Here is a 68,731-nt window from a genome sequence, read left to right on the forward strand (position 1 = left end):
AAGGACTCGTTGAATGATGATTATTAATATTGTCCATGATGACCTATTATGATGTGTAAAAGGATAAAATACAAACATCTAATATAAGTTGCTACCTTGTCAGTTCAAAATGTCTGAATCAAATGCACAAATTGCAAACAAATGGTAAACAAAGAAAACAATATTAACTTCTTTCATAAAGCATCATACACATGCACAGAAACAGGTCTTTCACCAACTGAGGGTGAGAACCTTAAGAAAATCTAACCTAGTTTTCTCAACCATCTAGAAAAAACATATGGTGAAGGTTAAATCCAAGATGCAGACAGAAACCAAACTAGTAAACATTTATGAATAACAAGTGATTAGTGGTGTATTTTGGTTTTCATACGGATCCAAAGAAGAGTTCCAAGGATGGAGCACTGAACACATTAGCAGCAGTTCGTTCTGTTTTATACGGCGATATGTGGAGCTGATACTTGATAAACCTCTGCAACATGATTTGTTGTAAATTATTAGAAATAATATAGGGGGATATTGTAGCCTCGGAAAAGAAATAATGATATGTAACTAGTATTATATGAGAGCATAAATCTGACTAGATGAATGAAATCGAGATATATAGTAACATACAGCTAACTGAGAAACGATTTCATGATTCGTGTCAATGTGCCAATCTGGTTCCAACTGCCGAACAAATGACGAGCGTCCATTCTCAGTGCTGCTGAAGAGAACCTGCATAGCGGACCAGAAATCAAAATAGAGGACAAAGAGGTTTTTTCAAAGCACAAGTGAGCAGGAAGCGAGTATTTGCTACGAATCACAGTTTTTTGAGTATTTGCTGCAAAAAAATCTTGCCAGATCTTGTTTGATGTGTGTTCACATTCACATACCTTGTCCTTGACCAAACCACCTGAAGTGAATACTCCCGCCTCTTCTAACGCTACAAGAACTCTTTTCTGCAGAAACAATACATAAAGTGTAAACAATTTAACAAAATCCATGACTAACAGGGTAACAAGAGGGATATTAGGCCTGCAATCTATTTTAGTTAAAATCCATGACTAACAGCTGTAAGAAATATATGATCTCTCTCAACTAGCTCAAATTAGCAATTGCGTAAATTAATAACTTAACAATATTTGTGTTCAAAGCTAGGAATATATCATAAAATAATAATGAAATTTCATATATCTAATGTTTCATTGACAATGATGACCAAACAAGTTCCAAATTCTTAATCATAGGTTAAATTTTTTTGCTTAAAGCAACTACACCATACCTCAGTTCATTTTTACAGAATCATTTGGTCAATAAAAAAAATGATAACACCGGAAAATAGTTAATTTGCAGCATATAACAAGAAGTAATGTGTTTCAATTCCACTAAGTTCATTCATTAGATAAGACACGGTGAGTGAATGATTTATGCTGTCACAGACCTCGCTTTCGTCATCCAGAACCCGTTCCATGAGATATAAATCACAGAACTTTGTAACTTCCAACAACACTTCAAGCACAGAGGATCTCACAGTTGCTTGATTCTGCCAAGAACAGAATGAACAGCATTGATATCTTTCTGTGTTGATGTCATAAAATAAAACAAAAGTATAAGAAAGGACAATTTCACCACCTGAAGCTCCTCTGGAGTACTTTCCTCAAGGATTACTCCAAGAAGACGACAGGTTACCTACATACAAACAACACATTGTCATAGAAGTCAAGAAACATAGGTCAAACCAATGTTTAACAACTAACAACACAAACTTGTAATGACAAAGGTTCCTCATGTCATCAAGTATTCCAATCCAGTGTATATACTATACATAACTGTTTTGCACAAAGATAAGCATATAACATATCTTATGACTTATTCAGTTTATCAAGGGAAAAATAATAGTATCAGTACCACCTATCAAGATGGACAAAATAAATTATATAAAAAATTAAAGCAAAAAACGTTAACCTGAAAGAAACATAAAAATAGTTTGTATTTTGAAGCTGGCTTTATTACAACCTTAACTTTTTAAGCTGCCTTTAAAGTGGTGGGGGCTATGGTTCAGCAATTGAGAGGTCGGGTGCAGGAGATCAAAGGAACTATTTTTTTTTTAAAAGGCAAAAGACAATATATATTCAAAAAATAGGCACACATCAAAGTATAAGGCATACTTTGAGAGTACAAGCAGGAGAGTACAAAGGAGCTATGAATTTTGAATCTATGGCATCTAAAGAGAGTACAAGCAATCACCATGAGCTGGATTGGTCCCCACCTATGGATCCTTTTGTTCAATTTAATTGTGATGGAGCTGTGACAAATTGTGGCCTAAATGCTGCCTGCAGTGGTGTTCTGCGGAGTTATGAGCTATTTTCATCAAGGTATTCAGTTGGCTGTGGCTTCACCAATGTTTGGATTGAGTCGTATTTGTTGACTGCTATCAACCTTATTCAACAAGGTTGCCTGACTACTCATTTGTGCCATGGACTGGTTTATGATATCAAGAAGAATGCATCTCAAATAGCTCTAATCGAATTCCCTCATGTCCTTAGAGAATCAAATCAAGTTGCGGACGTTTTGGCAAAGATGGGTTTAAATCAACCTTATCATCTGAGGGTGTACGATAGTTCTCCTGATTGTATTAGCCTAGCTTTACTAGCAGATTGATCTGGAACCTTTTGTAGTTCTGTTGTCAGGTTCTTAACCCCTTTTATTCATCAAAAAAGATTTTAAAAGTGTCACCCAACATATGCCACACAATTCTAATCTATAAAGCCACAAACAAGTAATTTGAATTTTGATATGACATATTAATTTAACCTATAGTAGATTAAGAATTTAAACTCTAAGGTGATGGTGGACAGCGGCATATATTTCTTCCTAAATACATATCACTAGCACATAAGAGTACAGGAGAGAATATGTTTAATTACCTTTCTTCCTTCACTCAACTTCTGCCTCACTATCTGCCCCAAGCTTGGCTGAAAAAGTTGTGGAAAAAGCAAACTTAGAATTGCCAATCACGCTAAAGCTATAAAAAAATACAGCAGAAATTATACGAAAAAGACTGAATTATGAATCATTAAACAAAGGAAAGTGGGAAACAAAAAAAGCATTATAGTATACCTTGACTGGCTGAAAGAACTCGTCTACAACATTTTGTGCCCTTGATTCATCTGAAGGTAAGCAAGCATCAGAAGGAACAACCGATGCATTTGAATGTGTGCCGGCTCCAGGATTACTAGATGTAGCACCTTGCCGTTTTCGTTGTCTCCCTTGAGAATCATTAGGAGATCTCAACAGCCTCCAAGTGAAAACAATTGCAACAGCAAGACCAGCAACCGCCCCAATAGTTCGTATATCCTAAAACCAATTACAGTATCAAAAGGTTTGTATTATTTACACAAACAACATTTTGATACACTGTCTGTTTAAAAAGTTGTATACTGTCGACAAATCACAATCAATCATATATGACTTAAGAAATAGTTACCATTGAAGTCAAACATTTTTTTCAATGATCTAACAAGCATTATTGATTGACAGTGTAAAAATCCTTATTTACACATGCTCCAAAAAAAGACAAAAACATTACCTTGATCATTTATACCATCAAACTTAAACCATACCTATTATTTATAAATTTATAATGCAAATTAGGTCACTATTTTCCCCCATTTTGACAATAACCCTGATACATAAAAACTCATTCTTTCTAGTTTCTATCCACACCCAAAAATTAAATTAAGTACATTGGGAACTCTAGATTACCGGGGTCCCATTCGCCTCGAACCAGAGGGTTAATACCAACCAAAAAAAAAACCCAGTTCAATTTTCTCATTAAAAAACAAACTTTCATTCTTTGAATTAAGAATTATCCAACCCTTATTCCTAATCATTCAATAAACAATAAAGGGACAATAAAAATTTATCAAAAATATCAAAATTTCAACAGAACAGTGAAAATGGAACGAGAAACAGGAAGAAATGATTACAAATTTGACAAACAAACAAACAATAATTAATAATCATATATTTATATCATATATCAGATCCAATTGAATGATGAATTATTGAAAAAGAAAAGGTGGAGAGAGAGAGAGAGAGGAATACGAGGTTGTTGAAGGAGAGAGAGAAGAGATCTCCGATCTTGAAAGTAACATAAGCTCCAAAGCGTTTGATAAGGTAAAAAAGGTCTAGTTTTGAGGCATCATCCTCACCACCACCACTACCACCGGAAGATGACATGTTACACCGTTAGAATCACAAGAATTTGAATTGAAATGAAATTAAAGAATTTTTGTTCAAAGATTCGAAGACAAAGAAAAGAAGAAAGATGATGTTTTGTTGTTTGTGTTGGTGTCTCCGTTTGCCGTCAACCACTGCTATGAGCTGTCGTTTGAGCTTCGAATGTTTTTTGTTCCAAATAACATGAATCAATTTACCACTATCGGATAATAAAATCTTATCTTATGTAGTATTTCCGAGGTTAAAAAACACAAAAGTAATTAAGTAATCATTTTTTTAACTTTAAAATATTCGTAAAAAAAAAAGTTTTTTACTTTAATTAAAATTCCGTCAAAAAAAATTAATTAAAATAAACATATAGTATTTTTTAACCTAACTTTAACATAAACAGTTTTTATCAATAAAAAATTTAAGGGTTAGGTTAACTTGTGTCCTAAGGGCACATGTTAAGCTATCTAAAAATAGAAATATAGTATTTAATAATAGAAAAAATTTAATGTTTAGAGAATTGAATACACCACAAGTTCAATAAATTTTTTCCACATTTATATCCTTATTATGTGCCCTTAAGGGCACAAGTTAACATTCTCCAAAATTTAAAATAATCATCAATACGAAAGTGTTGAATTATTTTTTATTTTTTAATTTGAATTCAAGTGAAAAAGTTCAATCTAATAAAATGATATTTTTTATAAACTCGTTTTGGTTAAAAAAAAGGTTTGGAGTTGCGTACAATCAAAAAATAATGACTGCAGTTGGTCATATATAAATCGTCAAATGTTAATCGAATGGTTTAGATTTATTCACTTAATGCAGTTATACTACATAGAAGTCTTATAAATTCATTTTCCTTTTGTTTAGTTCCTCTAATCCATTTTATAAGAAGAAATAGTTAGTTGAGTAAATATGTATCTATATAATTTTGTCTTACTTATTAAAAAAGTTCTAATTTTCAAAATATTCATTTTATACCTTTAACTGTGTTAAAGAAATTCATATGTCAAGATGTGGTTGATCTCATGTAAGGAAACATATGCATATAATTTGAGGGGTAAGAGACTGAAACACTTTAAGGATGTGGTCACAAATTCAATTTATCTTTTGTATGTAAAAAAATTAGTTTAAAAGAGAATACAGGAATTCATAAGGGAAATTATATCCGTACAAAAAAAAATTATCGTCAAGCGTAATTTGTGTATATTTTTGAAATATGTGTAAAATGTTGAAGATAAAAAATATGAGAGATATAGACAAACATATACAAAATCACATATGTTGTCAATATTTTGATGTTTATATAGCATAACTCAATTCATAATGGCTTCGGATAAGTAGTGAGTGAATTAAATAATATAGGGTCTTGTTAACAAGTATCGTTGGACACTCTTTAAAGATTCCAATTAAAAAGAAAGGAGAATTTTAACATGTGCACCAAAGGCACATGTTAAGAAGATAAATGTGGTAAACATTAAATGTTAAGTTTTTAAATTCAACTTTTTAAACATTAAATATTTTGTATCATTAAATGCTATATTTCCTTTTTAACATGACCCTTAAAGAAACTATTTATTTAAAAAGTAAAACATTTTAATTTTCAATGCATTGACTTTATACATTTTCATAAAATTTTCTTAAAAACTTACTATTTAAAGTCTTAAAGAGTACCCTGAGAGAACACTCATTAGCATTTTCCATTACTCCCTCTATCCTGATTTATAAACAAAATTCTACTTTTGAGATTTATTCAATAATGGATGTATCTGGTCTATAATATAGGCCAAATACATTAGTTTTTCAATGAATTTAAAAAGTTAACTTTTGCTTATAATTAAGGATGGAGTACGATGACTTCACCTCTACCATTCACTACTATATCACCCAAATTAGACCGTTTGCTTTAGCTCTAATGACATCTCTATATGCTATCAACATCCCTATATAAACAAAGAGTTCTATATGCTTTCAACATCTCTATATAAACAAAGAGTTGGACATGCAGCCGTGTTAAAACTCTTAGGGAGAGTTAGTCATCCATTTGGGTCCCACAATGCTCGAGGGATTAGTCTCTATAATTGCACACAGATGATATTCAGTTTACACAAAAACAAAAAAAGAGAGTTGTGCTTACAACCTTTCTTCCTTTTGAGCATTTTCTTAAATATTTACTTTCTAATTAGGTAAAATACATGTAGGACTCATCATTTTATGTGTGATGTTTTTTTAAAGGGACTCGCATTGATTTCTTACCAAGAGGAGTGTTAGGAACAATCTATTTTCAACACTCTCTATCACTCATTTTTTAATTGGTTGAAAGAGTAGTGCTAACACTTTATTTTGAAGTTTGAACATTCTCTCTAAACTCTCTCTAATTTGGTGAAACACATATAGATCTCTCTACTACTTTATGTTTAACATATTTTCAAAGTGATGGACAGACATTGATTTCAATCAATTAAAAAGTGAGCGTTGGAGAGTGTTGAAAATAGTAACTCGAGTATAAACGAATCAAAATTTAAAAATCGGCTTTGTAAAACACATGCAAAAATGTAAAGAAAAGAGAAGAATACAGTGGTGTTTTGTTACAACTTTATAGCCAAATTTGACAAAGTTTGTATGAGTCATATTCATATAAATAAGAAATTGGCCAATGAATAATTCAATAATTGCTTCGCCATGAAGTGAAAAAGGACTAAAGAGAACAAGGGACCCAAAAATTGACAACAGAAAGAAAAAAGGGGTTTATGTCAGTCCATAATCCACAATTGGAGGTGGGGAAGAGCTTTGCTTATCTTCAACTAATATTTCAGTCTCAATAGATTTAGGTGACAATGTCCTTTCAATCTTCAAGCCTGTGCCATTTACAAGCATCTCTTTTTCTAAGTGTAAACAGTAACTCTCGAAAACCCGAGTGCTTACCATAACTTTAAAATCCAACAGAAAGAGTAACTCTAATTCAAGTTTGTTCAGTTCAGCATTGCTTACTCCTCCTACTCGAGCATATACCGCATTGTTATAATGTCTACAGCTCGGAAAACCAAAGAAAATAATGCACAGAATCAGAACAAAGACAATAAAACAATAGCTACAAGAGAAGTAAAACTCAGGTTTCAAAAAAGTTGCAGCCACAACCTAGACCGCAACATCATTATATTTTTATATCTACACGGCTGTTACTGCGACCGTGATTTAAAACCATGAGTAAAACCAACTTCACTTCAATAAAAAGTAAGATATAGAAGTAAAATAGAGTAAGGGACTCACTCATCATCTAGCATCTTGGAAGCAACCATGACACTGGTAACTAGCAACCTGTGCACATTCAAGGATAAGACTAGAGAATCAGGGTGCTTGTGATTCAGCATGTCTATATACACATAGCCAACCACAAAACATGAAGGGCTACAATTAGTGTACTTGTATATCCTCTCCAAGTACTTAGGTATGCTTATGCCTGGCGCTCTTACGCCATGGAATGCATTCAAGCTCTTCCCTAATCTTACCGAGTCACAGCTCAGTTTATCTAGTTGCTGGTTCAGGTCATCCACAAGCTTTTCATTGCGAGCTACCAGCTTCTCTAAGGTGGAAGACAGGATCCATAACACTCTTGGCAAGTTCAGCTCGGCAGGCCCTGTTATTGGCTGATTCTGCCGGCTGTGGTTGCTGTATTCACTTGCTGTTAACATTTAGGTCATCTTGGTGATTGCAGTTTCAACCAGGGGAGTTGAACTTGCAGATGCTCATATTTGCTACAATTTGAGTGGTTAAAGAGCTAATTCCATCTTTGCATGTTATCTGATTTGTGTGTGTGGCTCTGTTAGTAGCAAAGATTTTTCTTCTTCTTACAAATCTCAAACCACTAAATATTCTTTAAAGGGACCCCACATATTTGTGGATTGTCTTGGAAAAATCCAAGCCATGCCTTAAAATACATACAGTCTGGCAAGTGGCAACAAGCCAACAGCAACTTGTCTTGGTTGATTCGTATGCAAAACAAAATTGGAGCCCGGAGGTTTGTCTACTTACCTTGCAAATACTAGGCCCCTACAGGTCAAAAAGCAGGGGCAAAATCAATGTAATGCTGGTGTTGATTGGTTGGTGAAGGATGGGCCATGCAGGCACTGTTTCAACCATGAAACTATAAATACTACTATAACTAAGGTTTGTTTCAGATTAATATCAGCTTATTTTTCATAATGAACATCTGAGGATTGGGATACTGTAGATGCAACTCGTTCATTCATAAACAATGTTATGAACCCTAAGGCCTACAAGGGATACATGCATAATATATTACAATTGTTATGGAATGGAACAAAATGTCACTGAAAAGCTCTGTAATAATTGAATATAAGCCGTTCTGTTTGTGAATAAAGAATGACATTTTTATATGCAAGGGGAAGCAAATGGGACAAAGCTCCCCTATCGTCAAAATATTTGAAAAATGCATCATACTGTTCTCTAGCCTATACATTGTAGTTCATGGAATGAAGTAATTTCTCTTCCTCATTTGACATTTCACTCATTTGCATGTGTGATTTGTTATTCATCTTGTTCCACTCATTTTCAACACGAAAGAAGATCCACTGGAAGCGGCGGAAAATCTCCAAAGCAGCTATTGTGAACACTGTGAGGTAATTGTGGCGAAGATGGGCAGAAAGCTTGTATGTCCATGTGCAACGCAAAACCAAATTGCTTCCAATCACCCAAATGTAAACCTGCAATCACATTTATATGAAAACTGCTTCAGAACACTGATGAAACCAATCTGATTTTTTGTTTCAGTTCTCTACTGTTCTTTTTTCTTCTTTTGCCATGTTGGTTTTCACATATTCATCAAATCAGATAGAAACTGAGAATCTAATAAATAAGATTTAGCAAGTGAACAGTTACAAATTGCTGATTTCACCATTGATTACACTATGGGATATGGCATCACGGACTTGATCAACCTTTATCAAATTTTGAAGGAAACGTAGATTGAATATAAATCCTACATTCACAGATGGTTTGTTGGGTCCTCGTCGTTTAACAAAGAACCCGTGGCATATTTAGAGTTTTAAAATTGGAATATTTTTCTTAACCTTGCTAATTTTTCTTTTATACTTAATATACTTGTCCCCCACACACCCAAAAAAAGCTTAAAAGCATGAAATCTCAAACGTGTTTGTATTTTGGCCTCTTAAATACCATTTTTCAAACTCCCTACTTACCGTTCTATAAACTGTACAAGACACATTCATTAACAAAGTTAAAGTAGGAAGTCTTGCAAAATGTTTACCTTGAAATCAAAATAAACGACAAATTATAAGTTGAAAGGAACTGGTGAACTCTAGCTATTCTCATACAACTATACTTACCCATCTCCTTCCATGCAACATATATGAGAACAGATTTGGTTTGCTGAACTTGAATATTCGAGTGAAGCCACTGGCAAAAGATGAAAGCAATATTTATCACACCAAGTCAAATGACAGTCATCAGATTGAAAAAAGTTAAATACCAGCAAGAGACTCGATACTGGGAATGAAAGCAACTTCTTCAATTTTTACAAGTGTTTGGCTAAGATATAATCATATAAATTAGAAGCTTAGCTTAGTTTGAAATACCACTAAAGGTGTAAGGTAAACATTCCTCATACCTTAGGTCCCAATCTCGAGTCAAATCCCAGTAGAAAGAGTATGATGAGTTCACAACACTTGACAGAAGCCAAAGAGGCCTATAGAAGTTTGTCCACCTTTCAGGGAAAACATGATATTTAAGAGCAGAAAGAAAAATCACTGGCACCGCGGTTGAATATTTTAATGCTGAAACCATAACCAAAAAGAACTTGTTAGAAATATATAATATAAAAACCATTCATGTGTCTTTCTCTGACAGCTTAAGCTTTTGGGTAATTGGTTTATTACATAAAACCGTGTCCTTGTTCAATTCTTGTAATAAAAAAGTTGAATTAAAGCCAAACAGGGGGAAAAAGTTATATTAAACTATTGATGGTTGCTGCGTAACAGAAATTTGGTGAAAAATGGATTTGACTGTTGTTAATGTATAACATCAATTTCACAAACTTGCAAAATTTAGATGATGACTGATGCAATACAAGTTCTAAAAAGGAGACAGAAAAGGGGCATTAATTAGAGTAACAAAGAGCTCTTACCATTCAGAAGACTTGTTTTCTCTCCAGTATCTTTGTACTGCCGGAGACATTGGTTTAAGCGAAAAAGGTACGGCAAAACAAGAACTAAAGGAATTGCGACAGAGTGACTGCCACAAACAGAATCAGCTTCCAACCAAGCAATTGTAGCAACCTACAAAAAAATTGAAGAAACAACTTTAAGGAAAATCTATGTATATAGATCCAAAAGTCTAATCATTATAAATAAGTTATAAAAGAACGAAGAACAATAAGCGCAATCAAAATTGTAGTTGAATTACAAATCTCAACATTATAGAATCAACAGCTGATTTAGCTCTAGAAAACAATTTGCACGGGAACAAGAAATTTGTTCAATGATTCCAATGAATGCTATATATTTGAAGTTGACCAAATTCATGGGATGATCAGAATAGGAAACTCAAAAGTTACACTAAAACATGCAAATATAAACTCCCTAACTGACAATAGAAGACATGGATTTATAAGAACCAAACCTGTCGGTGGACCATTCTACATACTGAGCGCTCCAAATCAGAAAAGACCTGCATAAAATTATAATAATAATCAAAATAAATATTGGTGTGCCTTAGTAGGAACTAAAATTTGGATTAGATCAACAAATCATGTCAATTCTAAACTCAGGTTGTGTCATGTGTATGCCAGTGTTGGACCTCTGTGTCAGTAATAAAGGTAACTAAATACGTGCAAAAGTATACCTATAGATCTATAAATAAACCTAATACTTAGGCTCAAAACCTAGCAAATAAAAGTATTAATGAAGATTAACATGGCAGAGGAAAAATATTTTTTCAAGAGAAAGATAATATTGGAAAGAAAGCATACCTTAACCATGGAAGTTAAAATATCAGCCAAGAAAAAATCAGCGAATGATATTGCCTGTTTTTATGAAAATAGAAAAATGTCAGATCATATGCAAGCCTGGTTCCAACAAGATACCAAAAGAATAAGTTGATAAGGGATAGAAAAAAGCAAGAGTAAGGTTTCAAGTCTTAAGAATCCGAATAAGTAAAGAACAACAATAATTCCCTACTAAGTTTTAACACTGCAATAGTTCTGGGCGTCTTCAAAAAAAGCTCATAGAAAGGTCAACCTAATGCCTCTAAGTGTTTTACTTGTGCATGTAGTAAGTGTAGTTTACACAAACAATGTCATTGATTGATGGGACCTATCTTCAAAATGGCAGTGATAATAGGTCATTATTTTATGAATAATTTACTATTTATGATAAATAGTGAATAGTCTCGGCAGCTTCTCTCCTCCCTTCATTAGCATCTAAATTGCAATCATGAATCATCTCATCTAATGTGCCAACAACTGTTGCATACTTTTTAATTGATGCCAAATAAGAGAGGGAGTTGAATGGGTATTTCTGTTATCATTATGAAAATAAACATGGAGAAAACACAAGTGAATATGATACACATGAATCAAGCATTCTATTTTCATGCTTATATATTTTCCTATCATGCATAGCCTAAAGATAATTCAGACGTCAACAACAATTGACAGCTATTTCAAGAGAGTCACAGCAAAAACTAGAGAACACATTACATCCAAATAGAAGCAAGCTTGCCTGTAATGGAAAAACTATTCGCCAGAGTGTCCTTAAGAAGAAATATCTAGATGAAAAATAGAAGATATCAAAGGGGAATATCAAAACCATCACAATAGCAGCATACAAGAGCACCTGCAGCACAAAATGCTTCCAATATAAGATATAGTAAAAGGCAGCACAAAATGGAATTAAAGAATCATTGATCATATATAAAGAAATGAACAAAAGTATTGCATTACATATTTATATTCTGTATTAAGATTAACCTGAAAGTTATACTGACTATAATTTCCATTTAAGACAAATAAATATAACCTGTGCTATGGCAACTGTAAATTTACATTTCGAAACCAAGCAGTTGGAATGATACAGACAACCTATCACTGCCTATTTACCAATAGTGAATAATAAAGACTTTTTAACGTAAAAATTGGGAGAACATTTAAATTAAAGTATCCAATCCGATGCTCAGTAAGACAAAAAAGAAAAACAGTAAAAAGTTTTAGCCCTTCCTAACCCCACCATATAAGAAGAGATTCGATAGAATTAAAAATACCATGATTAGCAATAAATCCTATCCGCGGAAGTAGATATTTTCTGGTGCAACATAACCTAGGCACGTCTTAATTCCTTTGGTTCTTTTTTTCTTCACTCAACCTTCACCCCTCCCAGTCTAATGCAATAGCTTATTGATAAATAAATGCTCCAACTAACAATATACAGATCATAAATGATATGATCGGTGTTCATTGCTGGATATTTTTTGCAACCAATATGCAGGGGGTCCCTGAGATTTATAAAAGTGATTGTTGTTGGCTTGTTGCAATATTGTTTATCATTATCGAATTGTTACTCTTTAATGAATATTATTAATAAAAACATTGCAATCAAATTGCAGTCAAATAACTACATCGCAAGCAATCATAAATACTGTTAAGAAATGACAATACTACAATACTAAATTGATAAAGTGATAACCAAGCAAACAAAACAGTAATTGTGGATGCATCTATTACACTGGTTGTGATGCAGCATATGCGACTTCCCCGTGAGAATAAAGATAAATGTATGCTGTCATACTGGTTGGAACAATAATTGTCATCCACATGGCGCACTGCAATAATCAACAACAACAATTAGGGGAAAAAAAACTAGTCAATCACTGGAGACGAATTATTAGAAAGTGGCGAACAAGGTGTAAAAAGAGAAAAGAATTAGAGAAATTGCTTGGAACTGAGAAGAAAGCCAGGAAAATTTGCCGGTTTAGCGATATAATAATAGTGAAGGGCTTTTTGGCACAGCGGTTGGATTTTTTAACCATATGCCTATTGACTAGGATATCATAGATTTGAGTAATAGAATCAGCCAATGGAAAATGTAAGGTAAGGCTGCATACAATAATAACCACAACAGTTGGACCCTTCCCTAGATTCTATTATTCTGGGAGCTTTATAGCCCCATACCGAAAAGCACAAAGACTTCTAAACAGTAGAGGTGTCATGTTGTGCCCATGTGGGGCACTTTCAATTGTACTTCACATTTGTTTTCCTTAATTTTTTTTGAACCTTCATACCACTAGATCTAAGGAAAGGCGGCATACAATATAACCGCAACAGTTTGACCCTTCCCTAGACTCTATTATGCTGGGAGCTTTATAGCACCATACAAAAAAGCACAAAGACTTCTAAGCAGTAGAGGTGTCATGCTGTGCCCAAGGGGGGCACTTTCAATTGTACTTTACATTTGTTTTCCTTAAAAAAAAAATTAACCGTCATACCACTACATAGAAAAATACCACAATAGTTATATAAATGATAGAATTTTAATATATTTAAAATGTCATAAGCTAATTTTTAAAATATCTGTTCCTTTTTCTATTTAAGATTTTTGTTCGAATATTAACTGTATACGAATTTTGAGGGTTGAATTATATCCATGTTATATCCTATAATTTTTAAATTTACCATATAGCATGTCCATGTGTCATATCATATATGTCTGGCATTAGTGCCTTCTAAGCATCACGCTGCCATTCAACAATATCTTAATAGTAATTGAAACCAAAGCACCCAAAACTAACAAAAAGATTATAGTGTAATAAAAGCAAGATTACTTAGACCACATTTATTTAGTACATGGATTGATCCTTCCATTCCAACATAACATACTCCAGAAGAATCAGTGTTCCTTAGTTTGTGTTTTTATATAAAAAGAACTGGTATGATGCTTATGTTCTACACCTTGATCATTTAAGGAAACCCTATTCCCTCCTAAGAGGCATGGGAATGTTCATTCCTTGCAAACAGGAATAAATCCATGTTTGTTTTGTTCTTTATTGGCCAGTACTAGTTTTAATTAAAATTTCATTCAATGCTTATTTGATGTGCTAAGCATTTCTTTAAAATTAAAATTTCTTTATTGTTTAATTAAAATTTCTTTATTGAGAAACCATAATATTGGAACAAAAATGGATGCTAACTTCCTATTTCCAGGCAATAACACTCCCTTTTTAATTTCTCTTATGGTTCTAAAGAAAACGATTTTATGTGCCAAATATGACATGAATTAAGGTGCTGAGTTGTACCTTCCATATTTCTCTGTGAGTCAGATGATTTTGATCAAGATCAAATATTTTTGCATAATTAGCTCCACCCTGAGCAAAAACCCATAAGTTGATTCCCCAAAGCCAAACCATCAAAGCCTGAAATATAAAAATGAGATGAAACACGATGATACATTAAAGAATGTAAAGAAACTAAAATGGTAGGGAGAAAACTAACCGCAAGAAGAAGAGGATTGAAATACAAAAATGCTTCATATAAAAACAAATCCCGCTTGTCAGCACTCATTCTCATTACTGAATCCCATCCAACCTGCAGTTTTCCCACATGGAATATAAGATTGAATAAACATGGTAAAATCCTTAAGAAGATATTATCTCAACATCAAACCACATAGAGTGAATGGTGAGAAATGCTGTAGAGGGAAAACATTACTGACCTTGCAACAAATGCATCCCCAAATAAGAAACAACAGTACCTGGACATCCACCTCAATTAATTCTTGAAAAAGTGTAATAAAATCAAATAGAAGGAAAGAAAGCAAAATTCAAAGCACACAATTATAGGCATAAAGTACTAAAGTCATATTGCAGCTCATAATTACAATAACATATCGGAGTCTGAAGAAAAAATAACTGAAAGACTGTTCTTCACATAAGTTATGTCAACCGAGTGAGTACCAACCCCAAATGTTTCTCTCCAAAATAATCAAACATAAAGCATCTCCACAAGAATAAAAGAAACATTGCATTCCATCATTCAGACAACTTTTGCATTTATTCAAACGAAAGCATCAAACACATTATACAAGAGAAATAACAAGAACCTTCCAAAACCTTAAAAAGAAAGCAAAAAGGAAACCTTAAATCTCCACAACAAAATAGGCGAAGGCATCATAGCAGCAGCATTCATCGGCGTATTTCCACCCCTCATATCGTTCACTTCAACAGAATTCAATAAACTTTCATCAGCACCGTTTTCCCCCTCAAAATCGTCTAGAAACAACACAAATCATAAATTCTATCAACGAAACACCAAAAACCAATATAATCAAAACTAAAACAGAAACCAAATCCATTAATCAAGTTGCAAATGAAGTTAAAAATACGAACCAAGATCATAAACATAAGTTCTACTACCAGACTTGCGTAAATGAGGACTATTAGCAGGAACAGCAAGACCTCCAAACATAGATGAAAAACACAATCAACTATTTCTCTTTTTCACCTCTTCCAATTCTTCTAACAATCTTCAACATGCAAAATTTCAATAATTAAATAATTAATTAACAAATTAACAAATCTTCAACATAATTAATTAATCAATCAAGATATTAACAGGTAAATAGAGGATTACAATTGTCATGAAGATGAATGATTAATCGATGCGATTATAGTAAAATGAAACGCGAAATTGATGTGAAATGAGAAATGAATCGAGAATGAAAATGTGGATCCAGAAAAGTGGGAGAGAGATAGAGATAAACCTAATCGAATTGAATTGAATCGAGGAGATGAATGAGTTATGCGAAGAATAGCGTAACGCGATGAGTGTGGATCTGTGTGTGGGTTGGCGGAAAAGGATTAAGATTGAGTAGAACGCACATATCAAAGTATCAAACGCGTTGTAACTGTCGGAAGAGAAGAGTAATGCAATGTGTTTAAACTAACCGTATATATGCGTGACATGTAAGAACGATGATATAAGTTATATATACACACTATTTGTTTTTGTTTATTTTTTTTATTTTTTTATTATTGTGAGGATATTTATTCTCTAAGCCGCTTGATCTTGCGAGAAATTTGAGTAGTATGTTAAAAGTCCTGAATTTAATGATCAGCTCTATTGTAAATTAAAAAATTATTTTCTCATACTGCGTCGTATAATTTATTTTGATGGGATGATGGTTTTTTCTTAATGCAATGTATAGACTAATTGGTTCCACCAGGTATTGATTGTGTTTTAGAAAGAAAAAAAATCAAGTGAGATAAGATACTCTAAAATGGGGTAAAATTAAGAGAAATGAATACAACTCGATTGACACTTGCTCAACATATTAAAATGATAGAATTAAAAGAATTTGTTCAAAGAAATTGTGGGATTTGTTAAAATCGAAGTTTGTGTCAACCACATCAAAGTTTTTTATGATGAAAATACATTTGTATTCATTAAAGATGAAAATAAAGGTAATGTGTTGGATCATATTTATTGGGCCGGGAGGGAGGAGCTTCTCGGATTGAATCGGCACATTGAGCAACCTTACAAGTGACTCTAAGGGTCTGTTTGGTTCAAAATAGGGGGAGGGGAGGTGAGGTATTTTTATAGAGGTGAGGTATTTTTATATATGTATGCACACGAAACGCAAATTCACAGAAAAACATGATACATACTTTGATTAACGAGGAAAACATGATGCATATATATATGTATGTGCAGGAAAACACGAAAAGCAGTAGCACATAATATATATGTATGTGCAGCAAAACATGATACATATATATAAACGCAAGTAATCATAAAAATTAAACTGATACATACTTGATTAACGAGCAGCGACGACACCGCACAAACAAAAAGAGGTAGACAAGGAGTATAGGCAATACAGAACACAGACAACAAAAACCTAATAATAAAAATGGTAATAAGGATAATATTGGAATTCTAAAATATATTGAGGATAATTTTGTCAGTTTAATAAAGTTTAAAAAAGCTTCCCTCCCCTCCCCTCCAAATCCCCCCAATTTGGGGGGAAGCAAAAATTGAGTTTAGGAGGGATTTTGCTCACCTCCCCTCCCCTCATATCCCCTCCTAAAAATTGAACCAAACACAAAAAATTAAAATATTACCTCCCCTCCCCTCACCTCCCCTCCAAAACCCCCGAACCAAACAGACCCTAATATATCATCACCCAAAACCTTAATAGATCTTAACAATATCAATAAGTTTAATGAGTTGGTATCTAAACCTTATGAATGCAGGGAACAATATTATAGATGAAGAACAAGCATTACTTTTATTAACTTTAGTATCCAATTTTTTTTTTTGTTGTTGATGGAAACACATTCAATTCATTTTACTAATAACATTGCATACAAGAGGATTGTTTTCCTTTTCTCTGACCAACCACTGCATAATTAGCTTACATTCATAGAGTGACCCCTATATGAATGTAACTGATTGCGTTGTAATTGTGTGTGATGTAGCATCCTGCATTTTGAAAGGTGAACGAAGGTTCAAATGATGGTTCTATCTTTGGTCTCAAGAGTCAAGAGGAGTTTTGGTTCTGTACGGTTGCCGGAGAAAGCACATAAGGTGACTTGCGTTGCTGCAGGTTAGGTGTTTGACGAAATGGGCTAGAGAGGGAATAAAGAGAGAAATTGAAAAGTAGTAGGTGCACAAGAGTGTGCTGTAAGATCTGATGCACCTCCACTATCTAACGGTACAAATTGATTTAGTTTATGCTTTATTTTATTCTTTGAATGAAAAACTTCATGAACCAATTAGAATTTTGGTGAATTTTCAAAAAGTTGGAACATTTGCAAATTAAATATAGTCAATGATGATCGAATCTAGAACTCCATGCATTCTACTCAAACCTTTCAGGTCTTCAAACCTTTCAGGTCTTACCACCAGATCAAATCTAGTGGTTTAAAAAACAAATATTACTAGATGTAAGAAAAATAAAAGCAATATTTTGTTTTGAGAAAAATAAATGGAACAATTTAGTCTCTATATTAATTAGAAAATATTATTTTAGATTGGATAATTTGTTTTGTGACTCTAATTATAAAGAGACAATCTAGTCTTTGCCAATAATTAAAATAAAATATGATAAATTGGTCTCTACAACAGGAAAAAATACCTTATATATCTTTTTTGATCAATAGCTCATTTTAGGACCAACTGAAAATTGGTCTTTTGAATGCAAAAGAAGAAAAAGAAAAAAAAAATGGACAATTGGTCGTAGAAGATATTATTTAGAAATTTTTTCTTGTGTAAGGATCTATTTTTATCCTTTTTATTTTTTCTATACTGTATCATAGTGAATAAGTGAGATAATCGGGGTTTGAACCTTGGCCCGCTACGTATATAATACAATGTCTTTGTCAACTGAGTTAAACTCACGAGACGGATCAATTTGTCCTTTAATAGTTATTGTTATGACTTAATTGTTCATTTTAAAATTTTGAGACCTAATTACAAATTATTTAAAATTTAGGGACACAATAATTTTTTGGTTAAAAATTACCATCAAATTCAAAAGCCTATTTACAATTTTTTTGGGGTCATAGAACAATTTTAAAATGGACAAAATTTATGCAATTTTTTATAAGTGTTTTTCATATGATTCTTAACTTAACTATCCATAATTTTTTAAAGTTTGTTATATAAAAAAAAAGAAGGTATTTTTGAGTTAAGAATATTCTTTTTGTCATAAAAATAATTTTTTTTTGAACCAACAAAAATAAAAAAAGTTAAGAACCAAATAAAAAACACAATTTGGTTAAATTTCCAAATAGATAATTAAAAAAAAAAAGTTGTTAGTAATTTTTTATTTTTTTTGGGTAAAACCTTAAATAAATTGTTTTAATTTGTACGGTATCTATCTATTTTTTTATTTGTCTTATCTATGCTGCTATAACTATATCTTTATATATGTGTAGTTAGTTAAAATAAATTGTACAGTAGTAAGATTTGTTACAGTAATTTCAGTGTCCGATTAACTTTCCTGAAATATATGCAATGACCATAGTTTCCTACCACAAACGTTGCCACGCACAACATCCTCATCCATCTTCAGAGTCAGAATTGCACACTTAAGATGACACCTGTCTAAGCAAACTTAGGAGAACCATGAAAAAATAACTGCCACAAATTTATTTTTTTTGTTTTTGAATAATAATAACTTTCACCATGCAACTACTATATGTGAAGTGTATAGTTATATCACTAATGTCACACTCAACCTACCTTGCTACTTTCTATAATCTGCTGACTTATTCTTCACCACCTTTGTTGTGTTGTGCTGTGTTAGCCAACATTATTAATTCAGTACTGAATCTTCATTTTATTTTGTTGATTCCTTTCTCATTAATGGAATTTGTCTTTCTTGATCTTGGATGATTTTGCTGTACCAGCAACGTTTAATTGGGGGTGGGGGGATTCTACATTCTTGGTTTTGGTAAGATCGTTAAACCTCTTTTTTTTTTTTTCTTCAAATCTTATATATCTTGTATGATTTGGAGACAAACATATAATGAGAAGGGTAGTGTACTATGAAGCACAGACACGGACACGATACTGACAATGACATGTAGACACGGATAAAATTTAAGAAAATGACATAATTCAATGTATCATAAGTGTCGTGTTGGTGTCAGACACCGAGGTGTGTTTTGACAATGGGACACACTTAATCCGAGAAGTGTTTGTGTTTCATAGGTAGTGTGTATCATTGATGCACTTATATGATAAGCCCTCATTGTCATTGTTGAAATGTTCTGAATACATGTGTAGCTTATTTTTGTTTGTGTTTAATAACTATGAATTGAAACATTGATAGTATAACAAAGTTTATGATTATATCATGGTGTAAGTGCATAGTGGTTAAACTCATTATGTTTACATTTAATTTCAAATGAAAAAGGGTGTTATTCTTATTTGTGTCATGATGCTTTGATTTCGTTGGTTGCTTTACTTGAAATGGCTAAGGATAAGGAGCAAAGCTGTTCACATAACAAAAGTTGTACCATTCCGCCCCGTTCTATTCCATTCCAGGTAGCTGTGTTAAGAGTTTTGTTTAGTTATAGCATGAATAATATCAGTGATATTTATTATAGGAGCATTTATGGAAGCTCTATGTGAGTTTTGTCGGGTTGTAAGAGCTATGGTTTACTGCAAGCCAGATTCTGCTCGTCTTTGCTTCCATTGCGATGGGATTGTACACTCTGCAAATTCTTTGTCTCGCAGGCATCCCCGCTCACTCCTCTGTGATAAGTGTCATTTCGACTCAGCAATCGTGCGCTGCGTCGAAAATAAACTATCTCTTTGTCAAGTTTGTGATTGGAATACAAATGACTGTTTTGTATTGGGACATAAACATGTGCTACTCACTTTCTATACTGGTTGTCCCTCTTTGGCAGAGTTAACTAAAATTTGGCCACATTTGGTTGATGCAAATTCATCAAATGCTTCTTGGGAATCGCCAAGTACTAGTACTTTGCCTAAAATTGAAAGCAATACCGGTTGTGATCAGCATTTGGAGCAGCAACCTGAAAAGATTGGCTTCGTTGGTTTAGCGAACGAGAAGCTGGATGAAGAACAACCGTGTGTCAAATATGAACCTTGGATTGAGAAATCTCCTATCCTTCAATCAAATTCAAACTGCACACAATACTGCAAAGATCAAGCATTTTCATTTAATCAAGACTCAAACCAACCAAAGGTATTGATTTCCTTATACTCTTTTTTATTTTGGTTGGTAACATATCTGCGTGGTTTTTTTTTAAGTTTTAAAGCTTTTTTTAGGTCTAGACCCTTGGTACAATCTGAGCTGAGCCGGGTGGACGCACATAAGGCGGCAAATTTTTCCAGTGTGCCTATGTTTTCCATTCACAAGACTCGAACATGAGACTTTGCTTAAGGAGAACCATGCTAATTGCTTCTTGGACCCATATAAGTTTTAAATTTAAGATAGCACATATAATTAGTGTGTTGTCACTCCGTCATTTCAAAATATTTATCATTCCATGTACTACTTGCAAACATAATCATCTCCACAGTAATACTCTCACTCATTTACCAACATGGTGTGACACAATTGACAGATAACCGAGTATCTTAAGTATGTGGTTATGGGATCGATCTTTGGCCGGTGCATATGGAAGAGCACCTGTTGTCATAGGTCAGCCCCTCATATAGATTTCCGTACCTCAAAGATTAGTCTCTAGTTCCTGGTTGGGAGATACCTTGGACAAAATAAAAATCATCTGTACTCATTCAATTTTAGTAAAAAGACTAAATATAGCTAGCCAGAGACAAGAATATAGTTAAATACCATATATGTTTATTAGTTTAGTTGGTATATGCTAACTGTTGTGCTGAACCAAAGCTGATACCGGATTTTTCATCTTCTTTATTTCATTAGCTTCAAGGATGCCTTGATGTCAAGGATCTTGTAATTCATGAGGGGACTAGTCTCTGTGAAGGTCTCAATGTGGATGATGTTCAATTAAACTTTGAAAATGCTGATGAAATATTTGACTGCTCTCAAAGTGCCACAAAATTCAACCATGAAGATGGAGGAATAGAATGTCTATTAATGGATAAAAACATTCCAGTCACAAAATGTAGCAGTCTCATTGGGACTGCAGTAGAGGTTACCGGTTATAACACAATTTTTTTAGAGTTTAATTTTTATACACTGTTAGTGCAATAAGTTTTATAATGTCAGTAAACCACAAGTCACAATCAATCATATATGTGATTTTAGAAGTAGTTATGATTGATTGACAGTGTAAAAAATCTTAACACTGACAGTGTATATGAATTAACTTTGTTTATCATTCTCCTCTCTAAATCTCTTTAGTGAGGTAAAGTAATGTATGAAACTAATTGTCACTCATATGATCTATTATTAGGCTTCTTCATCAGTTCAACAAGATTGTGTGATTTTTCCATCATCAGGGGCTGGTGGATCAACAAGTGCGATGCAGGCCATCAACAATAATACAAATTGTGCACTTATGACTCCTAGCTGCAACAGAAGCATGCCTCTAGGATTTCCTCAGAGTCAAATTCATTCAGGCATACCAATTCAATTACCTAACATTAATGGTGAAAGCAATGTTACAGAACTTCTAGATTGTAGTTTACCTCCAGTCTTTCATCCTGGTGAATCCACATGGGAATCAAATTTGGAGGGTACATGCCCTCAAGCAAGGGATAAAGCCAAAATGAGATACCAAGAGAAAAAGAAAACCCGAACGTAAGTACTTTTAACTGTGTATATATACTATCTTCGCCCCTAAATATAGGACTCTGTTGGCCAAATTACGAGAATTAGTAGTATTAGATTAGACTTTGCTGGTTTCTTATGTGCAGGTTTGGTAAGCAAATAAGATATGCGTCTCGCAAAGCTAGGGCTGATACAAGAAAACGTGTGAAAGGTAGATTTGTTAAAGCAGGCGAAGCATATGATTATGATCCTAAATTGAGTGACATCTAAACATTATCAACAGTCACAAAATTTTCCTTGCAAGATATGATTTTGATGGTAAGCTAAGCTACTAGTCCTTAACATTGTGAATACATTCTTTTGTTGTCCATTCGTAATCAACCAATAAGATAAGAGTTTAATTCATTGTATAAAATTAATTGAAGATAGCACACATATTCTATTCTGAATGTCAAGGTAATATTTTACAAAATGATCTCGTCTATCCACTATATTATTTGCAGACCTATATACTCTTTCCTACTTGCAGAGAAGATGGGAGTCAACGACGATCCTCCCTGGACTTTAACAGGTTAGAATGTGTGACTCTCTGAGCTAATGAGGAAGAAAAAGGTGAACTGGTGTTTGATAAAGCAACTATAGTCGACTCCTTTTCTGCTTTTAGTTTGGCCATTCCTCAGGAAAGATAAACCTTAGACCTTAAAAAACAATACCTTCTCATTATCTTAAGATATTGTCCAAGAACAGAGAACCTTACATTGGATTAGTGAGCAATGTCAACTGTGGATTGAGATACTGTTGTTCTTGAGTTACTCGCTCGAGGGTGTCACTTTCCCCCTGCAGCAACTGTATGCATTTTTGACAACCTTTTATACTGCCTCAATTATTTCATTTATTATTAGAAATAGTTTATTCGTAATCGTACAAACATTTCTTAAATTTTAAATTTTAGTTACTATGCATTTATACTTCATCAATTATTTCATTTATTTGATTGCTCCACTTTACTCATAATTGTATAAACATTGTTTCATTTCCTTTAAGGAAACTTCGTTTTGACATTTGAAATTTTGGTTAATGTTTGCTTGATTTGCATAAATTAAATGCAGAAATTGTGAGACAATAGTAGTCCATAATTTTACTATTATTCATATATATAATTGAGAATAAATTCGTAAGAATTTGGTCAACTAAGCAGAAAAGAAGAGTGAAAAAAACAGGGAAAAAGAGGATAAAAGGAACTAATTAGTCAATTGTCATCTAAAACTTCAAATATTCAACACAGATGAATTTCTACGAAGTTTGTTAACACTATAATATTCCATTATTTTTAAGGATGATAACCTAATTATCCATATTTGAGAGACACTATTAAGAATTGTAGCAGAAACTCAATACTTTAATTAAGCATGAAATTTATGATATAATAAATTGTTACAGTATGAGATGCTAAGAACTACCCTTACACATATATGTAAGATATTTTTATTTTTTCTTAGATTTGTTAGCATATATAGTAAAATTATAATCTATTGATTCTAGAAATTAGTATCTCATGCTTTGAAATTGGTTTTGAATATGATAACAATTAGGGTTGAGAATAGGCCAGGCGGCCTACAGGCGCCTTCGGCCTGGCCTGTTTAAGTCTGGCCTGTTTATTAAAAATGCTAGGCTCAGGCTTTGAAAAGAGCCTATTTACATAAATAGGCCAAGCTCAGGCCTAAAAAAAAGCCTACAAAGCCTGATAGGCCGGCCTGTTTATATTTAATAATTATTATTTATATAATATTATTATTTATATAGTAATTGTATTATTGCATACTTAATAGACTTTGTCGTAGTCGTATTTGTTATTTTATTAGCTTTTAATTCTTGTGTTAATCATTTTATTAGTTTTTTCTTAATGTTGTAGAAATTATAAAAATTTAAATGTGAAATAGGCTTTAAGGCTTGTTTAGCCTATTTAAAAAGACTATATAGAGGCATTTATGTAACACAGACTTTTAAACAGGCTACAAGGCCAGGCCAGGCTTTGAACAGGCTCAGGCCAGGCCAAAAAAAAATTGCATTTGATAGGCCATAGGCCAGGCTTAGGCCTGAAAAAAAATCGTAGGCCAGGCTCAGGCCTGTCAAAGCCTGGCCTGGCCTATTCCCAACCCTAATATTAACAATACAAATTCAATTTGAATCAACTAAATCTTCCTTCCAAAATTTAAACAAATCTAAAACATTGAACATATATACATTGATACATATTGAACCTAACTCCACCTTAAAACCATGGTTTAAAGGGTAGGGTTGTTCAATCCTATATAAGCCCTCACACCGGGTTGATGACTTCCAATGTGGGACTCCAACCAAGTTGGGTTCATGATGCCCAACTTGTACATGAAAATTGGTAACAAATTCACCCCCTGAACAACCGGCATCTCGACGGTTCATTCTTCCCCTTTCTTTTATAGGGTTCATTCTTCCCGTTCAGTCCCGACGCCCCATGATCGAATCAGGCTCTTATACCAATTGATATGCATTAAACCTAACTCCACCTCAAAACCATGGCCATGGTTCAAAGGGGAGGATTGTTCAATCCTGTATAGCCCTCACACCAGGTTCATGACTTCCAATAGTTGGGTTCATGAAGCCCAACTTGCACATGGAAATCGACAACATACGTCTTCTATCTATTGAACCTAGTTGTATTAGCAATTTTTTTTTTTTAAATCATGATATTGAAAGTAAGTCTAGCACTCCCCAGTTTTCAACAAATCCACCAATGTATACCTAAGACGTGTTCACTGAACTTTCTATTCATCAACCAAGAGAAAACTAAACAAACCCATTATAGAAGACTGTCTAAAGAGAGAAAAGGTGGAATTTATAGAAACATGGAAGTACTGTTATGAGTTCTTGGGTGCTGTTATTAGGCCGGTTTCCTTTGTTCCAGCTTATGTTGGTTGGAAGTATCATCTCTAATGCAGCTCCAATAAGATATCTTCTTGCAAGTTTCTGATACGTGTCGCAAAGAAAGCACCTAATATGCATAAGAGCTGAAAATTTGACCTAATGAATCCTTTTGTCACGTTTTCTCCATAAATATCCATCATCAGCTTGGCAATACAGTGAAGCATGTAATCTACACAGCTCACAACATTTATATCATGGTGTAAGTGCATCGTTGTTAAACTCATTCTATTTAGTTTAATTTCAAATAAAAATGTGTTATTATTATTATTATTATTATTATTATTATTATTATTATTATTTATTATTATTTTTCTTTCATAATGCTGTGATTTCTTTGGCTGCTTTTACTTGAAATGGCAAAGGATAAGGAGCAAAGATTGGTGTTGGAGATAACAAAAGCTGAATTCCGTCTAATTCATCAGTTAGCTGTATTTAAGAGTTTATTTTAGCTGTATTAAGAGTTTAGTTTAGTTTTGCTTATCTTATGAAAAAGAGATCAAATTTAATGCAGCTACAGTGATGTTCATGTACTTGCATAACCATTTAATAATCAATAATGATAGTGATATCTCCTGCAACGGATAATGTCCATGCTTATTTGTTTACATTTTTTCTAGCTGATTTTTTTTTCCACTTTATCAGGGTTTTACACTTGAAGATGCAACAGGATTGACAGTTAAAGGAGACCTTGATATTCATCCAGTTTTTGCTACATCTCTTCCTACTTCACATCCAATCCAAGTTTATCACCTCAAAGAGTACTGGAAATGTCAGAGACCTGAGACCCGGAAAGCCAGTGCTCTTGCTAAACATGCTATGAGTTCTTTCTACTTCAAATCACTTTGCAGAACGAATGGCAGTTCGAAAAACATGGGTGCAAGAGGCTACAATCAAGTTTAGTAGTACGATTCTTTGTTGTGTTGGTAACTGGTAAGGGTGCTGCCTGTATTTCATCTGCCATAGGAACATCTAGAGAAACATGGCCTTTACTTTAGCCTTGCTTGAAGAAAAGTGAACTGTTGTCAGAACTTCATTGAGAAGAAAAACACAACCTTCCTGAGGTTGTATTGTGGAAGTTTTGGGGTAAAACTGGAATAAGTCCCAAGGGACACTGTCCAAATTTTGTTTAAGATTTAAGTGTGGCTTTTGTGACTACTCTTAATTTAATAAGGTAGAAGCCATGCCAATATAATTTGACTACTCTTTTGAGAGATAGGATTGGTTTCTTTTTGAGTCGTTTTGACAATCAACATGCTTTTATACCATTTGTGTTTGACACGACTTCCTAGCACCAGAAGTTGTGGAATTCTACAAAAAGTTCAAAGGGTCGTGCATATCAATGTTGTATATGTTAGGTCTATGGATGTATTTTTTAGGAGGATTGATTTTGTCATCCAGAGAGGGTCATGCATATCAATGTTGTATCTCTTAAGTCTATAGATGTATTTTTTAAGAGAATTGTTGTCGCTTTCCTTTCATTCATATGTAAGTATCTTGAATATAAATAAATTTCTTTCTATTAGTTCTTGATAAAATTAATTGGATAGATGTGAGATCGTTAAATAGAGAAGCTGGTGAGACAAAAGAGAACTTCAGCTTTTGAAAATTTTCATGTTATAACAAAGAATGTTAATAAAGATACATTGGCTGTCTAGCTATGATTTATCACCAATGATGATTGTTGAAATAAAATAGAAAGACTATTGGTATTGGACCAAGGTTCCATATAGGCATTGCATGCATTTAATTAGCTGAGTAGAAGCAAGCTATGTGAATGAATTATGCATATAAACTTAAAATCAAGACTTAGACTAGTTATCACCTAGCTATTTTGGTTTTCATTAAGCTCTTCCTTTTTGAACAAGTTATTAATAAGACTGATTTTCATGTAGCTGATATAATTATTTTGATTACCATGAGTCTGGTGTCTTCATTGGGACGTTTCCCTTAAGATATAAATAGGAACCTTTATTGTTTCTGCAAACTACATCCTATATTTGAAATCCTCTTGGACAAGGCCGGCTCAACCATTAGGCCAGTAAAGCCTTACACATAGAGTGACAAATTTTATAATGTTGGGAGTGAAAATATCATCATATATTTTTAGAATATGAAACATGCTAAGGGATAATTGTAATTTATTAAGAACAACAGTACTTTGAATTCAGTGGCGGATCCACCGCCCGGGCACTTGCTCGAACTCTGGTAAAAAAAAATTAGTATTTTAGTGGTTAGTGTAGGGCACAAAACTGAGATTTTTAGGGGTTAATTTAGGACAAAACTAAGGTTTTTTTTTGTTTAAAACTGAGATTTTTCGGTGCAAAACTGAGATATTACCCTGACTTTATAAATTTTCTGGCTCCGCCGTTGTTTGAATTGTTTTATATTAAATTTGTCTTTATTCATTATGGACAAGTATATATGCAAAAGTATTCTCACGAGTTGCTATCTCATGACTTTGTTATAGATATCACCATTATAAAGGTGAAATTTTAACCACTAGATTATTTGGAAAAAAAAATATATCACCTTTATATATATGTCAGGTAGCAAGGAATAGAGGATTTAGGTTGAATGTTATAAGACTTCCATACGCCACTACTTAGCAGATATATTTGGTGCAGTTGGTAGATGCAAATATAACTTAATCTAATTAACAATTAAACATACTTGAATTAATTAACACAGATGCAGGCAGACGCATACTAATGATACAACAAATACTATTCAGTTATGAGTAAATTTCAATTTAAGCTTAGTTAGTTTCAATTATTTTTTGTTATCTCGGTGAATTTTCTTTATCAATTGTTGTGTATTGCATTAGAATTTAAAGTGTATATATACATAGCTTTTTGTGGCAGGAGATGAAAAAACTAATGTATTTGAGCCAACAAAATTTGCAAGTAGTAGTTGATAAGGGGACAGACTTGGATCGGCTGCTCTAATAAAAGTACACGGTTTGTAGCTGTTTTAAATTTTGGTCGTTGATCTATAATTTGTACACAATTTAAAATCTCAATCGTTCATTTTAAATCAGACGGTCCTAATTAATTACCGTGTTAATGCAGTTACTACGTGGAATCCTATTCCCATAAGGACTATACAATTTGTAGCCGTAACTAAGCTCCGCTTTAGCGCTCGACATTTAACTTAAAACATGTTCATCATGTGGCGGAGCGAAGCGCACCTATGTGGCCTAGCATCACTTTAGATACTCCAAACACAATTAAAAGATGCAACTAGCTTTAGTTAAAGATAGAAAAATGTTTTTTTTTTACGGTAATATAGTAAAAGTGAATTTTTCGATACACATAAAATGATTTTGGAATTTGTGTAATTCATTATTTCAAAATTTAGTTTTTTTAACCGTAAAAATATTACAAACACAGTTGGAAGAACTAAGAAGCATACCGATACAAAACTTAGGTGCATGCAGTTTCACATAAAATTCACATTTTGTAGATATAACAAACTTTAAAAAAATTGTGACTTTGAGAAATCCTTGGTAGATACGAGTATTTTTTGTGAAGAATCACACGAAAAACATCTGAGCAAATGCAGCTAATTTTATACCCTTACAAGGAGGAATTAATCCTTGCAAATTTGTAAGAATCTGGTAAGCTAAGCAGGAAAGAAAAGTGAAAAAATGAAAGAAAATAAGAAATAAGGATAAATTAGAAACTTATTAGCGAATTGTTATATATAAACTTCCAAGACTCAACACATAATTGAATTGCTATGAAGTTTATCTATAATTATATTCTATTATTTCAAGAACTACCCTTACATGCACATATATGTAAGATATTTTATTGTCATAGGTTTTCTAGCATAGTAAAATACTAAAATTATAATCTATTGATTCTAGAAATTTGTTTCTCGTGCTTTATATATAATTATAGTTTTGAGTATAAATCAACTAAATCTTCCAAAAGTTAAAGAAATCTAAAACATTGAACATCTTCTATCTACTAATTAAATCTAGTTGTACATATAATTAAACAACTTTTTTTGAATCATGCATGATTAGAGCTGTAAAAAGGGCCTTAAGGGGCCGGCCCTTTAAGGGGCGGATCCACTTATTCCTGATTATTAATTTTATTTAAATTTTAAACACAGTTTTTTTAGGGTGCCGATCGTGGACAGTGCTGATTGAAGAAAACGAGAATAAGTTCACGACACTAGAAAAATTATTTAAAATTTAAATAAAATTAATAATCAGGAATAAGTGGGTCCGCCCCTTAAAGGACCGGCCCCTTAAGGCCCTTTTTACAGCTCTATGCATGATATTAAAAGAAGATTTAGTAATTAACAATTCCACCATACATTAGATGGTGTACACCAAATTCTCTAGCTAGCTATCAACTAAGAGAAAAGTAAACACCTATTACATAATCTGAAGAGAAAATTAATAAACCAATCTATTACATAAGATAATCTAAAGAAACATGGAAGTAATGTTATGAGTTCTTGAACACTTGATGAGGGTGCTATTATTAGGCAAGTTTCCGTTATCCCAACTTATGTTTGCCGGAAGTACCATCTCTACTGAGGCTCCAATCAAATATCTTCTGGTAAGATTTTGACATGTATTGCAAAGAAAACACCTAATGTGCCTAAGAGCTAAAAAATTTGCTTCATGAACCTTTTTGTCGCATTTTCTGCATAAATATGCATCATCGGCTTGACAATATAACGAAGCTTGTAATCCACATAGCTCACAACATTTAGAATCTCTTGTTTTTGAAGGTGAAACACTCTCTTTCGATGGTGGAAAGAAATTGTGTTCTTTTGGTTCTACTCCTTTGCACATATTGATGAGAATTTGAGAAGCTCTATTTGATAAATTAATGAAGCTTTGATAGTTTCTTGAATTCTTTGGTGTATCTAATTGGTAGATGAATAAAGGCCTTTTATAACAATAACAATAACAATAACAATAGTTTGATTAATGTTCCTTAGACAAATTCTTGTGGACAAGGACATGGATGACCACACCACACCTAGAAGTAATCACGTGTCTTTATTTTACCCATGATTTGTCTCTTTCAATAGTGCCATAAGGTTAATTTAGTCATTGAAAAAAGAAAAAAAAAGAATAAGTGACTCCACTAGTTTTGTTTTGACAAAATAAAAGGTTTGATTTGAATTTGATTATTATTATTTGTTTTTTTCAAATTTCATTATAGATGCTTGAAGGGTTATTATGAGCCATAATTTATGAGTTGTTGAGTGGTTATTAGGAAGACAAATTGAGGTTCATAAGATGAAAGGTTTATTGTATGGTGTAGAATTATTACCTTTAAATTTGTGACCCACCTAAGCCCATTTGGTTGCACATAAGGCCACTTGAAAAATGGAAATATATTATTGACTTATTGATATTGGTTGGAAAGTTCTACAAATTTTATACCATAATTTTGTCTTGGACGGTTGGACCCATAAACTAATAATAATAGTGTACAATTTATAGCCATAAGATGTCTTTGTCCACAAAATTGTTTATGAGGTTGACAGTTAAATACACATGTGTGGTTGAAATATGAAGAGCATCATATATCCCATTACATGCATGCCACGAATTCATATGATTTGATTCCAAATATACTACACAATTGGTTTGTGGCCAAAGGAAAAACTATGATTGAGTTTTGGGTTGTGACTTTAAAAATATCTTCAAGTGCATGAATTGTATGTATGTGGTTGATCTGATGTAAACTTGTTGGGCCTAAATTGTGCTAATTTGTAAGTCAATAATATATTCATTTTTAACAAAAAAATTGGTTGTAAAATTATTAAACAAAAATATTTAAAATGACTACAATAAATTAAAATGAAACAAGTATTATTATATGTTAAAAAATTTCACATTTACTGCGAGATAACTTGACTGTGTGTTTAAAAGTGAGGAAAATCCTCACCATATAAGTCGGTTTTGATAGGTTGAGTTAAGCTCAATTTAAGATGGTATCAAAGTCTTCTCTACGATCCAGGGCCGCCTGTTATCAGAGTCTCTCCATGATCTGCTGGCCGTCATCAGTTGCGAGATGGTCTGAATGTATATTTATAAGTGAGGACAAATCAATTTTATAAGGTTGAGTTAGGCTAATCTAAGATTATTATTATTATTATGTAGTAATAATTTGCAAATGGATAAATATGGTTGTGTTGTGCAAAGTAACAAAATAGCAAATAATGAATAAAATAAGCTTCAAGGTGCTTAGATCTGTTTACTTTGAGGAAATGTATCCTCTTCTCATTTTTAAATGTAATATGAGTAAAAGTAGCCTTCTATAAACCATCATATGTTCATTTTTCAACCACGCTAGTGAATATGTCTGGTGTTTTGGAAATAATGAAACAACTTTTAAATTATTTTATCTATTTCTTTCTTCTTCTTTTTTGTACAATTATAACGTTTTTAAATTTTAGATCATCTAAATTTTTTGTTTGGATTGAATAATGCTAGCAACACACTCTTTAACAAACACACTCCAACACACTCTCTTTTATTGGTTGAAATTCACATGAGTCCCATAAAAAAAATGTGGACCCATATAACTTTTATGGGACCCATATAAATTTTAACCAATAGAAGAGAGTGTGTTAGATGTGTTTGTTAAAGAGTGTGTTGCTAGCACTATATCTCTGTAAATTTAAAAACAATTATTTTTAGTTATAACTGTTATATATGACCTTGTGGAAAAATAATATTATACGGGTCCAATAAAATCACGTCATGCTTGTAACCAAAAAAAAAATAAAAAATCACGTCATGCTAGTTTCAAAAAATGTTATACGGGTTCAATAAAACCACGTCAAAAAATCTAGAGTTTAATTTATATGCACCGTCAGTGTAAAATTATTTTGCACATGCGTCCAATAATATAATGACACATCATGTATGGTAATTAAAAACACATGATGTGTCACATTCATTAAGTGATGTGGCAACGCGTCATTGGATGTATGTGTAAAAAACTTTTACACCGACGGTGCACAACAATTAAACTCAAAAATCTAATTAGAAATTCAATTCATATCAATAAATCAATCCAAAATGAGGGTTGCAAAAAAAAAATGCAGTACCACAGAATCACAAATAGACTAGAACCTTAGCTATGAAAGTCGAGTCTAACTGAAGAAGTTAATCTTCCATAACTTAAAGTATTAGGGGGTGTTTGTTTCGGAGACTAAAAGTATATTCCTGGGAATTTAAGTTGGGAATTAAAAGTACCTATGTTTGTTATAAGGTAAAACATAATTATTCCCAGGAAATTTTTATTACTGGGAAACTTTTATTCCCTTAAAGGCTGGAATTTTATTCCCCTGTTAAAAGCACCGGAACAAATTATTCCAATCAGTTTTATATGTATAACTGCTATACACTCCACTACTTGATGCACGTTATTTTCTAGTGCTGTTAGGGAATCAATAACATTTTGCCACATGTGATGCAAAGGTATTTTACTTGATTAAATATTTATGAAAAATTAAAATAAAAGGGAAAAAATTCTGGGAGTTAAAATACTAACCAAACACTTTTTTTACAAATGCCAGGGATTAAAATGTCTTCCATCATAATCATGGGAATAAATTTCCTGGGAAAGAATTTACAATCTGGGAAACAAACGCACCCTTAGGATTCGAATTTCAGCTGAAAGAAGTGTCCACTATTACTAGTATTGCGTCAAATAGAATAACTTTTTGTGGAGAGAGGCAAGAACATAAACTTAAACTCTTTAAAATTACATAAATCCCTCGATCAATGAATAATAACTTCAAAAAAATTGTTAAACTTTCTTGGTTAGCAGTTTGAATTGCAGTCACTAATGTTTCATGGTTTGTTTGCAGTCTTGGGACTGTTTTCATTGATATGTTTCATTTTTTTTTTTTTGAGTTTTTTTTTGCCGTCTTACGAATTTTTCGCACATCCTACTTTGACTCATCCACTACTTAAGTAACGAATGACTAAAAATGAGAAAATTTATGAAAAAATATGGTCCGCTGCTTAGGTACCGGATGCTTTTTGAGAAAATGGTAGGACGATAAATTTTTTATTTTTTTTAAATGAGGAATGAGAGAAGAATTTGTGTATTCTCAACGGTTGTTTCAAGGGGCAGTATTCATGGGCTTTTGTTGGAAGTTGTCACTTGGCAGCAGAGCATTCAACTCTCATATGTTGGCATGCATGCATATATAATGACCATTCATTTTCCTTCCTTTCTTTTACATGACAAGGACCAAAATTGAACCAAAATTTGTATTTGCTTGGACAAGAAGCTTTAAGGGCGGGTGTAGTAGACCCATAAATAATCTATTTTATTTTAATTATTAGATGAAAAAACTGACGTGGCAGCTTAGTCACATAAGTGATTTGCCACATCAGCGTTGATTTGGTTAAAATTGGCCTTTTGCAAAAAGGTATAAGGATAGAGGGTAAGAACTAAGAAGTGCTATTTTGAAATATAAGGGGTCATAATCGTAACTTTCTAAAACTTATGAGGTCAAAAGTGCAATTTAGCCAAAATAATAATGTCTATAGAACATTTTAGTGATGATTATATCAAAAGAATTACAAAAAGCCTATAATTTAAGAAAACTATAGTTCACATATTAATTAATAAAACACTTGTACCATAACTCTTTAATTTGTGACTTTAGCAATCAAATTTTAAATTAAACAAATTAAATCAATACAATTTTTTTACCAAAAGAAAAACAATACAAATTTTACTCCACAATATTGACATGTACAAAACATGTACATGTGCCAATTCAAACAATACTTAAATTTATTTATCCTTAGGTTAATTAAGTTTACTCCTCAACAAACGGGTAAATTTCATATCGAATGTTACAACTTCCACCAACAACTCTGCCTCCTTTTTTTCCATTTGGTATTAGTTCACTAATTGCATCATCAAGGCATTTCTTACAATCAACACTAGAAAGGTCTCTAGTGCATTGACTTAACCCATAAACTCTATGTGATTCTCCAATCTTCAATTCTCCACTAGCATAAAATTTATGATCCATAGAAGCTTCATAAGCAAGTAAGCTCAATAAGTCCTTAGTCATGTTGTTGAATTTGGTAGGATTAACAACATTTTCTACATTTAATAAAGAGAACTTGTTTGCATTATCAATTTTGCCAAAGAAATTAGTGTTCAAGTACTTGATCATGCAATTGTCGTACCATACAATAGCACCCTTATTATATGGACAAAGATTGAGAACTTCTTTACTTGCTTGTGAAACACAAGTTTTACATTCTAAGTTTGATACATCGCCACGACAAAGAGCTAGTCCATACACTTTTTGGTTTTGGTATTTGGCCGGTCCCACTGATCCAATGCCGAAACCTGTTGAAGGCGTCTTATTGATAAGTGAGTTGACGAGTGTTTTTAAGTTTGATTCATATGTGCTTTTGGCAGTGAAGTTACTCGAGTTTGAACAAAAATGAAAAAGTGGGTCGATTCCAAAAGATGTTTGCATAAGGAAAGCAAATGTAATTGAGAAGAGAATAAGGTTTGAGGAAGCCATTTTTTGGATGGTCATAAAGAACAATTATATATTTTTGAAGGTTTGATATGAGATTGTGGGGAATGAGAGTATTTATAGAAAAATTCGTTCGTTTTGTCTTTAAGAAAAAGTTAAGGTTACTATAAATAGATTATAAATAAATAAAAAAAGATTAAGGTTGACATTTTCTATTGACCAATTAGGAAGCATCATGTCAACATTGGACTGTGCCTTTTCAATTTTGCCAAAGCACCCTTTTCATTTGCTCTTCAATTTCCGGTCTTTGGCAAATCAAGGGAAAGGGTGAAAAGATTTATGAATATATTTTGCAGTTCAACAAAAAAAAAATTGGATCGACTTATTTGAACTTATTTACGGACAAAATTTTTGTAAGACTATTTAAAAGAACTTATGAAAATCATGCCTCCAAAAAAATCTTAAGAGAACAAAGCGAAAAAAAAAATTCATCTAAAGCGCTTTGGAGTGAGTTTTTTTCTTGAGCTTCGACGAAGTTTAGATAGGTTCTGAATAACTTCCTCCTCCATCTCTGCATAAAAACCCAACTACTTAACAAGTTTCCAAATTTTCCTAGCTTCTTAACAATCCTCATCCGAGTTATCTTCTGAGCTTAAACCAACGATATCATTTTTGTTATGTTTTGTTTTTGTTCTTTTCGATCCCACTTATGAAAATAGCTTGTAGCCTATAATTTAAGAAAAAGTCAGTTGACTTATTAATTTATAAAACACTTGTACCAGACTCTTTAATTTGTGACTTATCAAGCTTGAAACAATGACATTATCAATTAAACAAATCGATGCAAATTTTATTCCACAATATTGACATGTACAAATATGTACATGTGCCAATTCAAATAATACTTAAATTTATTTATCTAGCTTAATTAAGTTTACACCTTAACAAACGGGTAAACTTCATATCGAATGTTACAACTTCCACCAACAACTCTGCCTCCTTTTTTTCCATCACAACAATTTGGAAGTTCACTAATTGCATCATCAAGACATTTCTTACAATCCACACTAGAAAGGTCTCTAGTGCATTGAGTTAACCCATAAATTTTCTCTGATTCTCCAATCTTCAATTCTCCATTAGCATATAATTTATGATGCATAGAAGCTTCATAAGCAAGTATGCTCAATAAGCTCTTAGTCATGTTGTTGAATTTGATAGGATCATCAACATTTTGTACATTTAATAAAGAGAACTTGCTTGTATTATCAATCTTACCAAAGAAATCAATGTTTAAGTATTTGACCATGCAATTGTCGTACCATATGGTCGCGCCTTTATTGTATGGGCAGCGACGTTGGATTTCTTTAGTTGCCTCTGAGACACAAGTTTTGCATTCTAAGGTTGATACATCGCCACGACAAAGAGCTAGTCCATATACTTGTTGGTTTTGGTATTGGGCCAGGCCCACTGACTCATTGTCGAAACCCGTTGAAGGTGTCTCATAGATAAGTGAGTTGATGAGTGTTTTCAAGCTTGATTTATATGGACTTTGGGCAGTGAAATTACCGGAGTTTGAACAAAAATGAAAAAGTGGGTCCGTTCCAAAAGATGTTTGCATAAGGAATGCAAAAGTAAATGTGAAGAGAATAATAAGGTTTGAGGAATGCATATTTTGGATGAAGGTCATAAAGAACATTAATATATTTTTGATGGTTTAATTGATATGAGATTGTGGGAGTGAGAGTATTTATATATATAGAGAAAAATCTGGTTTTGTCTTTAAGAAAAGATGAAGGTTATTATCAACCAAATTTTTTTTATTAAAGCTGAAATTTTCTATTGACCAGTTAGGAAGCACCATGTCAACATTTAACTGTGCCATATTCAATCTCTAAAGAAAGACAAATTCAAGCATAGCTTTCTTCCTCTTGATAATTTTAAAAGTATAGTTTCTTCTTTCTGGACATTTTAAATGATTTGCTAGTTTATAATTTTCTTTTAAGTGGTCATTTTCCTGAATTAAATATTCTAATCAGTTTGAATTTTTTTTAATATCTATTTTCTTTATAATCATATTAACTTTTTTCCTTGAGCTTCATTGTAACTTTGTTAGGTTGTGGACTGCTTCTTCATCCATCTTTCCATAAAAGTCCAACTTTTTACCAATTTCCCATATTTTTCTTCCTTTTAGATTCTTACGAAAACTTAAATTCACGGTTGTTTGTGTTTTATTCTGTTTAGTTTTGGATTTCACTTTATTTCTCAATACATGGAGAATTTCTTTTGCCACCCTATTCATTTTCTCGTGTGCCCGACGAATTTATCAAAATATTCATATCCGCTACTTAGGTAGCAGATACTCTCCAAAGACACCCTATCAAGTTTTTTTTTATAACGTCTTCTACTTAAGTAGCAGAAGAGTAAAAATAGAAATGCGTAGGACGCACGTGAAGTAGATAGAACGGCAAAAATCTTTAATACATGACCCAATTGGGCCTCCACTTAAGCCTTGCTGACCTATCACTTTGGCCCAAATAGAAGGCCTCTGTGACAAAACCTGAACTTGCCTACCATATTTTTCTTAGAATTTCTTTTTCCACTCTAAACATTTTCACGCGCGCTCTACGAATTTATCAAAATACATTCATCCGCTAGGTAGGTAGTGATACCCCCTTAAAACACCTTACCAAAAAACTTTTTATAACGTCCACTACTTAAGTAGCAGACGAGATTTACAAAATTTCTAAAAAATTCTCATTTTTATAACATCTACTATTAAGTAGCGGAAGGGTAAAACTGAAAATGCGTAGGGCACGCGAGAAGTAACTAGGACGACAAAAAAAACTCTTTTTGGTACATAATTGCCTACAATTATAATGTTCCTACAATTATTATTTTTTTTGTTAGAATGTCCTAGAATTTCTAATTACCTCATCCGAAAACACTCTAAATTTATTTTAAAATATCCTATTAATCTTTTATATCTATCTTTTCTTTTAAAATTAGTTCTTTAAGTTAAAAAAAAAAATTAGTATCATTACTATGTTTACAAATTTTCCTTTAACTCTGTTAGACAGATCTTATATTGCAGCACAAATCATTTGTTATGTTCAAAAAGAAAGAAATCATATTTCGAAAATTATTAAATGAAAGATATAACCATATTTGAATTTGTCACAGTCTTTTGTTTTTTGTTTTTGTTTTTTTGCTTTTGACACATTCATGAATTTGTCACTCTTACCAAATTAGAAACCAAATCTATGACAAAATGGTGAAGGCACAGTCCAATGTTGACAAGGTACTGCTTAACTGGCCAATATAAATTGATCAATAGAAAATGTCAACATTCTTAATCTTAATTTCCTCTATAAATACTCTAATAACTCCCATAATCTCATATCAAACCATCACAAAATATACTAATTAACATTCATCCAAAAAAACATGTCTTCCTCTAATCTCTTCACAACTATTCTCATCTCATTAACCTTGGCTCTAATTACTCAAACATCTTTTGCACTCAATGACCCTCTTTCCCACATTTGTTCGAACTCCGAGAATTTCACAGCCTATAGCCCATATGAATCAAACTTGAAAACACTCATCAACTCGCTTATATACAAAACCCCTTCAACCGGTTTTGGTATTGGATCAGTGGGCCTGGTCCAAAACCAACAAGCATATGGGCTCGCTCTTTGTCGTGGCGATGTATCAACCTCAGAGTGTAAAACCTGTGTCTCAGACGCAACCAAAGAAATTCAAAGTCGTTGTCCATACAATAAAGGCGCGATCATATGGTACGATAATTGCATGTTCAAGTACTTGGACAACGATTTCATTGGCAAAATTGATAATACAAACAAGTTCACTTTATTGAATGTACAAAGTGTTAATGATCCTATCAAATTCAACAACATAACTAAGGACTTATTGAGCTTACTTGCTAATGAAGCTTCTATGGATAAGAAATTTTATGCTAGTGGAGACTTGAAGATTGGAGAATCAGAGAGAGTTTATGGGCTAACTCAATGCACTAGAGACCTTTCTAGTGTTGATTGTAAGAAGTGTCTTGATGATGCAATTAGTGAACTAATACCATATGGGAAAAAAGGAGGCAGAATTCTTAGTGGAAGTTGTAACATTCAATATGAAGTTTACAAATTTGTTAAGGAGTAAACTTAATTAGATGTTAAGCTAGGATTAAATAAATTCAGTATATTGTTTAAATTGATACTTGTACATGTTTGTATTGTACACGCCAATATTGTCGAATAAAATTTGAATCTGTTTGTTTACGGCACAAATTTACTGTTTAACTCATTTTTATATTAATGTATCCAAACATAATTCACTTTACAATCAAAAATAGAATCAATAAGTTCCTCTGCTGATTTCTAGCATATATAAAACTTTGAATGACTTCTAGCAATGCTCTTCAAGAATCTGCTTAACCATATTGAAACATATTTAATATATACATCTGTTTTGTTAATGCATATATATCAATTCTTCATAATTGCACTCTCTAATTGCAATTTCCATTAGGTGACCAGAGTTTGAGTTCAACACATCACAACACTGCCTTCTTGGATTCTGCAACTGAAGACAAAAGTATAGTTTATAAAATTAGCATAATATTTACCAAAGTAAAAACATTATCCTTCTGTCAAAAAAAAAAGTAAAAACTGTATCCTGAATGTAAAAAATCATATCCCATGAAATATCAACATGATTTTAAATTGCGGTCCACAACTGCAACTGTAGCCATAATATAAAAGATTTTGAAGTTTCCGCAACCGCATTTTTTCATATATTTTACTACAATATAAAAGTTCGCAGCATAACCACAACTGCGACCACAATTTAAAACCATGAATATCGCTGTCTACAAAAAAACACGTTACCTGTTTGCTGTCAAGGTCTAACTTATTTGTAACAACTTTGATCACTTCCAGATTCTTCGATGATGTCTTATCATTTGAACAATTATGAAAAGATTTCGTATAGCTGCTAACAATGCCATCTTTACCAGAAGATACATTGTCTAGATAGAAAATTTTAGGTCTTTTACAAGGGTCATGATGAATTTCTCTTGTACTAAAAGTATATACTCCGGCCAAAACATGATTTTCCTTCCATGGCTTGAATGTTTCTTGCACTCGAAGAACATCCGGTAAAAGCACGTTGTTTTGGAATACTTGAACAGCATAGCCCCATGAAACTGAAATTGTCCGCGAAAACTGTCTTTCGTAGCAAACTGTTTGTTGAAGAATCCTTTGAGAATCAACATTTGCAGCTTTAAATAAATGTTGCAGTGATTTTGATGTTGTCATGTTAGGAAAGATTGCATCAGTGATATCTGGATGATGTAAGGATAACAATGGACTTAATGGATGTGCTGCCAATAGACCAAAGATGTTTCCCCTCATATCAACCTAATCCAATTTCATAATCACATTAATAGAGGATTAATTAGGAGCAAAGAAAATAAAATCAGTAAATTAGTAGCTGCCGACTTGGATTCCCTGATTGGTCAGGGAATCCTAAATTCAGGCAGTCAAACAAATCTAAAAACATCGAAATAAGATTAAATAAATGATTGACAATTAAAAAAAAAATTAATATTTGGACCTTCGAACTTTTTTAAGGTCTGAGATCACCGGTGCAGTCACTTTTGACTACTGCGAATCCATTTCCCTAAAAATTATGAAGGTCGGATTTATTGAAATTAACAAAATCCAAAATGGCGTCGAAAATTGAAAATTCTATATGACATCAATCTTAGGAAACAATTTGTATGAACTAAGTTCAAAGCTGGCAGCACAATCGGTGAACTGAGGAACACCGAAAAAGTACTAACTAAGAGGTCCTGTTCAAATAAGATCGTACTATTGTGTCCTTGATTTCTAAGGAGACATAACATAAACTTGGATGATGTCGCACAACTATGCGATCAGAGCATGATTAACGGCTAGGATGATATTTATGACAGATTATGCTTATGATTTTGGGGACTAATTAGTCTCGGAAATCAACAATTTAGTCCCTAACAATTTAGTTCCTAAATCACCAATTAAGTAAATCAAAGTATTTGTTACCTGATGAAAACCTGGTTCATATGTTAATCCAACACCAAGTTCTGATATGCAAGAGAACACTCTAGCATCACTTCCATAAAGATGAGAATATCTTTCAATACATGAATCAAAAACCTTAGCTAAAACATTTGCTAAAGAAGCACTTAAAACAAAACCGCCTCCACCAAAAGCCATTCCAAAACCAAAAGTTTGCGACCCTTCATAATTCTCAGAATAAGCACCAACATAGTACCAAAGCCTATGATCATATTTAGAAAGTGTCTTAACAAGATTCTCAGGAAAGAAAATTGTGTCATCATCACCAAACACATACCACCTAACATTAGAATGATTCAATTCAACAGTTTCTTTCACAACTCGTGCTACGCGAATTGCTGATCTTAAACCGCCGTGTCTATATGTGTAGTTAAACTTTGAAGTATCTTGAGAGACACAAAGAGGAGGAACATTAATGTTGTTGTCATTTTCTTCATGTGGAAGATTATCTACAAAAACACAACCTTTGAATATTTTGTTCCACCAAAGTTTGGCATAATTTTGTCTCTTAGGCCATGAATTTCCACTTGAAGCAATTCCAAATACAAGATGATTAACATTGGTTGGATAAGATTTTGTAGCTTGTGGTGAAAAAGAACCATTAATGTCTAGTGTTACTATCTTTGATGTGGTAAAGAATAATATGGAAATAAATATGAAGAGAGAAATTGCACATAATGAAGATGAGAGTAAAATTAAGTTGGTTTTGATTAATGATTTCATGATTAACAAAGAGGGTCAATGAAGTTTATGCAATGTTGCATATACAAGGTTGAATTATAAATGTATATAAATATGTATATAATAATTATTAATTATTAAGTGTAAAGTGACATAGCACAAACTACGGCTAAAGAAAAGCTAAGATAGTGGAAATGAACTTGAAACTTTATGTGAGAAAATGGCACTGCATAGGTATTGAAGTCAACCCATCTACATTGGGAAATGCCACCATAGGCATCCTTAATTCTTACTCTTCCTCATTTGCTCATGTACTTGGGTTAGAAATTTTATCATTTAAAATGTTTTTTAAAATGTTTATCTTCCTTTAAAATGTTTTTTTATCATTTAAAAATGAAGTACATTTTGTGTTGGATTATGAGGGGCAGTTCGGGAGATCATCTATATTGAGTTTAAGATCAACTATATAAGTGAGTTGGACAACACATTTTTATCCAAAATCTTATGGTATTAGGTTTATGAGTCTTCATACTTATGAAGTGTTCAACCTCTACTTTTCTAAGCAATGTGAAACTTAACTCACCTCACACTTGTCATAACAATCTCCCTTTTAAGTGTGAGTCATCCAATTCTTTATGCTCCCCCTCGAGCGGAAGCTTTTCAACCACACGCACTTGTATCGTCATTGATGTGCTCAATGGGACTCATCGTCTGACCACTCTTTGTCGAAAAGACTTTCGATACAAGGAGTCGATCGAACCATCAACTTAATGTCTCAACACAAACCTCTGCAATGATTATTTAGGAAAGATGGAAATTTTCTCCTCTGCAACCCACCTTTCCTCCTCTGCTCTGAGAACCGTGTGAACAGAGAGTGGGCAGAAGGGAAACCTTCAAGGCTCCGAAAGTGTGCTAACATAATACTTACATACTAACGAAATCTTTGTATTGCCAACTTTATTAATTCCTTGTTAGTTAGATTTGAACTGAAGCTTATTGTTCAATTCTTGCAAAGTAATTGGAACATTTTTCTTGTTCGATAATCTCCACTCTTTCTTAGAAAATAACGAGAACTAATTCAGTCGGTCACATTTTCAATTTCCGATTAACACTTTCTTTTTTATTCTTCTCAATAGAAAAAGTTTTATTTTTACCAACCATGTGTGAATCCAATAGTCTTATTAATCAGAAGAATAAATCTTTTATTATTAATCCTTTTGCACATCATTTTTCAAGAATAAAAAAAGATCATTTTCAATCAAGTTTGAATTTGTTTTATTATTAGAATCTTCTACTTCATTTGTTTGCTTATTATTTTGTTTTGGTTTATCAGGCGAAGTTTAGTTTGAATATTATAAAAGGAGTGACTAATCCACCATTGTAAATTACAAATTTAAAGCCAAATCTTAGAAATGGACGACTTTACCTTCGGAAAATGTCAAGCCTTAATAATAGTCAAAGAATAATGTCACCTTCATGATGCTGCCCAACTTGCAAATAATAGTCAAAGAATAATGTCACCTTCACAAACTTATCCTCATAGACAAAGGAAATTATCTACACAATTTTCTCTATAAATAATCTAACTCTCACTCTCCACAATCCCAAATATCTCTTAATTAATCACCTTAATCCAAAATGGCTTCCTCAAGACACTTTCCAATTATTCTCTTCTCATTTACCTTAGTTTTTCTCATCCAAACATCTTTTGGAGCCGATCCACTTTTCCATTTTTGTTCAAACTCGGGTAACTTCACGGCCAATAGCACATATGAATCAAAGTTAAAAACACTCGTAAATTCACTTATTTACAAAACACCATTAACAGGTTTTGGCACTGGATCAGTGGGACTGGTCCAGTACCAAAACGAACAAGCATATGGGCTAGCTCTTTGTCGTGGTGATGTCTCAACTTCAGAGTGTAAAACTTGTGTCTCCGAAGCATCCCAAGAAATCCAAAGTCGATGCCCATACAACAAAGGCGCAATCATATGGTACGACTATTGCTTATTTAAATACTCGGATTCGGATTTCATTGGTAAGATTGACAACTCCAACAAATTCTATATGTGGAATTTGAATGTTGTTAATGACACTACCACTTTTAATTACAAGACTAAAGATTTATTGAGCCAACTTGCACACAAAGCTACTATGAATCCTAAATTGTATGCAACGGGAGAGGCAGAACTTGAGAATTCAAAGAAACTTTATGGTTTAACTCAATGCACTAGAGACCTTTCTAGTGATGATTGCAAGAATTGTCTTGATGTTGCAATTAATGAACTTCCAAATTGTTGTGATGGAAAAGAAGGAGGTAGAGTTGTTGGAGGAAGCTGCAACTTTAGATATGAGATATACCCGTTTGTCAAAGAGTAATAAAGATATATAAACCTTATAGCACTACTAGCGTGCATGAATAAATAAACTTTGTTATTTTCTAGATTAATTTACACTTCTATCTCTACTCTTTTTTTATAGTGAAAATTTAATTATGTGACGCAGTCGGAAACGGTCACGTTAGGAAAAGAACAGGAGAAACATGCTCTGATACCAACTGACGCAGTCGGAAGCGGTCACGTTAGGAAAAGAATCGGAGAAACCAGGCTCTGATACCAACTGACGCAGTACGGAAGCGGAAAGGAATAGCAAGCGTTAATCCTGATAGATAAAAGCTCTGGAATTCACCATATTTCCGGAATCCACCAGAAAAAATAATTTGCAATTCACCAAACTTGAGAAAATTCTCTATATTTTATTGAATGAAAAAGTTTTGTCTTCAAGCCTACAATAGTTTAACTTAAATAGTAGTGAAAAATAAAAATAACAAATTTACCTAAAATATAATAAAACTACATTTAATTAAAATAATAAATAAATCCTTCTACATCATTATGGTATTTTTTAAAAGTGGTATGAGATAAATTATGAATAATAGAAATAATTGATTGCGGAAATGGTGTCACCACGGTGAAGAAAAATCTTAACCCACTATCTATTATATAATAGAGTGTGCACTATTATTGTCACAAAATCACTATGCTATATATTATTCCTCCCGACACAATTATAAGCAAAAAACCATTTTTTAGGTTTATTGAAAAAGTAATGTATCTGGTCAATAATATAGACTGGATACATTATTTTTTCAATGAATCTAAAAAATATTTTTTTCTTATAATTGTATCCGGAGGAAGTATCTAATTTCCACTATATTGCAAGTTGATTAGTGCGCCACACAATTGTACACTACAACAAATTTAATGGAAATAACTCAAATGAGCACTATTGGGGATTTGATGTGATTGTCAATTGAGCTAGGTAAATGGGCTAGGCTATATGGTCCCGTTTGGGCTAAAGTTTTTTTTTGTTTACAATTTTTTTTAGTGTTTTCTGTTATTTTTCGTACGCGCTGCTCATTTCTATTTTTATCCTTTTGCTTTTTAAGTAGTGAATGTTATAAAAATGAAAAATTTATGGAAAAGAAAAACATCGTCCACTATTTAATTAGTTGACACCTCTTACACATAAAATTTTCAAGATTTTACGGGTCTATTCTTTATATTTTTTTATAAAAAAGTTATTTCATATTATTTCTTTTAATGAATTAAAAGAGTAATTTTGACATTTAATAACGTAAATATTCATGTTAGAGATTTTAATTTAACAAAAAACACAATTTTAGCTTCTTTAAAATTATCATTCTTCCTTAAAAAATTAGGAAGGAAACATGAGGGGGAGGGGGGTGGAGTGTATTTATGTTTCCTACTTCTTTTTTTCCTTTTACCCCTCAAAATCCACCCCCACCCCACCACCCATGTTTCTTCTTTATACTTCTAGACGTATGTCAACTTAAAATTGGGCTTGTAATTATATTGTGGATTTTTTGAAAATATTTCTTCCCCCACCCCCTAACCCCCGAGACTCTTTTCCTTTTTCCCCCTTCCCAAAAAGACTTTTTTACCCATGAATAAAAAGTTCGAAAAATATTTTGTGCAACTTCACTACTTTTCTGAATTTTATTTAAAAAAAAGAAGATATAAAGTATTGAGCAGGACTTGTGTAGTCATAAGCTAAATCTAGATTATTTAATAGCACATTCACATTGATATATAGAAAAAGATAAAACGAAAATAATCAATTTTTATTTTTATTAAAATATTTAAATTATATAATTTTTAAGTGTGTGCGCTTAAGTGATTTACCGTACTCATAAGATTATAACTCAGCTAATGGTATTTTGCTAGTTAAGTGCTTACATGAAATAAAATGCCAAATTTTAGTAAATAGCAGTTTCCTTTTATTGGGTTTGAATTCTAAATTTTTTATTTCTCTGCACTTATAATGTGTAAGTTTAACCACAAAATTATCGAAAGAAAAAAATAACAAATTCCTCTCATTTTTTATAATGTTCCTTTTATTCTATACTAGCGGGCCAGGCAGTTCCGCGCCTGCCTGTGTCTAACTTATGTACCCAAAAAAAAAAGATATGCCTTATGTTATGGTGAGTTTGTTAATAAAAGATTTTTGTTGCTACTAAAAAAAGCAAGGGTAATGTTGGTATTATGAAAATTCTACCCCAAAACTCATGTATTCTTTTTATATATTATAGTATAGAATAGATATAGATGAAAAAATCATAAAAAAAAAAAAATAGAAAGTTAAGGGCAATTATGGAATAATTAAAAAACCATAAAGGAAGTTAAGGGCAAAATGGACCAAAAAAAATCCAGCCCAAACTCTCTTATCCCCTTTATATATTGTTATAGAATAGTATAGAATAGATATAGATGAAAAAATCATAAAAAAAAAAAAAAAAAAAGTTAAGGGCAATTATGGAATAATTAAAAAACCATAAAGGAAGTTAAGGGCAAAATGGACCAAAAAAAATTCAGCCCAAACTCTCTTATCCCCTTTATATATTGTTATAGATTATACTAGATTTCTACTTGAAAGTACCAAAAGAGTTAAATATTCTGGCACGATGGGTTAGTTGCATACATGAATTAGGTGTGCACCACAAGGGAACTGGGAAAACCTCAAAGTGATTGCTGTGCACATCTCTCAAATATTCAACAAATCATAAGAATTTTTTTTATTGCCACCTGTCCTGTGCGGCCAGATTTTGATTATGAATTTTTTGGTCTAATGATATGCATTACACATTTTTAAATTATAATATAAATATGTTCCAGTTGATAAGGATTCAACTCAGATCTCACAAGAATCATCTAAAGTTCACGATTGATGTGAAAACTTCAATGTACGCGATATGTAAATACATTTATCAAACTCCCAAACCTTTCTTTAACTTTACTTACTCTCGGAATCGAACTCCCAAAACCTTTCTAACTTTAAAAAATGTATTCAAATTATATAATGTGGACATGGCCAAATTTGAGTAGTTGTGAATCCAACAACTATCACCTGAAAAATTCTACACCTGTGAGGAATCAACCACAACTACCCCAAATGCCTCTCACTCTTTCTCTCGTTGCCCATAAAATTAGGTAATGATAAAAGAAACAGTTGCAAGAGTCAAGACAGACAAAGAAAAAGTGCATGCATTTCAACTTATATATATAATCCTTCTTATTTACTTAACCATACCAACTCCAACATTGCATGATTAAACCATAACCAAACCAAATCATTATTCTTCCACATTCCTTTATTTTTGTCAATATAAATAGATATCTAACTCAAGTCAATTATCAAAATCAATGATATCTATCTAATAAACTTTGATCATCTTTAGCATTCCATATTCATCATATTTAGGAAACATGGGTGTACTTGAAATTATTCTAAGAGTGTCTTTTGTGGCTATGTTTATCAAATTGGCTATGGCTACAAATCACATTGTTGGAGGGCCTAATGGTGGATGGGATACAAGCTCAGACCTTCAATCATGGGCATCATCCCAACAATTTTCAGTTGGAGACAATCTCAGTAAGTCACACATATCAATTTCTAACTAACAAATTTACGTTTCTTTTAACGCCTATTTGAATTGACTTATTTGAGCTTATTTACTGCCATAAATACATGTGAGAATGACATTTGCATAAGTTGTTTTCCGCTTAATTTCATAAGTTTTTTAAGATAGCCTATGAAAATAGCTTATAACAGATATGAAAATAGTTGGACTTTATTTAATCTTTTGTTAGTATTTATACGATAAATGTTTATGTTATAAGCAAACACTTAATTAAGTTGTTTATCAAAACATGGCCTAGGTTGAAACATAGCGCACTTGTGATCAATTTCTAAGGATCTGATTGGATAAACTAATTTGAGCTTATCCAATAATATAAGCACGCGTGAGACTATTTCCAGCTTATATTCATAAGCTCGCCAAGATATGAAAATAATTTGACTTTATTTCAATTTTTGTTATAGAAATAGCGTATGCATAAGCGCTTATATAATAAACGCTTATGCTATAAACTGTTTACTGAAACATGACCTAAGTAACACATTACATTACCTTTAAGTTGAAAAATATAGTGCATCATTTTATATGAAAGTTGTTCTAATTTGATGACAATGATATATGCAGTTTTCAATTATCCACCAAACCATGATGTGGTTGAAGTTACAAAACCAGATTATGATTCTTGCCAGCAAACAAATCCAATTCAATCTTACAATGATGGTGCCACAACAATCACTCTCACATCACAAGGCAAAAGATACTTCATTTGTGGTACAATAGGACATTGCAACCAAGGAATGAAAGTTGAAATAGACACACTTGCCACTCAAATCTCTCCTGCCTCTCCAGCTCCAGCAGCAGAATCTCCTTCAATATCAGATTCTCCAATCATTTCCATCATTCCCTCAGCAGCTCCTGAAGAATCTATTTCTTCACCTGCAGAATCTCCTGACACAAAAAGTCCATTGTTTGAACCAAATATGGAAAGTCCTACGTTCTCTCCGGTGATTCCTTCAACTGAATTTCTAGCTCCCTCCTCTCCTCTAGCACAACATTCGCAGGATGTTTCTGCTTCGTCAGCCGAGAAAGGAAATCTACAAGCCTTCATTTCAATAGTGTTGAGTTTTGTAGTGGTATTTATGGCCTTCTTCTAAGGATGAGAAAAAAACCTCACTCGACTCAAACCTATTGAGTGTATTTCGTGTGCAAATTTGTTTTTCGTGTGTCTCTCTTTGTATCTGTGGTGTGATTATTATTGTTTACAATTTCAGTGTTATTCCAATCTTCTTTTTAAACTCACTTTTATTTATTTTCAAACATGAGACATACATTCCAATCGTCACATAAAGCATTTTCTGAATTTAGTTTAAGATTGTATTGTAGCAGCACAAATTTATCATATCAATCAGTTCCAAGCACACTTTAAGTCTTGTGAATTTAAAAAACAAACAATAGGGACAAAGAAAAGCACACATACAATAACCACTAATGTCATTTGAACAACAATTCGCGACACATAAATTCGTCAACTTTTTAGAGGGTCAACATAGTTCACACACATGGTTAATCACATTCAACATCATGATTAATGAAGTTCAATGAATGGTTCACGAGTTGCGACACCTGATATATCTATTAACTAAATCTAACACTTCATTAACCACGTGTGTGAACTGTACCATTTAAAAAGTTGTCGAATTTTTGTGTCACAAATTGATGTTAGAATAACATTTTTGTACAATAAAGAAGTGGATGCTGCTGCTAACCACTTTAAGCAACGGGAGGTCGAAGCAGATGATCCTGTGATGTATCAACTGTAGCAGGTGACATAAACTGCCACATTGAAATTCCAGGATAACCAATGAAAGGCATCAGCTTGTGGTTAGCACTAGCAGTTTGTCCTTTAACAGCCATGGCATTAGAGAGGAAGCTGGAATGTACACTTGTTAATTTCACTTGCTGTTCCAACTTTTCTTTGTCTAGCTTCAGCTTATTTTTCTCATCGCGAAGCTCATTCTTCTCAGCCTGCAAAGAAAACATAAATTCAGATCGACATTTCATACTTGCTCCCATGAATTGCCGCTTACTATGAGAAATACAAAGTATAGCAACCTAAGTTTATGAAATAACTTGTTTTGGACTGGACCAGGGCCCATCCGAACTAGACCTTTGCGCCACAGGCAAAACGTAGATAACTGAATTGTGTTTATTAAGATGATAAATACTATAATAAGATAAGAAAAATCACCTTAAGTTCTTTAACTTTTTCGCGCAATTCATCATTCCTTTCCTTCAGCCTCTCAGCTTCATTTCTTAATTGTGTAACCACACGAACCGCATCATTTAATAAGGTAACTTTGTCTGTTTTGGGCAGCAGTGTATCAGGCTCTAAGACAGAACTCAATTCCATAAACCTTTAAATCATGTCAAAGTTGAAAACATGAGACTTTATTATAGAAGCTTAAACTCAATCAGAAAGTTGCAAAATAGTAATATACTTGTCATTCAGTTTATCCCTGCGCAATTTCTCGCGACATGCCTTGGAGCCAGATGCATATGATTCTGTCCTTAACCTAAAGTAACAGTGGCATATTAGTGAAAAATAATGAAAAGAGAGACTTTGACACCACATATTCACTTAATTTTTTTTATAAATAGTATCTGTCACCTATCTTATATATCATTTATTTGGCTTATTTCTAATCGATGCGATACTAACCACTTACGGTCGAATTCCAACAATATATAATATATCTTTTACAAAGGCAAAGAAGAAATATTACCGCTTTGAAGGGCCATTTTCCAGTACAGTTGAATCCAGTGAGTATTCCATTTCCAAGCTGCAAATATAAAGTAATAACCATGACAAAGGTGGGAATAATCAATCATTAAGTCTATGTTTGGCTTTTAAGCTTTTGCCTCTACATGTGATTTTCAGCCTCAAATTTATTGTTCAACGTTCAAAACATAAATCACTTTACATTCAACTCATTTTTAGCCATAATCAATATTAAAAAATCAACTAATTCAAAACCAACTTTTACAGACACAAAAGAGATATTACCGCTTATTTGAAGGACCACTTTCCAGTACAGTTGAGTCCAGTGAGTATTCCATTTCCAAGCTGCAAATATAAAGTAATAATCACTTCAAAGCTGGGAATAATCAATCATTAGGTGTACGTTTGGTTCCACTTTTGTGGAGCCAAAATTGATTCAAAAAGTGAAGAAAAAAAAATGATTTCGACATGTTTGTATATATCTTCAAGTACAATAAATTTTGTTAGCAAAATCGATTCTAACTTGAAGTTAGAATTTAAATTTTTTGTCTTGGTAACCTCAACTTTATTATTCAACTCACTTTTACATAAATATATTTAAACATAAATTGATCAATATTACAAAATGAATCAATTCAAAATCAACTTTGCTCCGGTGATGATTGGCGTTGGACTTGGTAGGGAGGATCATGGTTCGACCCCCCGCAATTGTGATCGGGAGGGGACTGGAACGACTTGATGCAAAACTAACCTCAAACCAGATTAGACAGTCCAATGGACCGGATACTAGTGGTAAAAACCAAAATCGATTTTTGTCACGTAGTAGCTTCTTAATTAGTACACACAAGAAAGGTGAAGAAGAATAGAAAGCTACCTGATATTGGATGAAGGAGGCTTGATGATATGAGTCTGAGGTTGAGACTGAGACTGAGGAATATTCCAAGTGAAAACAGAAGCGGCAGAGTGATCAGAAGCCATGAAATCAGCTGCAGCAACAGAAATATCATAGCCATAATCATAAAGCCAACAAGAAGAACCACCTGTGGAATCCATGTCCATATTGTTGTGAGTGAAGAGTGTGTAACTATGCTACTGACTTATTATCATTTATCAGTATCAATTGATGTATAGTTAGTAATAGTGATGAAATTGCGTAAGAATATAATAATAATAATACTATATCTTATGTAACATATATAACATAAAATAATGCAATATATATTCATTTGTTTATTTGTCACTAAGTTTGTAATTAAGAGTAAAGAGAAAGTCATTGAGAATTTGTGACGGAAGAAAGCAACAGAAAGATTGAAATTGAAAGTTTTGTAGCAAAATTGTGATGTATGCTATGGTTATTTGGCAGTTGCATTACGTTGAAACAGTGTAAGGGATCAAAGTATATATCTTTGGTTTGGTATAGTTCCTTTCACACATTTTATACCCGTTCAAAGAAATGTGTTATTGGAACACAGTTTTTTTTTTTCACCACTTGCTTTGAAGGTTAGTTCTAACATCAAGTGGTTTCAGATCCTCCGGATCGTAGATGCGGGGATCGAACCATGGTCCTCCCTACAAACTTCAGCGCCAATCACTACTGGACCAACTAACAATTGATTATTGGAGCACAATTTTGCCAACACTATAAACAACACTCATACTCCTCAACCAATGGACTGATTTAATAGTACTAGCTAGGGACATGGACTGATTGGGTTGACTTTAATATAAACCTGATAGGTTACTCCGATTGAGTCAAGTAAAATAATCACTCATTACAGTATTAGACTTGACTGGATAGGGTAAACCCATTAACTTTTGGGTAGGGTTGGGTGGATAATGAGTTATCTAATTTTTTTTTATTTTTTAATATTAAACTCGTTTAAAGACACGTGTATTCGCACGGGTTATTGACTTTTATTCGATATTTAAGTTTGTCATTATATTATGGTAAAAAAATTATTTAGAATATAATATTTAAAAATTTGTTATATAATATTGTTAAAATATAAGTGAAATTATTCTGCAGTTTTTTGTAAAACTTATTAAATAAATAAATTTGATTATAATTATGAATAATAAATTTTCCAATTTTTTATGTATTCATTAAAAATAATGGTCCCGATTATATTTTTTAATAAAAAAATAGAAATTTGATTAGGAATATTTTGGATAATTTAGTAAATTTGATCGTAACTAACATTATTGTATTATTATTATTATTATTATTATTATTATTATTATTAGTTGTTAGTATATTGTTTATGTTTTTTTTATGAAAAATGTTGTTTATGTTTCAATTTCTATATTCTTATAATCTATTTTATTCTTATTTTTAAGCATATAATTTTTCTATTGTATTTATCTTTTATTTTTTTATTTTTTTTCAAATATTTTTAGGGAAATTGTTGAGTTCATCGTCGTATTCATCTGTTTTGTTGCTATTTTTATGAGTATAAATTGTTTTGAATAATATGTTTTGTTTCTATTTTTAAGCATATCATTTTATTTTATTTTTGTATTTATCTTATATTTTTTCTATATTTTTTTTGTATATATCTTATAATATTCTTTCTACATTTTTTTTGTGGAATTACATAACGTGGTTAAAAACAATAAAGATAAATTAGTAATTTTGATGGTAATCGATTTTAATAAGTCTGAGCTGTAAAAAGGGCCTTAAGGGGCCGGCCCTTTAAGGGGCGGACCCACTTATTCCTGATTATTAATTTTATTTAAATTTTAAAAACAATTTTTTTTAGGGTGCCGATCGTGGACAGTGCTGATTGAAGAAAAAGAGAATAAGTTCACGACACTAGAAAAATTGTTTAAAATTTAAATAAAATTAATAATCAGGAATAAGTGGGTCCGCCCCTTAAAGGGCCGGCCCCTTAAGGCCCTTTTTACAGCTCTTAGATGACCAAATAGCGAATCATCATATTTTTTTCATAAAGTAACTCAACCTTTTATCTATGGTTCTAATTATTAAAAGGAATTAAAAGTGAAACAAAATGAGAGCTTCTTCAACCCAACCTGAAACTAAATGTGAAAAGCAATTTACATTTTTTAAAAATCTGAACCAAATTAAGGGAAGATCAAAACCGAAACTAATAGAAAGGTTGTGTATATATATTAGGAGGAAAAAAATGAAGAACAATCATGTACAACGAACAAACAAAGGCTTGAGAAAAGGATACTTATAATGTGCAGTCATGCAGTCACCCTATTTTAATGGTCTAGATTTAAAGCTCCCAAAATAAATAAAAGACATAAATAAATGAGTGGTTGAGATTTACCTGCATTCACTATTTGAATGTAGGGAATCCATTTCCTGAAGAGAGACAATACTTGAGAAAAGGATACTTACAATTTGGTATAATTAATATAGTACTAGCAGAGATTGTCGTCGAGAGAGTGAGAGATGATTTGACGAAAAAAGTTGAAGAGTGAAGATTCGAAGAAGATAATCAGGAAATGTATCGAAATCTATAAAGCATTTAACTAATAGTACATTTAACCATTAACTCGATAGCAAATGCACCAAAGAAAGTTTTATATATTTATTTGAGAAAAAAGTTTTATATGTTTATCCACCGTAAAACTCCTCTTAAAATAGTAGTAACTTCTGATTAATCGCCCTTTGTTGTTCAAAATGAATGGTTTCGTTTTTGTAATTTTCGAATTGTTCCAAAGTTGTATAAATTGAATTAATTAAATTCAATTTATCTCGTTCTATCTCGGAATAACCATTCACTCGAAATCGATCTGCTTCCGTTTCTACTTTCCTTAAGCGGGCCCGGGCTGTCTCCAGCTGTTCAATGGCTGCTTCCCGTAGTTCTTCTGAATTTCGAATAGTTCTCAAGATTCTCTGTTTTCGATTATCTAGGGGTCCAGAAGCTCTCTTTTTATTTGGAAGGTGACTAATATTGGTTAGGTGGGACAGCTCCAATGAAGTTTCTGGTAATCACGTTATTGAAATTGACATCTTAATCCCCTTTTTTATTTAAAAAAACATCCTAATCCTTATAGATTAGTAAATTCGTAATACTATATTTAAGTTCTTTGGGGTGCATTATAAATTCCAACAAGCTGCCCCTTTGGGATGGCTTGATTCATGCCTTTATTTGATGTGACAGGATATCGTCACCAAATGTTTTGATAATTAAATCAGACTTTTCTTTCTTTTTTAGATGAAGGATTCTGGTAATTTCTGGAATTTGACGAAAGATAAATAAAATTTAATTAAAAATTGTTGATTTTTCTTGAATAATTCATCTTAAAAGAAATTTATTAACCATTTTAGTTTAATCATTTGATTAATTCAATGAGATGTTAAGCAAGTGATTTTAATCTAAGGTCATGTTAGCATATGTCTTGTTGAGAAGTCTTACATCGGATATAAGATGGTTTTGACAAGGATTTATAAGTAAGAGATAATCATCACCTTACTAATTTTATAGTATTGAGTTAAACTCAATACTCAATTTTAAGATGTCTCGAGGACATATGTTAAGGTATTTAAAATTAAAAAATTACATTTAATAATATAAATGATTTTAATATTTAAAAATAATAATGCAAAATTTTTAAAATACTACATTTACATTTCTATAATTCTATACTTTAAACTTTTGGATTATGATTGAATTCAATTCATGGATAACAATGTTGAGTTAATTAAGAATTAATAGCAACATAGTACATGATCTAACTAATTCTATCCAACTGGCCTTTTAAAACAATGTCCTGAACAACTGTGATTATTTAAAAGAATAAGATCCATAGATTATGACTTATAGGTTAATTGATTAGGCGTTGTATAATTTATGAACTAATCGACTAGAAAGGTATGATTAATCGATTAGAGGATAACTGAAAAACTCGTAATTAGATTAAGTTTTTTGGTTACACTTAGTTGATAAATTAATTGAATAAATATTTTTTAAAATTAATAATTGGTGTTAATTAATTGATTATTGATTAAGTTATTATAAAAATTAATTGAATGATTAAGTTAATAATATATTATTAAGGTTGTCAGTAGGGTTGGGAATGGGTCAGGCGGCCTACAGGGGCCTTCGGCCTGACCTATATAAGTCTGGTCTAGCCTGGTTATTAAAAATGTCAGGCTTAGGCTTTGAAAACGATCTGTTTACATAAATAGGTCAGACTTAGACTTCTAAAAAGGCCTACGAAGCCTGATATGCCGGTCTGTTTATAATAATTATTATTTATATCTTATAAAAAAAATATTATTTATATAAATACAAAATATCAGAGAAATTTTTTTTTTTAACAAAACAGAGAAAATATATTTGTTTTTATATTTCGCGCATATAAATTAAAAATAGAAACCATACCTCCATTTCATCTCTCATTCTCTCGAGCAAGTAGCAACTCATCCTATATTTTGGTTGTTGGCTTGTTGCTGACTACACTTAGCAAACAATTTGTATTATGGCGACTTTGTCGTAATCGTATTTGTTATTTTATTAGTTTTTAATTATTGTGCTAATGATATTATTAGCTTTTTCTTAATGTTGTAGAAATTATAAAAATTCAAATGTGAACTTTTTAAGGCCTATTTAAAAAAGACTATATAGAGAAGCTTTAATGTAATACAAGCTTTTAAATAGGCTACAAGGCTAGGCCAGACTTTTAAAAGGCTCAGGTCAGGCAAAAAAAAAAAACATTTGATAGGCCGCAAGCCAGGCTCAGGCCTGAAGAAAAATCGTAGGCCAGGTTTAGGCCTATCAAGGTCTGGCCTGTTCTCAACCCTAGTTGTCAGGTAAGTAAATAGTTAATCAGTACCTAGGGATAACCGATTAAATGAAATTGGTAGCTAATAAATAGAAGAAGAAAATTGGTCAAAAAAATTGATGTATTTAATCTAAATTTTTTATTAAATATATCAATATTCGCTTATATTACGGGACATATAGAATACTTATTAATAATGTTTAGTGATAGTGTGAGATGACTAGTTCAACTAGTTTGAACTAGGGGTGAAAGAAGTTAAAGAGTAAAGCTTTAAAGTTCAAGTATTAATACTGAATTACCCTAACTAGACATTTTTGTTAAGATGCATATCTTGTATCTTTGAGAATGACGCACATCTTTGTGTTGTTTGTTTTTGTGGTTGCTTGCACATCATATGTGCGGATAGTCGCTTGATTGAAATGATCAGACATTTTCTCCTACTTTTGACATTAGAACGAATTATATTATTGATATAAAATAAACTTGCTTTTGCCGATTGCACTCGGATAGCTACCTGGACCGTCCTGGAATGGGAAAAATAAATTAGATAGACTGAACTTGGGCCTTATTTGGAAAGCCGGGAGAAGGTGGCAATTCCAAGCCAGGGCTGAAAATAAATATAATCCACCAAAATGTTTTGCATGCATGATCATCTTTTTTTTTTTTTTTTTCTTTCATGCATGATCATCTTAGATGCATGGAGATCCTGAGTATTGTTGGCATTTAGGTTATTGGACTTTGAAATTCAACTGAATAACCATTCGTTGATGGGAGTTTCTTTTGTGGTCTTGAGTAGTAAATGAGTAGGGGATGATGTTTGAGAAACTCATGGGATGACAAAAAAAGCTCCCTTTGTTGATTCAAACTTGCCAATATAAAACTTGGGCCATTACTTACAAAAACATGTAAAGGCCATAACAGAAAGCCCAAAAAAATAGGCAACTAACAAACTAAACTTATAAACTAAAAATATAGATGTTTTCTCTCTCCAACCCCGTGAATTTTTTATCCCCTAAATTTCCATTTTTGTCCTTAAAAAAACTTCGGTTCGTAGAAACCGAAGTTTTTTTTTTGCCTTGAAAACAAATTTCGGTTTCTAAAAATCGAAATTTACTCTGAATTTGCACTAGTAAAAATTCGGTTTCTGCGAACCGAATTTTTCTGCAAGGGCAAAATTAAAATATTGGGGGTATAAAAGATTCACGGAATGAGAAGAGAAAACATCAAAAATACACCCGTAAGGTTTGCTTGTCACAGAGAAACTAACAGGAGGAGATTGTCTCCGATGTAAATTTTTCTCCCATGAAATCCCAACTCTCCATTTTTATGTAATTACTTTATTGATTAAAAATTAAATATAACAAAAGATAATAATGGGCACTTTATTCTCTTAGTGTGATTGTCACCGGAAACAATTCATTCTCGAAACTAACTCATGGTTCTGATTAAAGGGTCATCTAACAATGTCTATGCATATTTAAAAATAATTAATTAATTAATAGAGAAACTATAAATTTTATAATAATTTTTTATTAATATATTTAATTAGTGTGCTAGCATTTAACATTACCTTAGATTAAAAGACAATAGCCGTTTTATGAAAGCCAAAATTGAGCCATACTCAGTAACATCAAAACAATTTCCTCTAATGTCATCAACCACAGCATTGCAATCCAACTCAATAGTAAATCAATGGAGTGATTATTTAACTTTTGAGTTAAGTAAAAAAAAAAAAAAACACAAAAATTTAACCAAAGAGTGATTATTATTAAAATAAAGTGGTAGGGACATCTCAGTAATTAAATTTACAAGGCCAGCTCACAAAGATGCTTACCCCATCATGCCCCCATCCTTAATCAAAAAACATCATCACTCACTTCCCTCAGTAAAAAACAAAGTATCAAAAAGTAAAAAAATTGTCAGATCCACAACAACCCCACCAACAAATTTTCCCACTTTCTTCAATTCCCAGTACAATAATCATCATAATCAATAATCAACAAAAACAAAAAATGCCAATCTAGAAAATAGCATGTACAGGACCTGGACTCACTAACGCCGAACCAGGCGTAGTAGGTGTGGGCGGCTCCGCCACACTCTGCGCCGGAGGTGGCGGAGGAGACTGCATCAATGGTGGCGTTGGAGGAGGAGGAGCAGTGTTAGAGCTAGAATCAGGCGGAGGAGGAGGAGTATTGGAGCTGGAGCTGGAATCAGGCGACGGAGGAGGAGGTGTTGGATTTGTTACCGGTGGTGATTCTGATTGTGCTGGAGGAGCTGGTGGAGAAATGGGATTTTCCGGAGAATAAGGAGGAGAATTGAAATTGGGTGTCGGGAAATTCCCAGAAGAAGAACTGCAAGATTCATCTGAGCATTTAGTGTTGTTGTTGTTACTGTGACGGTGGCGTAAGAGACCAAATCCTAAGATCAGACCTGTAACAACTAAAGCAGTAACAATGAAGATGAAGATCTTTGTTGCTTTACCCACGTAACACATTTTGATTTTTCCTCTGAACTTGTTCTGCAAGATGTAGAGTTGAGAAAATAGTGGGGACTCTGTTTCTGAAATTTAGTATCTATCTGTTTTTTTGTTTGTTTTGGAGAGAGATAAGAGTGTGGGGTTTATGGGTTGTTTTTCGTCTTTTTCTCATGGTGTTATGAGAGTGTGCATATCAAAGACCTTTGTTACTGGTTGTTCTAACTGGCTTATATAAATTAGGGGCTATATATTGAGTTGGAGACACGTGATGGGTAATTTAAGTGAAATGCGACGACGAGTATTGGTAATGCCCAAATAAGGACCAAGGTCAAGGACGCTTTGCACTTTACTACTGCCCAGTGCCCACAGTGTGCCATAAATAAGAGGTTTATAGTGACAGCCCATGTTAACCTACTTTAATTCTGCCCATTAACATTAGCCATTTTTCTTTGTAAAAAAAAAAAAAAAACATTAGCTACCAATTTTTAGTTGGTTCAGTGGTGATTGTCACTGAATTTGGTAGGGAGGATCACGGTTCATCTCCCGCAACTACAATTAGGAGTCAGCATATTAAGCCACTAGGTTTGCTCTAGTAGTGAGAGATTTGGATAGTATACTAGAGGTCCTAAGTTCGATTCACAGCTCATTGTAAAAAAAAATTGAGTCTGTCTAAGTAATTTATAAGAAAAAAATTAAATTTTTATTATTATAAGCAAAATAAACCAATTCTTATTATGCTTAAAATTTATTTTTACTCATTCTCATTGCATTTTATTTGTTTTCTCTCATATTTTTCTCATAATCAATAACCAATAAAAACTATTTTTATATTTCCTATTAAATTTATTTTAATAAAAACACAAAAAAAAAATATGCTTCAAATTATTTTGTTTTGTTTTTCTTAATAAGTGTGAAAAAAATTCTTATAATTTGAGATAGAGAAAGTAATTGATCGCACAAATTTCAAGAGGATGAGTTGATATGTGACTTCTTAACATGTATTATAAGGATGCATGTTTCTAAAAACATATACCAGCCAATGTTATGCTACTGTCATTTTTTTTAGAAAAATACTACTTAAGCAAAAAACCTACACCAAATACCTACACATAGTCGTGTGAATGGAGCGGAAAAAAGAAAGGAATATGACAACGACAAGCGTGACTGGGGCGGCAGTGGTTTGGCTTAGTCGTGTGTGCCTGACTGAGGCGGCGCGCGGAAGGAATTACACGATAGGGGAAGAAGATACACATTGAGCTTGGAAACCTAATTTTAAATTTTTAATTACTCTTAGATTAGTAAAGGAAAAAAAAAAAAGACTTATTAAATCAATGGGTTGCTGCCTGCTTATTTCATTTTGTTCATAAATGTTGATAAACATTAGTAGTACTTCATTTTCACTTTGTCCTGAAGAATAACAATGGTTGATTTGATAATGATACATAGACAGGATGAAGTTGAATATTCTGGCAAGTAATAAGGATTTGGTACTATGCAGGGCAATGTATGTATTTGTTATCGGGGTCCATTTGACATGATGAGGAAATGGGAATCTATGGTGAACGAGGATGATTCACAAGTTAAAATATTGTTTGAACTTTGTAGCAACCGTTAAAAGCGGAAGCTGTCAATATAGAGAATTGAGCTTGACAGATATGCATGTTTGCCACGTCAAGCTCCGTGATAGGGGTGTCTTCCTGTTCTAGTTACCTGACCCAACAGTGACCCGCCCTTAATGCGTTCGTAACTACTCTATCCGTCCCAAAATATAAGTAAAAATAAGTCAAAAAAATTTGATATATTTGGTTAAAAATTTGAACCAAATACATTCATTTTTTCAACCGACTTTTATTTATATTTTGGGACGGAGAAGTACATTGGTGGTGTGTGACTACGTGTATACTCTACTCGGAGAATGAAACATCCAATTGAAAGAAAAAAAATTGAGAGAATAATATGGAATAGAAAAATTGGAGAGGATTCATTCTCCTCTAATTTGGGTATACATTTCTTGCTGAAATATTTTCCTATAGTAGAAATAGATATACACCTCAGACGATTTAAAATTTAAATTTTGATTTCAGCCTTTCATTTAAAAAGTTGTAATTGCTTGTCGCATTTAGATATAACACAATTACAATAGGAAATCATGTTCAAATTGAATCTCTACTGTTCTTTTTCTCCTATTATCCCGGCTGCTTTTCGTCAAATGATTGATAGTAAAATAAATAATTTTAAAAAGAAAAAAAAAACATAAATGAACGGTTGAGATGATGACAACACATGCAACAGTAGAGGTAGGGGTAATTCCATCTCCCAACAAGCTCGAGCTCTCCCAATTTTTTTGATATTTTTAAGGATTAGTTTATGACAAATATGAGATTTTTAAGTGTTAGTTTGAGACAAATTGATATTTTTTGTTCAAAACTGAAATTTTATCCATACTTTATAAATTTTATGGCTCCGCCACTGAATAGAAGATGACCTGAAGAGGATCTAGATCCAATCATATTCCCTCTACTTCGTTGGTTTCCAAATAACAAAACTAATCAATTAATTTACACAAAAACTCTTAGAACCTTAAGTCCACAATAATAGTAGAGTTTTACAATATATAAACATGTACATGTATATACGACAATACACAACGACTAATCTTTGTGGTAAACACAAGAATCTTGGGGGAGAAAAGGGAGTGAAATTTAAGAAGGTTATTTTTGACATAATACTAAATTGTAGGATTTGTGTTTAAAGGAATTCAATTAAAAGAAATTGTAGTAGAGTAGAGTAATTTAAATGCCGGTCTGTTGTTTATTTTGTTATGTTTGTTGAGTTTTTTTTGAAGAAATTAAATTAGTCAATTCAAATTGACACCACAGAAAATTGAACTTGAGACTTTAAGGAGGAACATACTTTCAGTCTTCAGATCTCAAGTCAATGACTAATAACTAATGTGGGACTAATTGACCAAGTGTGGTCTATATAAATAAGAAGGCACTATAACAGAAAGAGTAGTGATAATTTTTCATTCAATCATTTTCATATCTATTATCTCTATATTAAAAGTGTGTTTCTCTTCCCCATCAAATTGGAGTAGTACAATCTGTATTATAGGGGGTATGATTAACATATATTTTCATTCTAAAATGCCAATATCGATTGATCATAATCTACTTGAGGACTTCTCAAATTAAAGTCCATTTAAGTGAAGCCCAATTAAGAATCAAAGCCCAAAGCGTTTTTTCTCGTTTTATAAAAAAAGAGGTCGGCATAAATAGAAAAGAAGCACATGAAGAAACACGAGTGAAAAAGGACAGTGACGGTTTAGAAGCTCTCTCTTCTATATTATCTTTGATCATTGGTCCAAGAAACAAGAACCAACACTGTCCACTTCTCTTTATTATTTTCTCCACCTCAAATTTGGTCCATATATATATTACTATAACAATAATCTAAGACCTATGCATTGAACCAATTAAGGTTCATACATGTAATCAGCAATATTAATAATTAGTGGGAGTAATATTGTTGATTAGAAGAATGAGGATGACGATTAACACATTTGAGGTTCACGAAAGGTATTTTCAAAAGGGAATGGCTATACCTATACGTGTGGAAAGAGCAAAGAAGCCAAATTCAAGGATAAAACAACAAACCTTGAAATTGAATGATAATATTAATATTGGTTGTGCTCATCATCTCAAGAAACAACAACGTTCTGTGTCTGTTGCAGCATTCGAAGGTGCTGCCATTGCTGAACCTCCAGAGGTTAGTAAAGTAACCAACCATTTTCTTTCATCTTCCTTTTCATATAGCAAATTTAATACTAAATTGTTGTTATATGATGATTAGTAGTAATTTAATATTGATCGAATGGTTCATCATACATACTTCCACGTGTTCTTTTCCTCCTAAAATCTGTTTTCTTTTTTAATATTCATTCACGCGTTGTTGTTGAAATCTTTTTACCTCTTCGCATTTTCTTGTGACCAAAGCTAAATTCCATAAATAAAAACCCAAAGTTTAATTTGGTTTTACTTTTTGCTTAAAAAAAATTTGGTTTTACTTTTACCATAATGACCTCGTCTTCTATCTGCTTGTGTTGTTTGTTGTGACTTGTTGTGAGGTGAGGGAGTGAGTGAGAATATCAAATTACTCACGTGTTATTTGAGTGGTCTACGGATTCAGGAGGTATAAGTGAGACTCAGAGGTGTATATAGAAAATACATCAAAAACAAAAATAGTAAGCGCATAATTTTTATTATAGAATAATATTAATAATAGTTTAAGTTTTATGTGACAAAGTCAATAAACAAAAGAAATGAGAAGTTGAAAAAAAGGTAAAGAACGTGAAAATTTTAAAACAGAGGAAGAAAGGATAAGTTAACAAGAAGGAAGTAAGGAACAGAGCTATTGTTAGCGCGAGAAAGTGGACACGTTTTTTTTATGATGATAAGTGAAATGACTGAGCTTCGAACCCCAATCTCTGTGTATATAATGTAATGTCATTGTCAACTAAGCTAAACTAATGAGACAGTGGACACTTGTTTTAAGTTTTAACCCTTTGTTCAATAAAAAAGAAGAGTTGTTAATCTAAAAGAAATAAAATTTAAATTTTAAAATTCTTCCACTCAAAATTTGGCCAAAGTGACAAAAAAGTGAATAAATAAATAAAAAATGAACTATTTCTTTTTTATAATCACCTTAGACAGAAAATGAACCGAGCCAACTCGAGCAAAGTTCAATACCCAATTTGACAATTGGTTTGTGAACCAAATGAGCAAAATTCCAACTGAAAATTATGTTCGTTAATTAAATGAGTTGAACTTGAATTATATATAATTCGACTCGTTTGGTTCATGAGCTCACTCACTTATATATAACACTTGAAAAATAATTTTAAATTTATATATTTGATTTTACAAATTTATATGGATTTTATACATTTAGATAAATGATTATATATATGGATTTTGCCAAAATAAAAACAAGCTCTCCTCTCCAAAAATCCCCTCCCAAACAGATCCTAAACTTTAAACAATACTGTGCAATTTGCCTTGTACTAGAATAAACAAATCTTGTTCTGTAGAGCCATAGAATGCATGCAGCCTGCAGGGTGTCCCTTATATCAAGATCATAATGCAGACACATAGAAACATAAATTATGATATATATTAATATGTTGTTAATTAAAAACAATGGACTGAAACCAACAAAAGCATGTATTATGATCTCCATATAATAGTACTAACATAACAGTTTTGGTCAAAAAATGCAGGCACCACTTGTTCCTCCAACGTACGAAAATCCAATGCTTGCAAACTATGTACCTATATATGTGATGCTCCAAGTAAGTCATTAAATTATTTTCAAACTTCTTTCTATGTATATTATTCCATTAATTTCATCATTGTGTTGGTTCCTTCCTTCCAGCTAGGAGTGATTACAAACGACAATGTCTTAGAAGACAAAGCAAAACTCGAGAAACAACTGAAGGAGCTACGAGCAGCAGGTGTTGATGGTGTTATGGTTGATGTCTGGTGGGGAATAGTTGAATCAAAGGGTCCTCAACAATATGATTGGTCAGCTTATAGGTCCTTGTTTCAACTTGTTCAGGATTGTAAACTGAAATTGCAAGCTATAATGTCATTTCATCAATGTGGAGGGAATGTTGGAGATTCTGTTTTCATTCCATTACCTAAATGGGTACTTGAAGTTGGTGAATCAAACCCTGATATCTTTTATACCAATCGTTCAGGTTTGAGGAATAAGGAATGTATTTCACTTGGTGTGGATAACAAACCTTTCTTTAATGGAAGAACTCCCGTTCAGGTTAGCTAATAAACTTCTTTTGAAAATTATTATTTCATATATGTTCTTATTGTTTTTGGAATTCGACTCAGCATGTAACTTGAAACTCAAGTTTAACCATATATGGCTTGAACATGTTTATAAGTGAGAGCAATCCTCACCTTACAAGTCGGTTTTGTAAGGTTGAGTTAGACCAAACTCTCAATATAAGATGGTATAAGAGCCTACTTCACGATCCACTTTGATCTTAGTCCTTGAGATGTATAAATACGAGGTTTATCATTTATACCAATTTATCAAATTTTATGTGCGCCTATCTCACGTCAATTTTCTGTGCACTTCTTCAAGCCTTTCCTACGCTCATTTCTTGCATCAATGATGCTCTATCTTCTCTTTTTACAGGAAGCCTCATCATCCACATACACTTGTGTCGTTGGTAATCAACGTCATTAGGACAAACTATTGTAGGCCGCCTGCTATCATGTTTCTGATCGGGCCATCCACCATTTATATCCGCGCCCCAAGCCTAATAGTGCTGGGCGCAAGGGGGTGAGTTAAGAAGTCTCACATCGGTTGTGAGAGGATCTGAATATATGTTTATAAAGTAGAGGCAATCATCGCCTTATAGCCAGTTTTGTAGGGTTGAGTTAAGCCCAACTCTCAATACTAAGAGTTATCATGATTGTTTAGTTATTGTTGATAAAGTTGGTTGTTTGATGCAGATGTATAGTGACCATATGAAAAGTTTTCGAGAGAATATGGCAGATTTCTTAGAATCTGAGTTACTGATAGACGTTGAAGTAGGACTTGGCCCTGCTGGAGAACTCAGATATCCTTCTTATCAGGAATCTCAAGGGTGGGAATTTCCTGGTATTGGAGAATTTAATGTGAGTTTGTGACTTTTTTTGTTGTAGAAATTTGTGCACAGTTTCACATAACATTAACTAAAACTATTCCAATTCTCAAACTTTCTATCCATGCATTTGAAATCATGCAGTGCTATGACAAATATCTTCAAGCTGATTTCAAAGAGGCTGCAACAAGGGCAGGCCATCCTGAATGGGAGCTGCCTGATGATGCAGGGTTATGTAATGACATACCTGAGTCTACAAAATTTTTCAGATCAAAGGGAACTTACCAAACAGAGAAAGGGAAATTTTTTCTCACATGGTATTCCAACAAGTTGCTGACACATGGTGATGAGATCTTGGATCAAGCCAACAAAGTATTCCTAGGTTGCAGAGTGAAGTTAGCAGCAAAAGTAAACTCTCTTTTCGCATCTACTTAATGTAATTAACCATCTTGTAATTAACCATCTAGTGTAGATATATGGTAAATTTGCGAGTTAATATTTTCACATCAATAAGCTGAATGGTTCGTAAAAAACAGATTGCTGGAATCCACTGGTGGTATAAAACTGAAAGCCATGCTGCAGAGCTTACTTCAGGATATTACAACTTAAATGATAGAGATGGTTACCGTCCTGTAGCAAGGATGTTCGGTCGACATAATGCTATTTTGAATTTCACATGTCTTGAGATGAGAAATTCTGAGCAACCAGAAGAAGCCAAAAGTTGTGCACAGGAACTTGTTCAGCAGGTAATTTATTCCAGCTTCAAATCTAATCTAATATGTTCTCTGCAAAATCAAAGAGAATTTGTGATTGATAAATTCCATGAAATGTTGCTATTCATGAAACAAGTTACTCATAGTATAGCATATTGTAACGTCGAAAAATCATGATAAAATATGATTAGATATTTGCCTCAAACTTTTCTCATATTAGAAGTTTATTATAAGGTATATTTGCTTGCAGGTCTTAAGTGGAGGGTGGAGAGAGAACCTTGAAGTTGCTGGGGAAAATGCACTTCCAAGGTATGACAGTGAAGGTTATAACCAAATCCTTCTAAATGCTAGACCAAATGGTGTTAACAAAAAGGGCCCTCCAAAATTAAGGATGTATGGAGTCACATACCTACGTTTGACAGAAAAATTATTCCAGAAACAAAATTTCGATATATTCAAAATCTTTGTGAAAAAGATGCATGCTAATCAGGTATTGTAAATTAAAAGATGTTGATATTTTCATATTTTGTGGTGTCTTTGAAGTGGACTAATCAAAGGTGAAATTTTGCAGGATCTTTGTCCAGACCCAGAGAAATACTATCATTACACAGTTCCGATGGAAAGGTCAAAACCAAAGATTCCATTGGAGAATCTTCTTGAAGCAACAAAACCAGTGAAGCCATATCCATGGTTTGAAGCAACGGATATGAGTGTTAGTGAAGCTAGTGGATTTTTTGCTGATATAATAGCAATAATCTTGAGTGTGTTTAGAAGAAACCGAAACTGAAAATGTATATGAAAAGGAAATGATTGATCAATAATAAAATCAGAGACGAAACAACTTCAGATATCTGCCTCCTTTATGTGTTATCATCTTGAATTTCAAACCAGAATTTGCACACTAAGAATATATATAGGTAAAGAATTTGAATTTGTGCGACAATGAAATAAAAAAATTACTAATACTTAATAGCATTATGTCAGTATCACAATTCCATGATCAATTTTGCAGAGTAACTGTTAACTACAACTTTTATCTAGCAGTTAATCAATAATGTGTAACCAAACCATAAGAGCATCTATGTTTTGAAACCGAATGCAATAAGAATAATGCCGATAAACATTTACGAAGTAACATCTCACACCTCTCGCAAACCAACTCTCTCGTATCCGCCAACAAATCTAATAGACAAATATGCATATGATATTTTATTGAATTTAAACAAGTTGTAGAAACTTATATTACTCAACTGAATGCTTAAATTAACAACTTATTTTACCTTCTTCCTTTATGATCATTTGTGCAAAATGCACATGACCTCTTATATTTCAAAAGCTCATGGCTTAGCTCCCTTTGCTGCTACAATAATATGTTCACTACCTGCAAAAAAGCAACAGGTATATATATAATACAAACTTGAAATTCAACACGCCAAAGGACAAACTATGTATGGATGTTTGTGATGTTATATGCTGAATAGCGGCACAATTTCATGGATTTTACTTTACACCATAAGAAATTGTAGCTCATTGGTGCAATAACTTTTGGCAACTAAAATACTAAGCAAAATGTAATCATAGTTGCAAGTTGCAACACACAAGATAGACTACAAACTATTTTTGTCAATCATTACGAGGCTTAGATACTACTACTCCGGCCTTATTTATAAGTCAAATTCTCACCAAAAAAATATAGTTGAATTTGGTAACTTTTGCTTATAAATAAGACCGGAGGGAGTATCAATAGATAAACTACGAACTAGGGATATGGAGGGCACTCCCACACCCTCTAACTTTATCCCCGTTCCCCGCGCAGCAGCGGGGGTAATTATCCCCTCCCCTAAATACCATTGGAAGGACAACCTCCCCTACCCTGCAGAAAAAAATCTACGCATGTGGAAATAACTCTCCCTTGCAATAATCATTGATTAATTGTGACAAGTTTGGAAATAACTCCCTCTTCTTCCTAATTTAAACCAATTTTGCAGTAGAAATTACAGCATAGTGCTTCCCACAACTAACGAAATTCAAATTGAAACCGTGAAAGAGGTGGAAGAAGAAACCTACACTGTCTTCACAATTGCCAAAATCGATTTTTAGAAAGAAAAAAAAAAGTACAAATGTGGAGATGCGGGGTATCGATCCCCGTACCTCTCGCATGCTAAGCGAGCGCTCTACCATCTGAGCTACATCCCCTTGTGTTCATGCTTCTATCCTGTTCTTTATATCAATTGTAAAACCTGCTTTAAGTATCCCATGATTTTTCTTTTTTTTTTGCATTAGAAAATACATCAACCAAATAATACTAATGAATGATAAGCAAGTTTTCGTTTATTGAAGAAAATACATTCATTTTTTTTATTTTTGATTGATACTCCATTCAGACACAAATATAAGAAAAAATGCATTTTTTAGATTCATTGAATAATGGATGTATCTAGCATACCTCCATTATTCAACGAATCTAAAAAGTGTATTTTTTCTTATATTTGTGTCCGAAGGAAGTATTAACTTTCTGATTTTCAATGGTCTATTAAAGTGTCCGACTAATAATTGTTCCAACCAAGAATCAAAATCAGATTCTTTCAAACAATTTGCTCAACTTATTAACTCCTTGAACTCAATGATTTGGTTAAAGAAAATATCATTTATGTT

General features: G+C 32.6%; 13 protein-coding genes and 1 non-coding gene across 21 annotated transcripts; 5 read left to right on the top strand and 9 right to left on the bottom strand.

Moving 5' to 3' along the window:
- Positions 1-145: 145 nt before the first annotated feature.
- Positions 146-4,427, bottom strand: LOC123898750 (peroxisome biogenesis protein 22-like). Its single transcript, XM_045949764.1, has 8 exons — positions 4,087-4,427; positions 3,100-3,336; positions 2,907-2,954; positions 1,612-1,668; positions 1,421-1,522; positions 873-938; positions 613-714; positions 146-469 (listed from the first exon to the last, which is right to left on the bottom strand). Exons 1-8 carry the CDS (start codon positions 4,219-4,221, stop codon positions 365-367), a joined length of 852 nt encoding a protein of 283 aa, XP_045805720.1. The 5' UTR covers positions 4,222-4,427; the 3' UTR covers positions 146-364.
- A 2,341-nt stretch (positions 4,428-6,768) lies between these two features.
- Positions 6,769-8,075, bottom strand: LOC123897357 (cyclin-U1-1-like). Its single transcript, XM_045947960.1, has 2 exons — positions 7,483-8,075; positions 6,769-7,240 (listed from the first exon to the last, which is right to left on the bottom strand). The coding sequence occupies exons 1-2, from the start codon at positions 7,902-7,904 to the stop codon at positions 6,961-6,963; spliced, it is 702 nt and encodes a 233-aa protein (XP_045803916.1). The 5' UTR covers positions 7,905-8,075; the 3' UTR covers positions 6,769-6,960.
- Positions 8,076-8,540: 465 nt separating this feature from the next.
- On the bottom strand, positions 8,541-16,195 carry LOC123897355 (SPX and EXS domain-containing protein 1-like). Of its 4 annotated transcripts, none has more exons than XM_045947959.1 (14): positions 15,999-16,195; positions 15,652-15,761; positions 15,374-15,453; positions 14,952-14,990; positions 14,732-14,824; positions 14,536-14,652; positions 12,970-13,065; positions 11,970-12,083; positions 11,219-11,272; positions 10,870-10,917; positions 10,376-10,526; positions 9,860-10,025; positions 9,579-9,648; positions 8,541-8,936 (listed from the first exon to the last, which is right to left on the bottom strand). In XM_045947959.1, exons 2-14 carry the CDS (start codon positions 15,701-15,703, stop codon positions 8,685-8,687), a joined length of 1,332 nt encoding a protein of 443 aa, XP_045803915.1. In that variant the 5' UTR covers positions 15,704-15,761; positions 15,999-16,195; the 3' UTR covers positions 8,541-8,684. The 4 variants fall into 4 exon arrangements, with proteins under 4 accessions (XP_045803915.1, XP_045803914.1, XP_045803912.1 ...); XM_045947958.1 differs by having other exon boundaries at positions 15,625-15,761; XM_045947956.1 differs by having other exon boundaries at positions 15,374-15,507; positions 15,625-15,761.
- A 2,971-nt stretch (positions 16,196-19,166) lies between these two features.
- On the top strand, positions 19,167-23,507 carry LOC123893545 (putative zinc finger protein CONSTANS-LIKE 11). Of its 3 annotated transcripts, XM_045943271.1 has the most exons (6): positions 19,167-19,694; positions 20,225-20,957; positions 21,660-21,890; positions 22,153-22,499; positions 22,616-22,787; positions 22,973-23,507. In XM_045943271.1, exons 2-5 carry the CDS (start codon positions 20,361-20,363, stop codon positions 22,737-22,739), a joined length of 1,299 nt encoding a protein of 432 aa, XP_045799227.1. In that variant the 5' UTR covers positions 19,167-19,694; positions 20,225-20,360; the 3' UTR covers positions 22,740-22,787; positions 22,973-23,507. The 3 variants fall into 3 exon arrangements, with proteins under 3 accessions (XP_045799227.1, XP_045799228.1, XP_045799229.1); XM_045943272.1 differs by lacking the exon at positions 19,167-19,694 and having other exon boundaries at positions 20,012-20,957; XM_045943273.1 differs by lacking the exon at positions 19,167-19,694 and having other exon boundaries at positions 20,012-20,957; positions 22,999-23,507.
- A 10,740-nt stretch (positions 23,508-34,247) lies between these two features.
- LOC123898955 (cysteine-rich repeat secretory protein 38-like) lies at positions 34,248-34,979 on the bottom strand. Its single transcript, XM_045950001.1, has one exon. It carries the CDS (start codon positions 34,977-34,979, stop codon positions 34,254-34,256), a length of 726 nt encoding a protein of 241 aa, XP_045805957.1. The 3' UTR covers positions 34,248-34,253.
- An 874-nt stretch (positions 34,980-35,853) lies between these two features.
- Positions 35,854-36,603, bottom strand: LOC123898954 (cysteine-rich repeat secretory protein 38-like). Its single transcript, XM_045950000.1, has one exon. It carries the CDS (start codon positions 36,601-36,603, stop codon positions 35,869-35,871), a length of 735 nt encoding a protein of 244 aa, XP_045805956.1. The 3' UTR covers positions 35,854-35,868.
- A 1,750-nt stretch (positions 36,604-38,353) lies between these two features.
- On the top strand, positions 38,354-39,165 carry LOC123897911 (cysteine-rich repeat secretory protein 38-like). Its single transcript, XM_045948727.1, has one exon. It carries the CDS (start codon positions 38,379-38,381, stop codon positions 39,108-39,110), a length of 732 nt encoding a protein of 243 aa, XP_045804683.1. The 5' UTR covers positions 38,354-38,378; the 3' UTR covers positions 39,111-39,165.
- Positions 39,166-39,183: 18 nt separating this feature from the next.
- Positions 39,184-41,816, bottom strand: LOC123897912. Of its 2 annotated transcripts, none has more exons than XM_045948728.1 (3): positions 41,033-41,816; positions 39,839-40,369; positions 39,184-39,533 (listed from the first exon to the last, which is right to left on the bottom strand). In XM_045948728.1, exons 1-3 carry the CDS (start codon positions 41,789-41,791, stop codon positions 39,423-39,425), a joined length of 1,401 nt encoding a protein of 466 aa, XP_045804684.1. In that variant the 5' UTR covers positions 41,792-41,816; the 3' UTR covers positions 39,184-39,422. The 2 variants fall into 2 exon arrangements, with proteins under 2 accessions (XP_045804684.1, XP_045804686.1); XM_045948730.1 differs by having other exon boundaries at positions 39,265-39,527.
- A 1,519-nt stretch (positions 41,817-43,335) lies between these two features.
- LOC123897943 (cysteine-rich repeat secretory protein 38-like) lies at positions 43,336-44,192 on the top strand. The gene has a single exon (XM_045948772.1). It carries the CDS (start codon positions 43,388-43,390, stop codon positions 44,126-44,128), a length of 741 nt encoding a protein of 246 aa, XP_045804728.1. The 5' UTR covers positions 43,336-43,387; the 3' UTR covers positions 44,129-44,192.
- Positions 44,193-47,457: 3,265 nt separating this feature from the next.
- Positions 47,458-48,986, top strand: LOC123899539 (uclacyanin 1-like). The gene is made up of 2 exons (XM_045950703.1): positions 47,458-47,701; positions 48,312-48,986. Exons 1-2 carry the CDS (start codon positions 47,536-47,538, stop codon positions 48,839-48,841), a joined length of 696 nt encoding a protein of 231 aa, XP_045806659.1. The 5' UTR covers positions 47,458-47,535; the 3' UTR covers positions 48,842-48,986.
- Positions 48,987-49,026: 40 nt separating this feature from the next.
- LOC123899538 (transcription factor bHLH115-like) lies at positions 49,027-51,626 on the bottom strand. Of its 2 annotated transcripts, XM_045950701.1 has the most exons (6): positions 51,341-51,621; positions 50,752-50,811; positions 50,471-50,527; positions 50,186-50,260; positions 49,936-50,101; positions 49,027-49,712 (listed from the first exon to the last, which is right to left on the bottom strand). In XM_045950701.1, the coding sequence occupies exons 1-6, from the start codon at positions 51,523-51,525 to the stop codon at positions 49,458-49,460; spliced, it is 798 nt and encodes a 265-aa protein (XP_045806657.1). In that variant the 5' UTR covers positions 51,526-51,621; the 3' UTR covers positions 49,027-49,457. The 2 variants fall into 2 exon arrangements, with proteins under 2 accessions (XP_045806657.1, XP_045806658.1); XM_045950702.1 differs by lacking the exon at positions 50,752-50,811 and having other exon boundaries at positions 51,341-51,626.
- A 6,617-nt stretch (positions 51,627-58,243) lies between these two features.
- On the bottom strand, positions 58,244-58,717 carry LOC123896547 (neural Wiskott-Aldrich syndrome protein-like). The gene has a single exon (XM_045946922.1). The coding sequence runs from the start codon at positions 58,715-58,717 to the stop codon at positions 58,244-58,246; it is 474 nt and encodes a 157-aa protein (XP_045802878.1).
- Positions 58,718-62,000: 3,283 nt separating this feature from the next.
- Positions 62,001-66,926, top strand: LOC123899359 (beta-amylase-like). The gene is made up of 8 exons (XM_045950468.1): positions 62,001-62,467; positions 63,978-64,049; positions 64,133-64,531; positions 65,233-65,397; positions 65,508-65,771; positions 65,900-66,109; positions 66,327-66,566; positions 66,648-66,926. The coding sequence occupies exons 1-8, from the start codon at positions 62,240-62,242 to the stop codon at positions 66,861-66,863; spliced, it is 1,794 nt and encodes a 597-aa protein (XP_045806424.1). The 5' UTR covers positions 62,001-62,239; the 3' UTR covers positions 66,864-66,926.
- Positions 66,927-68,199: 1,273 nt separating this feature from the next.
- On the bottom strand, positions 68,200-68,272 carry TRNAA-AGC. Its single transcript has one exon. It is a non-coding gene; the product is annotated as a tRNA-Ala (tRNA).
- Positions 68,273-68,731: the final 459 nt, after the last annotated feature.

Source organism: Trifolium pratense, linkage group LG7 (genome assembly GCF_020283565.1).
Source record: "Trifolium pratense cultivar HEN17-A07 linkage group LG7, ARS_RC_1.1, whole genome shotgun sequence".
NCBI classification, from domain to species: domain Eukaryota; kingdom Viridiplantae; phylum Streptophyta; class Magnoliopsida; order Fabales; family Fabaceae; genus Trifolium; species Trifolium pratense.

Bases quoted from the DNA above. Each gene is read 5' to 3' on its own strand.
- LOC123898955 (XM_045950001.1), bottom strand. From the start codon at position 34,979: ATGGCTTCCTCAAACCTTATTCTCTTCTCAATTACATTTGCTTTCCTT.
- LOC123897357 (XM_045947960.1), bottom strand. From the start codon at position 7,904: ATGTTAACAGCAAGTGAATACAGCAACCACAGCCGGCAGAATCAGCCA. The intron at 7,241-7,482 runs GTGAGTCCCTTA...TCCGAGCTGTAG, and splicing joins TCCAAGATGCTAGATGATGA to ACATTATAACAATGCGGTAT.
- LOC123897911 (XM_045948727.1), top strand. From the start codon at position 38,379: ATGTCTTCCTCTAATCTCTTCACAACTATTCTCATCTCATTAACCTTG.
- LOC123899538 (XM_045950701.1), bottom strand. From the start codon at position 51,525: ATGGACATGGATTCCACAGGTGGTTCTTCTTGTTGGCTTTATGATTAT. The intron at 50,812-51,340 runs GTAGCTTTCTAT...TTATATTTGCAG, and splicing joins CCTCCTTCATCCAATATCAG to CTTGGAAATGGAATACTCAC. The intron at 50,261-50,470 runs GTAATATTTCTT...CTGTTACTTTAG, and splicing joins GAAAATGGCCCTTCAAAGCG to GTTAAGGACAGAATCATATG.
- LOC123896547 (XM_045946922.1), bottom strand. From the start codon at position 58,717: ATGTGTTACGTGGGTAAAGCAACAAAGATCTTCATCTTCATTGTTACT.
- LOC123897355 (XM_045947956.1), bottom strand. From the start codon at position 15,703: ATGTTTGGAGGTCTTGCTGTTCCTGCTAATAGTCCTCATTTACGCAAG. The intron at 15,508-15,624 runs GTTCGTATTTTT...TGTTGTTTCTAG, and splicing joins AACTTATGTTTATGATCTTG to ACGATTTTGAGGGGGAAAAC. The intron at 9,649-9,859 runs GTATGAGGAATG...ATCTTTTGCCAG, and splicing joins ACTCGAGATTGGGACCTAAG to TGGCTTCACTCGAATATTCA.
- LOC123893545 (XM_045943271.1), top strand. From the start codon at position 20,361: ATGGAAGCTCTATGTGAGTTTTGTCGGGTTGTAAGAGCTATGGTTTAC. The intron at 20,958-21,659 runs GTATTGATTTCC...TTATTTCATTAG, and splicing joins AAGACTCAAACCAACCAAAG to CTTCAAGGATGCCTTGATGT. The intron at 22,500-22,615 runs GTAAGTACTTTT...TCTTATGTGCAG, and splicing joins GAGAAAAAGAAAACCCGAAC to GTTTGGTAAGCAAATAAGAT.
- LOC123899539 (XM_045950703.1), top strand. From the start codon at position 47,536: ATGGGTGTACTTGAAATTATTCTAAGAGTGTCTTTTGTGGCTATGTTT. The intron at 47,702-48,311 runs GTAAGTCACACA...TGATATATGCAG, and splicing joins TTCAGTTGGAGACAATCTCA to TTTTCAATTATCCACCAAAC.
- LOC123898954 (XM_045950000.1), bottom strand. From the start codon at position 36,603: ATGCATTCCTCAAACCTTATTATTCTCTTCACATTTACTTTTGCATTC.
- LOC123897943 (XM_045948772.1), top strand. From the start codon at position 43,388: ATGGCTTCCTCAAGACACTTTCCAATTATTCTCTTCTCATTTACCTTA.
- LOC123899359 (XM_045950468.1), top strand. From the start codon at position 62,240: ATGAGGATGACGATTAACACATTTGAGGTTCACGAAAGGTATTTTCAA. The intron at 65,772-65,899 runs GTAAACTCTCTT...CGTAAAAAACAG, and splicing joins GAGTGAAGTTAGCAGCAAAA to ATTGCTGGAATCCACTGGTG. The intron at 66,110-66,326 runs GTAATTTATTCC...ATTTGCTTGCAG, and splicing joins CACAGGAACTTGTTCAGCAG to GTCTTAAGTGGAGGGTGGAG.
- LOC123897912 (XM_045948728.1), bottom strand. From the start codon at position 41,791: ATGAAATCATTAATCAAAACCAACTTAATTTTACTCTCATCTTCATTA. The intron at 40,370-41,032 runs GTAACAAATACT...AAATTGGATTAG, and splicing joins ATGAACCAGGTTTTCATCAG to GTTGATATGAGGGGAAACAT. The intron at 39,534-39,838 runs GTAACGTGTTTT...TTTTGTCTTCAG, and splicing joins TAGACCTTGACAGCAAACAG to TTGCAGAATCCAAGAAGGCA.
- LOC123898750 (XM_045949764.1), bottom strand. From the start codon at position 4,221: ATGTCATCTTCCGGTGGTAGTGGTGGTGGTGAGGATGATGCCTCAAAA. The intron at 2,955-3,099 runs GTATACTATAAT...CAACTTTTTCAG, and splicing joins AGTTCTTTCAGCCAGTCAAG to CCAAGCTTGGGGCAGATAGT. The intron at 470-612 runs GTATGTTACTAT...ATCATGTTGCAG, and splicing joins AAATCGTTTCTCAGTTAGCT to AGGTTTATCAAGTATCAGCT.